The 65,000-nt window shown below is 44.6% G+C and overlaps 2 protein-coding genes and 2 pseudogenes across 2 annotated transcripts; 2 read left to right on the top strand and 2 right to left on the bottom strand.

Moving 5' to 3' along the window:
* Positions 1–9,384: 9,384 nt before the first annotated feature.
* On the bottom strand, positions 9,385–15,483 carry LOC129356807 (sterol 26-hydroxylase, mitochondrial-like; annotated as a pseudogene).
* A 10,363-nt stretch (positions 15,484–25,846) lies between these two features.
* LOC129356809 (diphthamide biosynthesis protein 3-like) lies at positions 25,847–28,055 on the top strand. The gene is made up of 4 exons (XM_055026356.1): positions 25,847–26,095; positions 26,482–26,556; positions 26,701–26,849; positions 27,936–28,055. The coding sequence occupies exons 1-3, from the start codon at positions 25,988–25,990 to the stop codon at positions 26,767–26,769; spliced, it is 252 nt and encodes an 83-aa protein (XP_054882331.1). The 5' UTR covers positions 25,847–25,987; the 3' UTR covers positions 26,770–26,849; positions 27,936–28,055.
* Positions 27,539–51,855, bottom strand: LOC129356808 (pro-opiomelanocortin-like; annotated as a pseudogene).
* Positions 51,856–59,959: 8,104 nt separating this feature from the next.
* On the top strand, positions 59,960–62,369 carry LOC129356806 (homeobox protein GBX-2-like). Its single transcript, XM_055026355.1, is given in 4 exon segments — positions 59,960–60,374; positions 60,376–60,632; positions 60,635–60,793; positions 61,505–62,369. Coding segments are annotated over 4 exon segments (1,032 nt in total). The 5' UTR covers positions 59,960–60,300; the 3' UTR covers positions 62,047–62,369.
* The last annotated feature ends 2,631 nt before the right edge of the window (positions 62,370–65,000 follow it).

The following is a 65,000-nucleotide window of genomic DNA, read 5'->3' on the forward strand; positions in this document are numbered from 1 at the left end:
TCATTTAATTTGAGTCACAGAATAAAAACGGATTCAGGAAGAAAACCGGAGCAGAAAGCAGACAGAAACCGACCCGGTTCTGCTCAACCGGACTCTGTGAGCCCAGTTACAACAAACCAGTAAGACCAGCAGCTCAAGTTTGACCTGAAATGTTCAACATGGCAGAAAATATCTACAAATATTCTGCAAGGAAAAGCTGGTCACAGCAACCAGCAACCTGAAACCTGCAATCTGCAACCTGAAACCAGCAACCTGAAACCTGCAATCTGCAACCTGCAACCAGCAACCTGCAACCAGCAACCAGCAACCTGAAACCTGCAATCTGCAACCAGCAACCTGCAACCAGCAACCAGCAACCTGCAACCTGCAATCAGCAACCAGCAACCTGCAACCTGCAATCTGCAACCTGCAACCAGCAACCAGCAACCTGAAACCTGCAATCTGCAACCTGCAACCAGCAACCTGCAACCTGAAACCTGCAATCTGCAACCTGAAACCTGCAATCTGCAACCTGCAACCAGCAACCAGCAACCTGAAACCTGCTACCTGCAACCAGCAACCAGCAACTTGCAACCTGAAACCTGCAATCTGCAACCTGCAACCAGCAACCAGCAACCTGAAACCTGCTACCTGCAACCAGCAACCAGCAACTTGCAACCTGAAACCTGCAATCTGCAACCAGCAACCTGAAACCAGCAACCAGCAACTTGCAACCTGAAACCTGCAATCTGCAACCTGCAACCAGCAACCTGCAACCTGAAACCTGCAATCTGCAACCTGAAACCAGCAACCTGCAACCAGTAACCTGAAACCAGCAACCTGCAACCAGCAACCTGAAACCAGCAACCTGCAATTAGCAACCTAAAACCGGCAACCAGCAATCTGCAACCAGCAACCTGCAACCTAAAACCTGCAATCTGCAACCTGCAACCAGCAACCTGCAACCAGCAACCAGCAACCTGAAACCTGCAATCTGCAACCTGAAACCTGCAATCTGCAACCAGCAACCTGAAACCAGCAACCAGCAACTTGCAACCTGAAACCTGCAATCTGAAACCTGCAACCAGCAACCTGAAACCAGCAACCAGCAACCTGAAACCTGCAATCTGCAACCAGCAACCTGCAACCAGCAACCAGCAACCTGCAACCTGAAACCTGCAATCAGCAACCAGCAACCTGCAATCTGCAACCTGCAACCAGCAACCAGCAACCTGAAACCTGCAATCTGCAACCTGCAACCAGCAACCTGCAACCTGAAACCTGCAATCTGCAACCTGAAACCTGCAATCTGCAACCTGCAACCAGCAACCAGCAACCTGAAACCTGCTACCTGCAACCAGCAACCAGCAACTTGCAACCTGAAACCTGCAATCTGCAACCTGCAACCAGCAACCAGCAACCTGAAACCTGCTACCTGCAACCAGCAACCAGCAACTTGCAACCTGAAACCTGCAATCTGCAACCAGCAACCTGAAACCAGCAACCAGCAACTTGCAACCTGAAACCTGCAATCTGCAACCTGCAACCAGCAACCTGCAACCTGAAACCTGCAATCTGCAACCTGAAACCAGCAACCTGCAACCAGTAACCTGAAACCAGCAACCTGCAACCAGCAACCTGAAACCAGCAACCTGCAATTAGCAACCTAAAACCGGCAACCAGCAATCTGCAACCAGCAACCTGCAACCTAAAACCTGCAATCTGCAACCTGCAACCAGCAACCTGCAACCAGCAACCAGCAACCTGAAACCTGCAATCTGCAACCTGAAACCTGCAATCTGCAACCAGCAACCTGAAACCAGCAACCAGCAACTTGCAACCTGAAACCTGCAATCTGAAACCTGCAACCAGCAACCTGAAACTTGCAACCTGCAACCAGCAACCTGCAACCAGCAACCAGCAACCTGCAACCGGCAATCTGCAACCAGCAACCTGAAACCTGAAACCTGCAATCTGCAACCTGAAACCTGCAACCAGCAACCTGCAACCTGAAACCTGCAACCAGCAACCTGAAACCTGCAACCAGCAACCTGAAACTTGCAACCTGCAACCAGCAACCTGCAACCAGCAACCTGCAACCGGCAATCTGCAACCAGCAACCTGCAACCTGAAACCTGCAATCTGCAACCTAAAACCTGCAACCAGCAACCTGAAACTTGCAACCTGCAACCAGCAACCTGCAACCAGCAACCTGAAACCTGCAACCAGCAACCTGCAACCAGCAACATGAAACGTTGAAGCTCAGCAGCAACTTTTGATGCATCGGAGAGCAGATTTTACCGACAGCCTGAACGCAGCGAGAGAGGGTGAGTGTGTGTGTGAGTGTGTGAGTGTGTGTGTGTGTGTGTGTGTGTGTCCACAGACCTTCTGCCGTCTGACATCATTCTGACTTTTACAAAACAACAAACTTTACAGAAATTTCTGAGTCATTAATGAAATCAAAATAAAACTAAACCAGAACCGAACCGGACCAGAACCGAACCGGACCAGAACCGAACCGGACCAGAACCGAACCGGACCAGGTGTTAGTCCTCAATCAGCTGAGGTCCTATTCTGTGATTGGTCCTCAGCAGCCAATCAGCTGAGGACCAATCAGCTGAGGGTCAAAGTGTTCGGCGGGTCTGAACGGCCAATCAGATGTGGAGAAACATTTGATGAGCCAATCACAGATCATTAAAGTTCTGATTGAAACCCCGCAGGTCCATAACAACAAGGATCTAACCCATGTGGGTCAAAACGGCGCAGGGCCAAAATCGGCCCGCCAGAGGCAGTTTCGGTGAAGTTACATCAAAACGGCGCCACGATTTCAGGCTGACGCATCAACGTGAGAAATAAACACTGAAAGTGATGCCAACTCCCACCACCAGGTGGCAGCATGTTTATTTACGTCTTGTTCCTCTGCTGGACCCGATGTCCATATTGTCAGTCAATATCCATTACGACCAGATATGATCAGTTATTATTAGTGATCAATACGACAAGGAACAAAAAGTCACATTTAATAAAAAATATTACAAAGATTTCAGAATTAGCTCCACAAAATCACAGACTTTAAGTCACTAAAACAAACAAACTCAAATCCAGTGGATCAGATCAGATCAATATTATTTCATTTTAATGCAGAGGCAGCTTTTAATAATTTCAGTTCATTGGGGCCTGCCTAGCATTGCATGGCAGGCACCTATTAATCTTCACCCAATAGAAAGTCTCTTTATTTATTTATTTTTCTTCCGTCAACCGGAATGCGGCTCGTACCGCTGCGAGCCCACCCACAATAGTGGTATCAAATCGTGCGGCTCGGCGCCGGGAGGGGTGCTATTACTTTTGGTGGGATTCGGAGTTACGATAAAAAAGTAAAAAGCGAAAAACCATCAAAAATTCTTGTCAGTTAGAAACTGCCCAAACTAGAGTGTAATCAACGATTCGTTAGAGTGTGGGAAGCAGTGCGATTCTGACCCCAAATAAATTTTGAAATCGCCGTCACGCCCACAAATATCGCCCTATCGGTATCAAACTCGGTCATGACATAGATACGCATGCCTGCTCCGGTAAAATGTTTTCAAAATTTTTCTAGGACTTACGGTTTTCTGTCTAGGGGCTTCAGAGCGAAGTGATGCGACAGGATTTCGACTCGCTCAGCCAGGATCACTTCCATGTATTTCTGAAAAATGACAGACCTCAGCGCACACCATTTTTATCTCGTCGCTGTTATTAATGTGAGTGATGTACAGATATGAATAGCGGGACTATCGGAGACGAAAGATAGCCCTCTCATACGCTTCAAACGGTTTTCCGATACGTATCACGGTTTCCGAATGGGAAGGAGTTGTTCGGACCGCTTTTTTCAGTGAAAACTGACTGGGTGTCTCACAAAGATAGAATTCTTTCTGTCTCACACACATGACAGTTGCAGAGGATTAATTACCATAGCAACGAAGCACAGCAGGGCCAAGCAGCTAATTAGAACTACAAAAACGCATCACTGTAGTTTTTACTATGGCAGAGCTCTGAGGAAGGAGCTGGCCTTTAGAATTATAAATTAGAACTACAAAAACGCATCACTGTAGTTTTTACTGTGGCAGAGCTCTGAGGAAGGAGCTGGCCTTTAGAATTATAGATTAGAACTACAAATACGCATCACTGTAGTTTTTACTATGGCGGAGCTCTGAGGAAGGAGCTGGCCTTTAGAATTATAAATTAGAACTACAAATACGCATCACTGTAGTTTTTACTATGGCAGAGCTCTGAGGAAGGAGCTGGCCTTTAGAATTATAAATTAGAACTACAAAAACGCATCACTGTAGTTTTTACTGTGGCAGAGCTCTGAGGAAGGAGCTGGCCTTTAGAATTATAAATTAGAACTACAAATACGCATCACTGTAGTTTTTACTGTGGCAGAGCTCTGAGGAAGGAGCTGGCCTTTAGAATTATAAATTAGAACTACAAAAACGCATCACTGTAGTTTTTACTGTGGCAGAGCTCTGAGGAAGGAGCTGGCCTTTAGAATTATAGATTAGAACTACAAATACGCATCACTGTAGTTTTTACTATGGCGGAGCTCTGAGGAAGGAGCTGGCCTTTAGAATTATAATTAGAACTACAAATACGCATCACTGTAGTTTTTACTATGGCAGAGCTCTGAGGAAGGAGCTGGCCTTTAGAATTATAAATTAGAACTACAAAAACGCATCACTGTAGTTTTTACTGTGGCAGAGCTCTGAGGAAGGAGCTGGCCTTTAGAATTATAAATTAGAACTACAAATACGCATCACTGTAGTTTTTACTGTGGCAGAGCTCTGAGGAAGGAGCTGGAATTTAGAATTATAAATTAGAACTACAAAAACGCATCACTGTAGTTTTTACTATGGCAGAGCTCTGAGGAAGGAGCTGGCCTTTAGAATAATAAATTAGAACTACAAAAACGCATCACTGTAATTTTTACTATGGCAGAGCTCTGAGGAAGGAGCTGGCCTTTAGAATTATAAATTAGAACTACAAAACGCATCACTGTAGTTTTTACTATGGCAGAGCTCTGAGGAAGGAGCTGGAATTTAGAATTATAAATTAGAACTACAAAAACGCATCATTGTAGTTTTTACTGTGGCAGAGCTCTGAGGAAGGAGCTGGCCTTTAGAATTATAAATTAGAACTACAAAAACGCATCACTGTAGTTTTTACTATGGCAGAGCTCTGAGGAAGGAGCTGGCCTTTAGAACTATAAATTAGAACTACAAAAACGCATCATTGTAGTTTTTACTATGGCAGAGCTCTGAGGAAGGAGCTGGCCTTTAGAATTATAAATTAGAACTACAAAAACGCATCACTGTAGTTTTTACTATGGCAGAGCTCTGAGGAAGGAGCTGGCCTTTAGAATTATAAATTAGAACTACAAATACGCATCACTGTAGTTTTTACTATGGCAGAGCTCTGAGGAAGGAGCTGGCCTTTAGAATTATAAATTAGAACTACAAATACGCATCACTGTAGTTTTTACTGTGGCAGAGCTCTGAGGAAGGAGCTGGCCTTTAGAATTATAAATTAGAACTACAAAAACGCATCACTGTAGTTTTTACTGTGGCAGAGCTCTGAGGAAGGAGCTGGCCTTTAGAATTATAGATTAGAACTACAAATACGCATCACTGTAGTTTTTACTATGGCGGAGCTCTGAGGAAGGAGCTGGCCTTTAGAATTATAAATTAGAACTACAAATACGCATCACTGTAGTTTTTACTATGGCAGAGCTCTGAGGAAGGAGCTGGCCTTTAGAATTATATATTAGAACTACAAAAACGCATCACTGTAGTTTTTACTGTGGCAGAGCTCTGAGGAAGGAGCTGGAATTTAGAATTATAAATTAGAACTACAAAAACGCATCACTGTAGTTTTTACTGTGGCAGAGCTCTGAGGAAGGAGCTGGAATTTAGAATTATAAATTAGAACTACAAAAACGCATCACTGTAGTTTTTACTATGGCAGAGCTCTGAGGAAGGAGCTGGCCTTTAGAATAATAATTAGAACTACAAAAACGCATCACTGTAATTTTTACTATGGCAGAGCTCTGAGGAAGGAGCTGGCCTTTAGAATTATAAATTAGAACTACAAAAACGCATCACTGTAGTTTTTACTATGGCAGAGCTCTGAGGAAGGAGCTGGCCTTTAGAATTATAAATTAGAACTACAAAAACATCACTGTAGTTTTTACTGTGGCAGAGCTCTGAGGAAGGAGCTGGCCTTTAGAATTATAAAATTAGAACTACAAAAACGCATCACTGTAGTTTTTACTATGGCAGAGCTCTGAGGAAGGAGCTGGCCTTTAGAACTATAAATTAGAACTACAAAAACGCATCATTGTAGTTTTTACTATGGCAGAGCTCTGAGGAAGGAGCTGGCCTTTAGAATTATAAATTAGAACTACAAAAACGCATCACTGTAGTTTTTACTATGGCAGAGCTCTGAGGAAGGAGCTGGCCTTTAGAATTATAAATTAGAACTACAAATACGCATCACTGTAGTTTTTACTATGGCAGAGCTCTGAGGAAGGAGCTGGCCTTTAGAATTATAAATTAGAACTACAAAAACGCATCACTGTAGTTTTTACTGTGGCAGAGCTCTGAGGAAGGAGCTGGCCTTTAGAATTATAGATTAGAACTACAAATACGCATCACTGTAGTTTTTATTATGGCAGGGCTTTGAGGAAGTTGTTGGCCTTTAGAACTACTTGTGTTTTGGGCATTTTATAACTGATTTTAACCAACCATTGTTACACATGGAATTAGTTTGGCAATTTTAAATTAAGCTGTAAACAAATTTCAAAATAAAAGCCTTGACAATTTTTATATTAAGTAAGTGCTTTTTTGACCATTATATGTCTGATTTAACCAAATCACTGTTGTACATGGGATTACATTGACCATTTAAAATAAAGCATTCTGAAAATTTCAAAATAAAAGCCTTAAGATTCGTCTGTGGCTAATGCAGCGCCACAAGTGCTGCAATGATATTAGCTTGCATTATCTTTTCCTCCAAGTTAGGGCACTGTCTTGCGCAGCAAGGTAGAGCATTAGCATTAGCCTTTTAGCTTGCATGAGGTATTCGCTATTTCCCTTACTTAATGCAGTAAGTCATGCTTGTGACTCTCCACATGGTATTGATGATATTGCAGCTTTCTTTAGCATGGATGCTAATGTTTAGCATCAGAACGCTGGGTCCAAACTGACGGGCACACTTTGGCAGGCCCCGGTTAAATTTCTTCAGGAATTTTCTAGGGTTAGGGTTAGTTATCAGGTCTTATTGATCGTGGCGCTGCCGGCCCTTTAAGAGTTTAATCCAGATTGAATCTGAAGATGAGTCAGAGACGGAGCCAGTTCTAGATTACACACTCAGATTAGGATTATTACTCCAGATTACCAGTGTTTACTGATCAATTGATCAGTGATTTATTGATTAGTCATCAGTCTGAGGATATTGTATTAAGGTCTTTTTAGATTACATTAAAAGATCCAAATAAATTATTTTTAAAATGAGAAAATAAACTTTTATTCAAACCTATCAGGAGTTACAAAGATTTTTAATTTCAAACATAAAAACTACTTTCTAAAGTTTTGGTTTCATAACTGATCTGAGTTTTTTTTTCTGTTCAGAGTGGAATTGAATTAGCGATTAATCAATATCTCTACCGTTAGCTTCCTGTTAGCATGATGACAAAACGCCTCCAGAGAGAGCGAGAGACAAACCGACAGACCGACCACTGGGCGACCTCTGGGCGACCTCTGGGCAAAGCTGCACTGGGGATCAGGAAGAAGAGGCATGACCCAGAATGACCTGCATGACCTCGGTGTCACAAGGCAGCAGAAACACCAACAAGGTCACTGCTTTGCATTGGAAAGATTTTCAAAATAAAGGATCAGAATGATCACCTGATGACCAACTGAGACCCGATCGATCGATCAATACGATCCCCACAGACCTGAAACAGTCCAGCTGAGCCACCAGCTCTATGCCAGCCAGATGACCTTGACCTCGTGTGGAGGCGGGTGAGTCACGCCTCATGAGTCGCTCTGCGGCTGCCGCCGCGTTCTCACGCCCCTCAGCAGGTCACATAAAGACGGCCCAGCTGGCGAGTGATGTCACTTCCTGTCTGATGTGACCAATCAGCTGCTGAGGATCAAACTGATCCAGATGGATGAAGTGAACCAGAACCGCAGCGGTCCATGTTCAGGCTTGATTTATCAATCTGTAAAAATGCAGACATTTATTTATTCTGATTTTTGTAACAACCGGCTGTGACCTCTGACCCTTGGCCTCATGTTTTGACCCAATGCTTTAGGACACCGGGGTCAAACTCCAGTCCTGGAGGTCCAACGGGCTTTAGATGAGCCTCTGCTGCACCAGGACAGAACGGTGAGCTCAATGAGGTTCTGCAGAACCGACCCGATCCGGACAGAACCAACCCGACCCGGACAGAACCAACCCGACCCGGAGGTCATGAATCCGTTTCATTCCAGTGTTTTGTACCTGAGTCTCATTAAAACCTGCAGGTCACTGGAGGTCTGAACTTTGACCCTTGTGCTTTAGGATGAGGAATCACGTGATGCGTTCACGTTCCGGTCCAAAGGCAGGAAAATCCATCAGCGCTTCTGCCTGTTGACTTTCTGGAAACACGTCAACGTGACGTCACAGAAATGATGGCGTTTTCATGAAGAAAACCGGAAGTGTTGCATTTCAGTCGGATTTTTTCACGACCCCTTCACGGACCGTGGGACAGCTTGCTCCCATAAACACGACATGCATGAATCCGTCGGTTCTACCGAGTCGGAACCGGGCCAGAACCGGACCGTGGAGCACTCACCATGTTCCCCGCGGCGCGTCGCGGTTCCTCCGCCTGCACTGCGGACCCCCCGCAGCGACCGAGTCCATGGCAGCAGGAAGGCGGGGGGCTAACCGTCCATCAGAACCGGGACCGGGTCCGGTACCGGCTGGGAGGACGCAGACCGGGTCTCAGCTACACGGACTGCTGGAGCATCTAGGCTGCGGTCCGGTCCGGATGAGGAAGGCGGCGCGTCAGGAGGAAGAGGAGAAGAGGAGGAAGAGGAGGACGCTGCAGCCTGGGGCGACCCCTGCTGGCAGAGATGATTACTGCACCTTTAGCTTGACGCTAACGCGGCTGAACAGACCAGCAGGAGACAAACCTGAGACTTGATCCACTTTTGAGTGTCAGACATTTCCTGGTGTTTTCCAGAAAATGTCCAAGATGCAGAAGCTCTGATGAGACACTTTGTCCTCATCCAGCTGCTTCCAGCAACCGGAACCAGATCAGCCCTGGAGACACCACAGCAAAACCACAGGGAAGCACGGTGGTGGCAGCATCATGATGTGCAGCGTCGGTCTGGAACAGAAACGTTTCTGGATTCATTTCAATTTGAGAACAAAACTCTCACCACCGTCTCCCAGTGCAGACTGGGAGCTGCAGCTGCACCAGCAGGTGGTCACTGGTTTACTGTGGACAACTGACTGGGAGGTTCAAGTCTCCTAATTCAACAACGAGCTGGTCAAAGCTGGACGACCCGTCCAGACCGGTTTGGACCCGTCCAGACCGGTTTGGAAAAATCTGATGAGATGAATCAAACACCAGACTGTCTGACCAGTTTGTGCTGCTTCCAGTTTGGTTCCAGTTTGGTTCCAGTTTGGTTCCTGCTGCTGGAAACTTTCACAGATCAAAACGAAACATTTCATAAAATATTTTATTCAACTTTGTAGAAACAGAAATATGAATGAAAGCATCAAACAGGATCAACATGCAGAATTTTAAAGAGTCATAAAATGTTTCTGTTCATTTCAAAAAAAGTTTTTTCTAAGTAATAAATCAAATACAAACTTCTCTTAGTTCTTGGTTTAAAAGTTGAGAGAGTAAAATCCTCTTCATGCTGTCATAATTAATAAATAGAATCCATGAAGGCAGCTGAGCACAAGGACGCAGTCAGGCCTTAGCAAGCTAATGCTAACCACATGTTAGCAGCTGGCTAAATGCTAACTAGATGTTAGCAGACGGCTAAATGCTAACCAGATGCTAGCAGCCGGCTAAATGCTAACCAGATGCTAGCAGCCAGCTAAATGCTAACCAGATGCTAGCAGCCGGCTAAATGCTAACCAGATGCTAGCAGCCGGCTAAATGCTAACCAGATGCTAGCAGCTGGCTAAATGCTAACCAGATGCTAGCAGCTGGCTAAATGCTAGATGCTCTTCCTCCTCTTCTCCATCCGCCTTCAGGCTCGGGGGAGGAAGCGCAGGTTGATGGGTCTGGACGGGATCAGCAGAGTTCTGGTTTTGGGCTCAACGGGAGGAGAACCGACTTCAGGACGAACGTGGTAGTGCTGCATCAGCTGGAGGACACACACACCGGGACACACATTATTAGAACTCAATCAATCAATCAATCAATCAATCAATCAATCAATCAATCAATCAATCAATCAATCAATCAATCTCTCGCTCACCCGGGACAGAGCCAGGTGCATCTCCATCTCTGCCAGCCTCTTGCCCACACAGGCTCTCACGCCGACGCCAAACGGGATGAAGCTGTAAGGATGATGGCGGTAGAAACCGGGCGTGGCTCTGCCGCAATGGCTGCTGGGAGATTCCTGCTGCAGCCAGCGCTGCGGCAGGAACTCCTCCGGATCCACGAACTCGGCCTCATCGTGGGACGCAGCGTAGTGACACAGGTGGAACTGAGTCTACAGGGACAGACAGGTGAGGACAGAGACAGGTGAGGACAGACAGACAGGTGAGGACAGAGACAGGTGAGGACAGACAGACAGGTGAGGACAGAGACAGGTGAGGACAGAGACAGGTGAGGACAGACAGACAGGTGAGGACGGAGACAGGTGAGGACAGAGACAGGTGAGGACAGACAGACAGGTGAGGACGGACAGCAGCAGCTCTTCCTCTCTTACCTTCTTTGGGAACCAGAAGTCGTCCAGCATCACTTCGTTCTCTGACACCAAACGCCCGTTTCCATGCACCACCGGATACAGACTGCAACACACACACACACACACACACACACACACACACACACACACACACGCATCACTTCCTGCTTCTATGAGTGAAACCTGATGGTTTGTTGAAATAAAAGGTTAAATTAGCACAATAGCACTCAGGCTAACCTTCACATTAAGACAAACTTAGATAAAGATCCAAACTAAAACAACTGATCTCTGAACTTATATAAATCCTATAGGGAGGGTTTTACAGAAAGTCAGGCCTGGACTCTTTAACTGATCCATAACATGGAGTCTGTCTGCCGGGTTATTAACAAAGTGTGGTTCATAAGTTCACCAGGATCTTAAAACTTATTATAAATAAATTTATCCATACTAGAATTAAATATATTTCTTTAAGCATGTTTTGAATTAGTTAGTTTTAGATCCAGACTTATAGTCATTTTTTAGCATTAGATTTTGTTTCAGTGAAACACGTTCTAGTCCAATCACTGAGGAGAAAACTAACAGTCAGAGGTCGTACATTTAGCTGAAGGAGGGTCAGCAGGAGACGCCTGGAACGGCAGAGACCCAGTTTGATGATCCATATTTCTGCCTTTGGGTTCTTTAGCAGAGGTAATAAAAGTAACATTAAGGAAAACACACCTTCTAATGCATATATTTACATTTAGAGAAAGGCTTAGAAAAGCTTTCGTTTGCAACAGAGACTTCAAATTGCTTTCTGCCCGAGTCCATGATTCCCGTAAAATGCATTTTCTGCCTTCAACTCGGTTAATTGTTTCTGTTTCGTCACGTCTTGGACTTTTGATGATCTGGTGAGAAGCTCATTGTAACATTTTGTGTCTGCATTGATTTTCTCTGGATAAACTCTGGATATCTGCAGTCTGATGTGGTACGGTGTCTCTTTCTCTGCACATACTGAGGCTCAAGAATCCAGGATCAGAGGAATTAATTCAGGAGCTGAATTAAGTTATTTCTCTTTAATTCTTAACAGGCATCATGGCTGTTGCCCTGGAAATGATTTTAAAAGATTTAAATCCTGGTTTTATTTCCATCTGCAGTTTTTTCTCTTTTGTTTTTATTTCAACTGGCAGAACATGGAGGACGTACAGTGGGCTTTGACTAGGCCCTTCTCATCAGAACCAGTTCTGTTTTGACCTGTTGGTTCTGATGAGGTTCTGATGAGGTTCTGATGAGGTTCTGTGAAACTAAACGGGTCAGAAAAGGAAAAACCTAAAAGTCTGAGGACGTTTTTATCTTCAAACGTTTAGTCTCAGATTTCAGCTGATTTATGACAGAAAGTGAAAACTTTGATTGGAGACAATACCCTGGAATACCCTGGAATATCCTGGAATATCCTGGAATACCCTGGAATGTTTTGGCGTGTCCTGTGACTCACCGCAGCGTCTCCTTGATGACGGCCCTCAGGTAGGGCATCCTGGCCAGGTGTTGGGCGGCGGGCGGGCGGCGGGCGGGGCAGACGGCGTCGACCTCGGCCTGCAGGCGGTTCTGGGCGGGTCGGTCCTGGGCCAGGCGGTACAGAGCCCAGGACAGAGTGTTGGACGTCTGGAGGACAGAGTCAATGTTCACAGCTTTGATCGGAGCCTCAGATTCTAAACTTTATTCCATCTGAATTAGTTTTTATGTCAGGAGACGTTTTCAGATTCTAGAGATTAGGATTAAATGAGCTGTGCAGCAGAAAGTCTCGGTTCTGATTCAGGTCTGAACCTGTTCAGTTATGATCCGAATGTTTCTGCTGTGACTCATCCAGAACCCGACCAGAGCCGAGCGAGCGGCGCCGGGCGAGTCGGGTCAGGTCACCAGAAACAGGAAGTGATCACATTAAAATCTGGTTCTCTGAACTTCCTGAAACATGAAGCACACGCAGAGCTTTGACCTTTGACCTTTGTGTGGCTTCAGCAGCTGGTTTGATGCCTATGAAAGGAAACCAAAGATAAACGCTGCTGATCGTTTACAATAATCTGAGTTCAATAAACTCAGATTATTGAACTAAACTCAGATTATTGAAGGGAACAGATGGAGCGTTTTCCAACATGGCGTCACAAACGACCAGCGGCGATCCTCACCGTGTCCACGCCGCCCAGCATCAGCTCCGTCACGCTCATGTAAACCTCGGCTCGGCTCAGCCTATCAGACGACAGCAGGTACGTCAGGTACATCCCCTCGCCGCCGCCGCCGCCGCCAGGCTGCGCCGCCAGGTCCGCCATCCGCCGGTCCACCAGCTTCTGGGCTGCAGAGCAGAGACACTGGGACCGATACTGGGACCCATACTGGGACTGATACTGGGACTGATACTGGGACTGATACTGGGACCCGCTCGGTGTTTTCGGGTCGTCCAGCCGGTGACCTACCGATGCCGTAGAGGTCGTCCCAGGCCTGGACGAAGCGCCTCCAGAAGGGGAGGAGCCTGCGGCTCCAGCGCGGCAGCAGCACCACCAGGTCGGACAGCGTCAGCATGTCGTTGACGGCGGCGATGAAGCGCAGCGTGTCGGCGGGGATTTCCTCCTGCAGGCAGCCGAGGCGCGTCTCGAACAGGACGGCGGAAATGGCTGCGGGGCGGCAGGTGGTCAAAACGCCGACCCGACCCGAAGCCCCGCCCTCGCCCCGCCCCGAAGCCCCGCCCACCTTCAAAGCCGAACTTGTAGAGCTCGGCGGCCAGGTCGGGCACGGTGGCGCCGTCGGGGCTGCGGCGGCGCAGCAGGTCCAGCCGGGCCAGCAGGTCGTCCACCACGCTCTGCACCCGGGGCCGAAGGCCGACACCTCTCCGGGTCGCAGCATCTTAGGGTTCAGGACGCTGCGGATCCGGTGCCACTCCGGCCCGGAGCTGCGGAACCACAGGGAGACCCGGTCACCGATCCGGTTCCGAACACCTGGGCGGAAACGGACTCTGGACTCACTCCACATGCAGGCCGTACGCCTGACCCCTCAGGTCCCGGTACTCCTTCCAGTGCGGCAGCTCGACCCGGACCGGGTACCGACCCTCCTGCTGGATCACCTGGGCGATGAGCCGCGGACTGGCTACGTTCACCAGCTGGAACGGACCGAACCGGACCGCCACAGGGGCCCATACCGCCGCTTCTGGAGGCACTGGGGCAGAGAGAGAGACACACTGATACACACACTAACACACACTGATACACTGACACACACTAACACACACAGACACACACTGATACACTGATACACTAACACACACTAACACACACTGACACACAGTAACAGCATCTGCTCTGCATCCACATCTTGCTGAACTTCCTGTCTGTTAAACCAGCAGAACATCAACATTATTTAATAAATAGAAAATTTCTCATGCTAACAGTTAGCATGAGAGCTAAAGTGAGCTACAATGTAGCCACTAGCAGGTAGAGAATGAATATCCTGTAGGACTGAAGCCCTGCAGTAGCCAGACACACTGACACAATTAGCCAAGATGCTAATGTCAGCATCATTGCTAACTTTAGCATCTTGACAGAAACTGGAAGCTCAGAGACATTGAACAAGCAGACAGTCGGTGTGACGTCATGAGTGTATTTCCCATCATGTGTCCCAGTATGTCCCAGTATGTCCAGCTGGATATTTGGCTCTTTTTGCCTCCATTTTCATTGGAATCACAATAAAAGTGAAAGTTTTGATGCCACATTAAGTTTGTATTGATGCAGGAATCAATAACATTGTTTATTGATAAACTGATTGGTTCATTAATCAGCAGAAACTGTTGAACACATAGATCCGTCTCACAGAAGCTAACAGCTGTTAGCATCTTGTCATGGTTCTGGTGTCGGTTCTGCTGGTTCTGCTGGTGTAACATGATCTCAGTTTTCACCTGCAGCAGCTTTAAACCTTCTGATCCAAATGGACCCAGCGGTTCTGAACGGGTTCAACGGGTCATCTCCAAAATGTTTCAGCACAAAAGTTTTAGATTTTACTTGAAAAAACATTTAAATTTACATATAAAATAAAGAAAGTCATTTTTGGCTGAAACTAAATGAAATACAACCAGTGTGTGTGTGTGTGTGTGTGTGTGTGTGTGTGTGTTACCTGCAGCAGTGTGTGTGTGTGTGTGTGTGTGTTACCTGCAGCGGGGTGTGTGTGTGTGTGTGTGTGTGTGTGTGTGTGTGTGTGTGTGTGTGTGTGTGTGTGTGTGTGTGTGTGTGTGTGTGTGTGTTACCTGCAGCAGATGACCTTTGGCCCCGTAGCCCCTGATGAACAGCCAGTACAGGGTGGTGAACCAACTGGGTCCCGGAAGCTCCGCGCCGCTCTTCAGCCTCCTGCGCGGCTCGGCGGCCGCCGGTTCGCTCAGGTTCCTCCGAGCCCAGACTGAGGCTGCGGTCCCGGTTCTGGTTCCGGGCCGCAGCGGCCTCTGAATCCGGGTGCAGAGCCCTGCGAGGCGGACAGCCCCGGCTGCAACCGCGCGGTTGCCGCCCATAGTGCTGCTGGCCTGAAACAGCAGCTGATGCTGCGCCGCAACACACAAAGCAGGGGAGCTTTGTGTGGCGCCCTCTGCTGGCGGACGCCGGTCTTGTGCGAAATTCGGTTCCCCTGTGAAAATCTGTTCCCTGCGTCGGGAGCGCGCATTACAGCCAGAGAGGCGAAAGAGGCGGATTTGATCATTTTCACGTCGCTTCTGATCGATTTCTCGGTAAAAAACAACTAATACAACCATGTCAATGTTGTAACACTCAGTTTAATTTGCAGCTGTTGTTTAAAAAAATTGTAAAATAAATAAATAAACGAGGTCTTCTGACGCTGTTTTGTGTTATTGTAAACACCAAGAGAATCGCTCTTTTCTCACGTAAGTCTGGCAGAAATAAAAGTCAGTCACCAAACACAGTTTTCCCAACACGTGGTGTGTATGTAAAGGTTTTTGTGAATTTGGAAACAGTTGTTCTATATTCCCCAAGGTTATGGAGTAAGGAGAGGAAATAATGGATGATTCAGCAGCCTGAAATAATCTGTTCCCCCTCCATAAAATGGGAACAAATTATTTTACCTGCAAATGCTTAACTGTGCTTATTCCTCTCATCATCAACAATAAATCCTGTGAATTTGGAAGCATTTGCTCTTATTTTGCCAGAGTTATGAGGGGGGAACCATATATTTCTGCTGGCTAAAATATTCCGTTCCCCTCCATAAAATGGGAACAACTGCACTTACCAGCAAGATTTTTTTCTCTGCTTATTCTTCTCATCATCAACAATAAATCCTGTGAATTTGGTAGCATTTGCTCTTATTTTGCCAGAGTTATGAGGGGGGAACCATATTTTCTGCTGGCTAAAATATTCCGTTCCCCCTCCATAAAATGGGAACAACTGCACTTACCAGCAAGATTTTTTTTCTCTGCTTATTCTTCTCATCATCAACAATAAATACTGTGAATTTGGTAGCATTTGCTCCTTTTTTGCCAGAGTTATGAGGGGGAAACCATATATTTTAGCTGTTTTACCTGACTGAAATTATCCGTTCCCCCTCCAAAACATGGAAAAAAATTTATTTATCAACAGTAATGATCAACAGCAAACTGGCTGTTTGCAAACAGCAAGTTTGAAAACATTTCATCACTATTTGCAAGAGTTATGAGGACTAACCATACATTTTAGTCATCTGAATTAACCTAATAAAGTCTGGTCAGGATAAATGTAAAAAATAGTTTTCAAATTGGAATTTATTTACAATATACAAAATGGAATGTTATTTACAATATACATGAACAAGCACAACACAGCAAACTAAGGCAAACAAGCAATACAATTGTATTTTTCTTCAACAGTTGGGCTTCCCACACATCCCTGATGGTACCACCTCAGGCACATGTCACACTGGATCTAGAAAAGAACCCAAAAATATAATGCTATCTTTTAAGAAATGTGACTGTACAAGTACAACATACAATCAACCATTTTTGATTCCCTTATATTCCAAATGATGGAGGATCCTATCAAAGCTTGTTTACGCCAGACAATATTACATAAATATTGTACATAAAATTTGTACTATTTTTTTAATGTACTAACACTAACTTTTTGAATAATAAAAAAACTCTTACCCAGTTCACATCTGTGTCACTGTCCTTTTCTCCACAGAAGTGGCACAAGTCCTTTAAGTCATCTATTAAGAACAAAAGTTAAAAAAACGTAAACACAGCCCCACACACACATCATTATACATCTACAATCTTGTCCGTATTTGTGGATGTTTATGTGCATACACATACACATCCTGTGTTTAGCAACTGTATTGATGTTAATCACAGGATGTGCTAAGCACCAACATAATCATTACTGAAAAAAACCATTTACATTTTATAACCATATAAAATGAAATTATTTTAGATATTAATTTATATAAAAAAGTTTCCTTTCATAATTTTGTTCACATTTAATGTTAATGGATTAATTTTGGGCTCAGTACAGATATTGTTGCAAACAATAAAATTATTGTTAATTGTGATCACAATTTGCATGAACAATCAAAACAATAATATTAATGTTATCCTCACCACTGTTAAGGATCAGTCTGACAGCTATGTCAAACCTCATGTTGTTTATGTCAGCTCTGGATACTGGAAAGTCCACAATATCTTTAGCCAGGATTTTTTCTGCAAACTGAAATGTAATGTTTAATTTAATAGATCTAATTTGAAGTGACAAAGAAAGTAAGCGACTGTATATTCTCAAAAAAATAAATAAATAAAAATCGTTAAGTTATTCACTGTGTGACAATATTTACGCACCTTCAATGCAAAAACACCACATGAGGTGCTATCTGGTTGTTTAGGGTGCTTTACTGTCTCACATTTCCAGCGTGAGACACTGCACCCCTTTTTCCTCATAAATGCTCTGTAAATATAGACATATTAGTAAGAACAACTTTATGTTATTGTCATGCTTCAGTTTGTACTACATTTTCAACCATACCTTGTGACTTGTAAGCATTTTTGTATTTCTTGTTTAGATTCCCCCAGGGGATTTAAGAACAGAGACTTCTTCTCTTTTGGGTAGATTACCTATAAAGTGTGCATTCCATAGTTTTTCATGTGGTCTTTTGTCTATCACATAAGAATGACATATATAGTCAAAGTGTAAAAAATAATTATTACCACTAGAGTCCAGTGGTGGCTTTCATTGTTGACTCCGACAATGATATCATATTTCATTGGCTCCATCTGTGAATAATAAAGATATTAAAATATATGTCCTATCAAGACTAAAACATGTTTAGTGTCACACACAGACACATTGCACTAGCAATTTATTGATCCATAGGTGACACATACAAATCTTTGAAAACATGTAACCATTAACACATTTTCTTTTCATTGATTCAAAAATACTTATTACACATGTAAGAGTAACAAAAAAAAATAGTGGAATGTATAAGATTTTCCTTTCTTAGTCTGGGACTTTTCCCCTGCCACATTGATGTCACCATAAAGGAATCAATGAAGGCAGCCTCTCCAGTGTTCTGGCTGTTGTATTTCTTCACCAGTACTGCCAGAAATGCATTAATAGACTGCAAATATACCATGATAAAAAAAGATAATTTAAATACCATATCAGTTGTGAAATTTCAAATAAATATATCCATTGTACTTACCTGACTTTCCAGTTCCATATTAGGACCAATTTTATTTATGTCAGAGTAGAACAACTTGTAGCCATTGACTTTGGACACAAGTACAAAGACTTTTAAACCACTGAAAGCATCATGCACATCTGATTTTGAGGATGGGGTGAGCCGTCGTGGAAAAGAAAATACAAGTTAATGATTAGTTTCATTATCGTGACACCTAACACCATTTAATTTTATAAAACATTTAATATGCTATCCAACATTATTCAAATAGTTTTAGTGGAGTAAGATAAAGTATTAACTTCAATGAATCATTTTCTACAAATGAATTAAAAAGAAAGCTAACATTTTCATTTAATAATATAAAGAGCTTTTATAATATTAATAATATTATATATTAATAATATAAAGAGCTTTTATTAAAATAAGATGAAAGCATATCAGTACAAAGACATAAAGTCTTTGTGAGACATATATGTATGATAATAAAAACTGAAATGTATGTGCATTGATATATATTTATAAAAATTGGAAATCAAATTTACATTTCTCAGCTTGAGTTTTTTTCTGGGTAGCTGACTGGACAGGAGTCAATGGCAGAGCAGAGGAAGACGGTGATGGAGCAGGAGGTGGGGATGGAGTCGGTGGAGGGACTGGAGCAGGGGGGGTGATGGAGCAGAGGGAGGTGACTCTGGATCAGCAAGGGGTTGAGCATAATTTCTTTTACTTCCTTGATTTTTTAAATGATGTGGCATTCGGGGACTCTCTGCAATGTACATTTTCAGATGGTCAGTGTTTATTTTCTTGAAGACCACACCATTGTCATCTTTGATATCGGCATTTTTTCCTTGGATGTTTATGACGGTAAAGGGGCCCAGAAAACCAGCATCCAACTTCCCCCCTTTTCTCTGCTGACTCCGTATATTCTGCCTCCACACTCGGTCACCAGGTTTAAACACTGTAGCATTCTGTTGTGCCCTGCCCTTTGCTTTTTCCTGTTTTTTGGAAACACTTTCAATAACAATGCTCCGCAGTGTTTCTTGGACTTTCAGGTCCTCTGCCAGCTCCTCCACTCCAATAATGTCCTCCACAGCACCGTCAATCTTTCAACACAAATGTAATATTTCAAATGTCAGTTCAAATCTGTCATTTACACAGCATATCGGCATAATTTCTATGACATGCTACAGTGAGTTATCGTAACATAGTCTGCAAAATAATCCTTTTAATGTCTCTTGATAGTGTTTATGCAAATTTAACATTGTTCAATAAAAAAATTAAAAACTTCTCAGAAGAAAGTGCTTTGTGAATGACACACTTCAAGAACATGGTTCACATAAGTTGGTGACCTAACTGAACATTAATTAGAATGTGAAGTCTTCCTGACTAAGCAGCAAAACATATTTTTTTTTTGAAGAAACTAAAGAGTTAATTTAATACTATACTGTTGGACTTCTGTCCACAACCATGACATAGAAAAATTTGCAATAATCCTACCATGTAATGCTCAGGGACTTCTGAGGGATAGCGCGCTTCTCTTCCAAACATGAGGAAGTATGGGGAATACTGTGTCGTAATTTGCTTTTTGGTGCGTATCCCAAACATCACAGCATCCAAATATTCATCCCACGTGTGTGGATGGCCATCCACAACCTTACTCAGAGCTCTGAGATATGTGAAAGGTATAATATGTCACACATAAAACAAGATGTCTTATGATTTGCCTTATTATGAAAGTAGTTTCAAATACACATTTTGTTTTGTGATCTTTCGTTGAACCTGTATGCATTGGACACAGTACTCACCTTTGAATGGTCCCATTCATTTTCTCAACCAATCCATTTGTTTGGGGATGGTATGGGGAACACAAACTTCTTTTTATATTGGGGATTTTGCACACTTCTTGGTTTATCTGAAAATATAGTTTAAAAAAATAACTAAGACAAAACAGCCAGTAAATTTAAACAAAATAGCGTACAAGAACAACTTTAAGACTGTTAAATTTCTGTAAGAGATTGAAAACAAATACTTACAGAATTTACAAATTCTCTCCCTTGGTCAGTCAAAATCCTTTTTGGTGCTTCAAACTGATGCACAAACTTAATTATGCATTCAGTGACTTCAGGTGCTGTTTTGACTTCAAGGGATATGCCTGTGGCCACTTTGTGAAATAGTCGATCATGACACAGATATACCTGTGTCCACATTTTGTTTCGGCCAGTTTTCCAATTAGGTCCATCCCAATTAATTCAAATGGATGGGAAACCTTAAATGAAAGACTTCATAAATTAATAAATAAAGAATAATAGACAACAGTAAAATGTTTGCAGGCATTATTTGGTTAAGGTACAATAGTAACTTCTCAATATATTTTCACATGTTTATAAAAGCACTGTAATAAAAATACATTGCTAAATGTCATACATTCAACTTTTCAAAATTTAGGCCCTTAATGAGAACACAGGCAAGAGGACAACCAACCACTGATGCACACTATCATGTATTTTCAATGAATATGTTTCTTTTTCCTAAGAATTATTTTACCTTTATGGGAGTGTACACTGACGGTTGTTTCAGTGCTTGGGCACTCGCCTGACAGGATGAGCACTCAGAGACCTATGAAGTTAATTAAAGACCAAATAAAAAAAGAATTTTGCACATGCAAAGTTGACATTATTGTACAATTACCGATTCATATTGTTAATATGAATAAGGCTTACACATTTATTTGCCAAAAATGTAAATGTTTTAGTTGGTATTACTAGAGAAAAGTCTTTACTTAATCCTATGCTTTATGTAACATACCCATTTCTTGATGTCCACAGACATTCCTGGCCAATAAAATCTCTTGGAGATGGCATCAGTTGTTTTTATTTGTCCACAATGTGCACCAGTAGGGCTGGCATGGAAGTCAACAAATATTCTTCCAGCTTCTTCAGCTCCTTTGACAACTTTGACCGTTGTCGAGGAATGACTGCCTTTTTGTCGAATATAGAAAAGCTCATTTCCTTGGAAAAGATAGAGTACACCAATAAAAATCAGACTGAAGCATGAAATTATATTGTCACAAAACATTTATAATTATGAAAATATGAAAATGTAAACTACTGCCTGAGTTACACGTAGAGGTTGAAACAAGAAACATGAAATAAACACAAAATGAAATAAGATGTAGTTGCTTCATTTTTTTAAGGTAAAAAATTTTGAAAAATAAACTAAACACTGCTAATGGGAAGTAATGTCTTTGAATTTGTTTACGTTATGTTTTTTGTTCACAATTGTCCACTTTGTTGGTTTTTATGTCTTTTATTCATTAATTTATTAGTACGGCAAACTTTATACTACAGAAATTAAAAATAGAAATGGAGTACAAGTGTAATTCACATTTATAGCAACTGCAGATAAGAGGATTGTACGTAATTACTACGTTATAACTTGGAGCGTTCGTGTGGACACATATCAATCTACATTAAATGCATTATTAAATTTTAAAAACATATTGAGTGTTATGTAACTGTCTTAAGATAACATTCCACTATTAAATACATATTAATGTCGAGCTTATCTTCAAGACAATTTTTATTCAAGATAAAAACACTTACCTTCAATCTTGTAAGACGAGGCTTTCCTTCGAATGACATATTTTTTTTGCTTTGTCGACTGTGGTGGATATTCGCCTTTAACCTTATAGTTAAAGAGTGTTTCATATTCCACACTGTCCATATTTACGAAAATTGTCGACTTAAAGAAATACTTGGCTTAAAATTAAGCAAAACGTGATAAGCTATCCGATGAAAACAGAGAGCACCTGCACATTTGCATAATTGATTGCAGGAAGAAGATCACGTGATTTTGACTTTCCATAAAACACGTTGTTTATATTGTAAGATAGATTATCTTCTACAATATTTGTAAATTGGTAGAGAAACATTTAAAGAGAAAAAATAATTTAATAAATAACATCAAAACAACACTCATATTTATTTGAACTATTTTGGATGTTAAAAAAGTAAATAATAACTTTTTATTTTTATGTATAGAAGGAATGACCAACTGTATCAAAAATACAGTTGGTCAATGGACCAATGGATTTAATGATTTATTACCTTGTTATATGGGGGAACGGATTATTTCAGATGACTAAAATGTATGGTTAGTCCTCATAACTCTTGCAAATAGTGATGAAATGTTTTCAAACTTGCTGTTTGCAAACAGCCAGTTTGCTGTTGATCATTACTGTTGATAAATAAATTTTTTTCCATGTTTTGGAGGGGGAACGGATAATTTCAGTCAGGTAAAACAGCTAAAATATGGTTCCCCCCTCATAACTCTGGCAAAAAAGGAGCAAATGCTTCCAAATTCACAGTATTTATTGTTGATGATGAGAAGAATAAGCAGAGAAAAAAATCTTGCTGGTAAGTGCAGTTGTTCCCATTTAGGGGGAACGGAATATTTTAGCCAGCTGAAATATATGGTTTCCCCTCATATCTCTGGCAAAAAAGGAGCAAATGCTACCAAATTCACAATATTTATGTTGATGATGAGATTAATAAGCAGAGAAAAAATCTTGCTGGTAAGTGCAGTTGTTCCCATTTTATGGAGGGGGAACGGAATATTTTAGTCACCTGAAATATATGGTTCCCCCCTCATATCTCTGGCAAAAAAGGAGCAATGCTTCCAAATTCACAGTATTTATTGTTGATGATGAGAAGAATAAGCAGAGAAAAAAATATTGCTGGTAAGTGCAGTTGTTCCCATTTTATGGAGGGGGAACAGAATATTTTTGCCAGCTGAAATATATGGTTCCCCCCTCATAACTCTGGCAAAATAAGAGCAAATGCTTCCAAATTCACAGGATTTATTGTTGATGATGAGAGGAATAAGCACAGTTAAGCATTTGCAGGTAAAATAATTTGTTCCCATTTTATGGAGGGGGAACAGATTATTTCAGGCTGCTGAATCATCCATTATTTCCTCTCCTTACTCCATAACCTTGGGGAATATAGAACAACTGTTTCCAAATTCACAAAAACCTTTACATACACACCACGTGTTGGGAAAACTGTTTGGTGACTGACTTTTATTTCTGCTAGACTTACGTGAGAAAAGAGCGATTCTCTTGGTGTTTACAATAACACAAAACAGCGTCAGAAGACCTCGTTTATTTATTTATTTTACAATTTTTTTAAACAACAGCTGCAAATTAAACTGAGTGTTACAACATTGACATGGTTGTATTAGTTGTTTTTTACCGAGAAATCGATCAGAAGCGACGTGAAAATGATCAAATCCGCCTCTTTCGCCTCTCTGGCTGTAATGCGCGCTCCCGACGCAGGGAACAGATTTTCACAGGGGAACCGAATTTCGCACAAGACCGGGATTACAGAGGATATTACACAGCAACTCATTCACTGTCAATAAATACACTGTTAATAAAGTTTGTTCTGATATTGTATATCCGGTCAGCACAGGATCCATCATCCAACCATCATCCATTCATCATCCATCCAACAGCCATCCATCATCCATCATCCATCCATCCATCATCCATCATCCATCCATCCATCCATCATCCATCCATCATCCATCCATCCATCATCCATCCATCCATCCATCCATCATCCATTCATCCATCCATCATCCATCCATCTATCATCCATCATCCATCCATCCATCCAACAGCCATCCATCATCCATCCATCCATCCATCATCCATCCATCATCCATCCATCCATCATCCATCCATCTATCATCCATCATCCATCCATCATCCATCCATCATCCATCCATCCATCATCCATCCATCATCCATCCATCATCCATCCATCATCCATCCATCCATCCATCTATCATCCATCATCCATCCATCCATCCAACAGCCATCCATCATCCATCCATCCATCCATCATCCATCCATCCATCATCCATCCATCATCCATCCATCCATCCATCCATCCATCATCCATCATCATCCATCATCATCCATCCATCACCCATCCATCCATCCATCCATCCATCCATCCATCATCCATCCATCCATCCATCCATCCATCATCCATCCATCCATCCATCCATCCATCATCCATCCATCATCCATCCATCATCCATCCATCACCCATCCATCCATCCATCATCCATCCATCCATCATCCATCCATCCATCCATCCATCCATCATCCATCCATCCATCCATCCATCCATCATCCATCCATCCATCATCCATCCATCATCCATCCATCATCCATCCATCATCCATCCATCATCCATCCATCATCCATCCATCCATCCATCCATCATCCATTCATCCATCCATCATCCATCCATCATCCATCCATCATCCATCCATCATCCAACAGCCATCCATCATCCATTCATCCATCCATCATCCATCCATCATCCATCCATCATCCATCATCCAACAGCCATCCATCATCCATCCATCATCCATCCATCCAACAGCCATCCATCCATCATCCATCATCCATCCATCATCCATCCATCCAACAGCCATCCATCCATCATCCATCCATCATCCATCCATCCATCCATCCATCATCCATCCATCCATCATCCATCCATCCATCCATCCATCATCCATCCATCCATCATCCATCCAACAGCCATCCATCACCCATCCATCCATCCATCCATCATCCATCCATCCATCCATCCATCATCCATCCATCCATCCATCCATCATCCATCCATCCATCTATCATCCATCATCCATCACTGTCCTCCACCACTGCAGTTTTTTACCTGCAAAGTTCAAAGGTCAATGTTTTACATCAAACTGTTCATTCTGTGCTTTCATGACGGAAATATTGTAAAAACTTGCATGTTTGGACTCCAGGCTGTGCATCCCTCACTGCCTGAACAACTTCTTCTTCTATAGTGTTTTCTGGCAGTTTAAAAATTTGGTGCATTACCGCCATCAAGTGGACGGAGATGTAATCCACAAATAAATTTTCCTTATATATCTACAAAACTTAAAATAACTAAATTATATCCATACTTATGCGCTCACACAAACATACAAACTAAATCCTCTCAGCTAATTTTGTATATTTTAAATATTTAATAAATGCTTGAATTTTATCCAACCAACATCTGAGACGTCATTTTGTCTATAAGCTGTAAATCCTTGCTCACACACACACACACACACACACACACACACACACACACACACACACACACACACACACACACACACACACACACACACCTGTTTGATTGTAATAACTGCCTGTAGTAGCATAGCTAGCTTTGCTACTACTGTCTCACGCCTTCGTCACAGCGAGAGACAGAGACGTCATCACTCCGCGCCGCAGCCTGCTGATCAGCGTGTCGCGGTAAATGCCCGGTAGAAGCAGCTGATGGTGTCTCCGGGGAAATATGTCGGTGTTTCATGATGAGGTGGAGATCGAGGACTTTGAGTTTGACGAGGAGACGGAGGCCTATTACTTCCCTTGTCCCTGTGGTGACCGCTTCTGTATAACCAAGGTGAGCGTCGCCTCCGCGGTCCTAGCCAAAGTCCGTATCAGATCTGGGATTTTAACTTAGATTCAGCTGTAGGACAGACCGACACTGACCCGCTCACAGAAACATGTTCCTTATCGTTCAGTAAAGTGTTCGGCGCGTGATTCGGCTACAGATAATGACACATTTCTCCACTTATTTGGAAGTTATGTTATTATTTTGCTTTGTAAGTTATTTTTGTTTTAATAGCTTTTTAGCCGGATTTGAAGTGAAAGCTCTTATTTCTGTTCTTTACCTCCCGCTGAACCCAAATCCTCCTCTGTAAATCCTGCTGGATATGTCCATGTTGTGGCTTTTACACGTTGACCTTTGACCTGCTGGCTGACCTCAGTCCCTGTTTGTTGCTGCAGGAGGACCTGGAGAACGGAGAGGAGGTGGCCGCATGTCCCAGCTGCTCGCTCATCCTGAGAGTCATCTATGACAAGGTTAACCTTTGACCTTTCCAGGGGAGGGTTAGGTCATGAGTATGTTGACCCCGAGTTTCATACGCTGACCTGAACCCGACCTTCTTGAAGAAACTGAGAGTTTGTTGAACCTCGTTTGTTCTGAAATGTTTCTTTGCTCTTCAGGAACTTTTCTTGTGTGGAGAAACGATTGAAGCTCCATCAAAACCTGGACTGCAGCGAGTTCAGACCTGAACCAGAACCAGAACCTGGACCTGGACCAGAACCAGAACCTGGACTGCAGCTCCAAGTGGAACCCTGCTGGTCTGCTGGTGGTGCGTTCATGTTTCTGCAGGATTCTCTGAACCCGTCTGTTCGGACCAGAACCGAGTGCTGCGATACACCAGCCTGACATAATCTGTTGAAATAAATCTGATTCTGCTCCAATATTTAAACTTGTTGGCAGTTTTTCCGCTTCAGTTCAGACTTTCTGCAACTTTCCTGACATTAAAAGCAACAGGAAAGAGAAACTCTAACTCTAAAGAGAAAACGGAAAGAGAAAAACCTGGAACCAGTTTCAATCCACCTGTCAGGTGACAGGATGTCTCCCTCTAGTGGAGGAACTTTGAACTGCAGCATGAATTGATCATTAATGCAACTTCAGCATCAAAATATGTCAGAGCAGGAAGAGACTTTATGCAATGGACTAAATTATAATAAAACTTTCATTCTTAATGACTAAGCAGCTTTACTTTGCAGCTGAACTCAATTTATGGACATATTTAAGGAATAAAAGCCGTTGATCTGTTCCTGTTCAGAATAATCAGATCTTTGTTCAGTTTGAAAGTTCTGGTTCTTCAGACCAGTTACTGTTACCATAGTGACTGTTACCATAGTGACTGTTACCATAGTGACTGTTACCATAGTGACTGTTACCATAGTGACTGCAACTGAATGGTTACATGAAAACTTTAAAGGGGATTTATTATTGATATAACAGTTGAAGTTCTGGTCTCCAGGTCCAGAACCAAACAGTCCAGAACCAAACAGTCCATTTGGTTCTTTTTTGTTTCTGTTGGAGTGAAAACCCAGTAAATGTTTGTTCCCGTTTCGGATGATTTAGTTTTAAAGTTGAATTTGATGACTGTACTTTGAATAGGCCACTGAGCTGGTTTAAAGAACAAAAGACAAACTCGTCTTTCCTTTTGCTTGCAAATAACTCATATAATAAATACAGTTATTTACATGGAGTCATGAATGTGAAATCCAGTGCAGCGTCTCATTGGCTACACCAGGCGAGGCGCAGCGTCTCATTGGCTACACCAGGCGAGGCGCGGCGTCTCATTGGCTACACCTGCTCCTCCTTGTTGATGATGTTCTTCAGCAGTGTGACCAGCGGTTTCTGCCTCCCTTCCTCCCAGCTCTTCATGAATCCTCCGTAGCGTTTCCCGCCGGCGGCCCGCTCCAGCGGAAGTGCTTCATCTTGTAGGATCCGTCCTTCTTCTCCTGCAGCAGCTGCTCTTCCTCGTCCTCCTCTTCGTCGCTGCGCCTCCTCATCTCGGCGGGGAACGCCTCGGCCGACTCCTCCTGCACGTCGTTGGACGCGTAGACCTTGACGGGGCGGCGTTTGGCCGACCGGCTTCCCCCAGCGGAAATGCTCCATGGAGTAGGAGCGCTTGGCCTGCGGGCGGCGGGGGGGGGGGGCGGCGACAGGTGGGCGTCACCTGGGACCAGGGGTGTCTCGGCCGTCAGGTCGGAGCGGCAGGCGTGGATGCAGTCCTGCGACCCAGAGGATCAGATCCAGCTGAGCCTTAATATTGTTCTGAACCACAATAACATTAAACTTTGATAGCAAACATTTCACTGGATCTGATCAATAATACGGCTACCGCAAGGCATTCTGGGGCATGTAGGCAGAGGAAATTTAATTTAAAAAGCTTTTTACCCAAATATTCTTCAGAACCGATTTAGAAAATAAAATGAAAATTAACCAGGATTTTAAAAACAAATGAAACCAGGCTTTTCACTTAAACGTTATGGAACTACATTGCTCTCAACAATCTAGATTAATTATCAATAAAAGTCATTTTTCAATCAAAAAGTTTTTTTTTTGTTCTGTTTTTTTTTAGATGAAAATCACATAAAATCAAAATAAGCCCCATTTTTCACTAACGCATCATTATCAGCGATGCTACCTCCCACCAGCAGGTGGCAGTATTCATTTTCTCCTCTACTGCCTCATTTACCATCAGATATAATATCACAAATTCACTGCTAATATTTCTAATTTATTTCCACAAAACCTGTAATTTTGATCTCAATAAAAATGCTGACGGATGAGCTGATCGGTGAATTTGATCAGGAAAACCAATATTGATTAGTATTGAACAGTGAAAGTGATTGATGTGGTTTTGGTTGAATATTGAGGATCATTTTACCATCATGCTGCTCTCGCTGTTCAGATCCTGGCAGCTCAGACTCTCCCAGCATTGGCTGGCCGCTCCTCTGGCTCCGCCCACAACCACCACGGCCACCAATAGCCACGCAGGACACATGACCTGTCCACCAATCACAGACCACATCTCATTATTAACCACTTCAATGTTTCATCCTTAACATTTTTATGGCTGTAATAAATAATCAAACTTCCATGATGAAGAAAATAAAACATTTTAGGTGAGATTCCAAAACATGACAGTTTATTTTAAGCGTTAGCTAAAAACTAACTTTTCTGTTTTATTGAATCTAAACATTTGAATTTCTGATGAACAGAGTGAAAAATCAAAACTCACCACAGTTTGATGTTTCTTCTTCTTCTTGTTATTATTGCTGGTGGATTCTGGGAGGTGAAGACTTCTTCTTCTTCTTGGTCGCTGCTGTGCTCTGAAGCTTGGAGCGGCTCGTTTATATCCTGCCTGTCAAGGACACACACACACACACACACACACACACACACACACACACACACACACACACACACACACACACACACACACACACAGCGTAGCGTCATTCCTGGTGGTCAAACACACACACTACCAATCAATGGAGCGTCTTCCTCCCATCACAAAAACATTTTTTCCTCTCAGATTTTGTCTTTATACTTCATGATTTTTTTCCATGTTCAGGGCTTAATAATAATCTAAGCGTGTCCTGAGTGAAAGGTCAGAGGGCGGGTTGTAGGATTAGCGCCCAGGTGTGATGCGGTAACCGCGGCAGGCTGGGATTCAAACCTGCAGCTGCTGCTTTTGTTGAGCCTCAGCGGCGCTAATCAGCGATTAGCTTATTTTCCAGGAAGTTGAGCTGCTCTTCACTCGGCAGGTTTTCCATCACAGACGTTCGTAAAAACACCAGGAGTCTCATCTTAACAGTTCATCAGCCAGGAAGCGCTCTGCTAATCCGCTAACCATTAGCTTAGCATTGCAACATTTTGCTAACCTGGAAACTTTTAGCTTCCTGAAATTACTTGGCTGGTTTGCTTATCAACAGTTAAGATTCAACAACTGATCAGATTCATCAGTTGTTAAAATAATCGTCAACTATAACCCATCAAGTGTGACCTGGACTCAGAGAGCCAAGCTGAACTTTCACCTTTTCATCCCTACATGCAACATTCAGCTGATACTGTAAACCAGTTGGTTAGCATGTGGCGACAGTGGGAGGGAATAACTCGCCAAAAACTGGAGCCGGTGTGAGCGCCATCATGAGGAGAGAAGAAGAAGTTTCTCTACAAGACGAAGGAAACATGTTAAAGAATTTCTCACTTCATTTATTTATTTTGCTCCATTTGGAGTGGAAATATTTTGAACGCCTCGGGATTCCCCCAGAGGAAGTGGCTGCTACCCCGCGACCCGACCCGATAAACGGCAGAAGATGGATGGATGGATGATGGATGGATGATGATGGATGGATGGATGGATGATGGATGGATGATGGATGGATGGATGGATGATGATGGATGGATGGATGATGGATGATGGATGGATGGATGGATGGATGATGGATGGATGATGGATGGATGGATGATGGATGGATGATGGATGGATGGATGATGGATGGATGGATGGATGGATGATGGATGGATGTTGGATGGATGATGGATGGATGGATGATGGATGGATGATGGATGGATGGATGGATGATGGATGGATGGATGATGGATGGATGGATGATGGATGGATGATGGATGGATGATGATGGATGGATGGTGATGGATGATGGATGGATGGATGATGGATGGATGATGGATGGATGATGGATGGATGGATGATGGATGGATGATGGATGGATGATGGATGGATGGATGATGGATGGATGGATGGATGGATGATGGATGGATGTTGGATGGATGATGGATGGATGGATGATGGATGGATGATGGATGGATGGATGGATGATGGATGGATGGATGATGGATGGATGGATGATGGATGGATGATGGATGGATGATGGATGGATGGATGATGATGGATGATGGATGGATGGATGATGGATGGATGATGGATGGATGATGGATGGATGGATGATGGATGGATGATGGATGGATGATGGATGGATGATGGATGATGGATGAAATCTAATGAAATCTAATCCAGCCAACACTTTTCTGTGGATGTAAATAAATATTTAGAAGCTGAATGCTCCACTCGCTAACACCTACGCTAACATGTTAGCATAGCAGCCTTGCATTTCCCTTGCTGCTGATTGGCTGAAACCAAACAGGGAATATGAGGAAGGCCGTTAGCGTTAGCATTAGGGCTGAAAGTTTTCCTCCAATGATTCGACTTCCCTGATCATTAAAACTCCTGGAGGAAAATGTACCTGAAGCTTCGTTAGTTTATGTTTTATTATTGTGCGGCGTGTTCTGGCGGGGGCATTATGAGCGTTGCGCGGAGCTCTGACTTCCTCCTCTTCAGGAAAACGTTATAGAAGCTAAAAATGAAACATTGGACTCATATGGATATGAACAGGAATTAGTCCATGTTTTATAAATAGTTGAATCTGATTATTGGATTAATCGGAACAGTAATCTATAGATTACTCATGACTAAAATATTTGTTTACAACAAAGCATTAGCATTAGTTAGCATTAGCATTAGCTGCTCTCAGACCTCAGGACATATTTGGAGTCTGAAGCATTAAAATCAGCAGCTGCTGAGATTTAAGAGCAAAAATCTAAAATATTCACATTTTAACATGAAAATCAGTTCAGAGAAAACATCTGGAGTTAATCTGATTCATTTAGGATCAGATCTGACTTTCCTCCAGCTGCTGATCTCTCGTCTTTATTTGTCTTTATGAAGCAGAAATTCAGTTTTTGATTTTCTGAACGTTTGAAGTTTTGCTACTTAAAGTCGTTCAGACAGAGAATCGTTTTCTCCTTAATGGATCCAATGGAAGCAGAACCCATTAGAGCTCAACCTTGAACACACAGTCCATTAAACACACACACTGAGACACACTGAGACACACTGAGACACACACTGAGACACACTGAGACACACTGAGACACACTGAGACACACTGAGACACACACACACACACTGAGACACACACTGAGACACACTGAGACACACTGAGACACACTGAGACACACACTGAGACACACTGAGACACACTGATACACACTGATACACACTGAGACACACTGAGACACACTGAGACACACACACTGAGACACACTGAGACACACTGAGACACACACTGAGACACACTGAGACACACTGAGACACACTGAGACACACTGAGACACACACACTGAGACCACTGAGACACACACTGAGACACACTGAGACACACTGAGACACACTGAGACACACACTGAGACATACTGAGACACACTGATACACACTGATACACACTGAGACACACTGAGACACACTGAGACACACACACTGACACACTGAGACACACTGAGACACACACTGAGACACACTGAGACACACTGAGACACACTGAGACACACTGAGACACACACACTGAGACACACTGAGACACACACTGAGACACACTGAACACACACTGAGACACTGAGACACACTGAGACACACTGAGACACACTGAGACACACACACTGAGACACACTGAGACACACTGAGACACACTGAGACACACTGAGACACACTGAGACACACACTGAGACACACTGAGACACACACTGAGACACACTGAGACACACTGAGACACACTGAGACACACACTGAGACACACTGAGACACACTGATACACACTGAGACACACTGATACACACTGATACACACTGAGACACACTGAGACACACTGAGACACACACACTGAGACACACTGAGACACTGAGACACACTGAGACACACTGAGACACACACACTGAGACACACTGAGACACACTGAGACACACACTGATACACACTGAGACACACTGAGACACACTGAGACACACTGAGACACACACACTGAGACACACTGAGACACACACTGAGACACACTGAGACACACTGAGACACACTGAGACACACACTGAGACATACTGAGACACACACTGATACACTGAGACACACACACTGAGACACACTGAGACACACTGAGATACACACTGAGACACACACTGATACACACTGAGACACACTGAGACACACTGAGACACACTGAGACACACTGAGACACACTGAGACACACTGAGACACACTGAGACACACTGATACACACTGAGACACACTGAGACACACTGAGACACACACACTGAGACACACTGAGACACACTGAGATACACACTGAGACACACACTGATACACACTGAGACACACTGAGACACACTGAGACACACTGAGACACACTGAGACACACTGTGACACTGAGACACACTGAGACACACTGAGACACACTGAGACACACACTGAGACACACTGTGACACACTGAGACACACTGAGACACACACTGAGACACACTGAGACACACACACTGAGACACACTGAGACACACTGAGACACACTGAGACACACACTGATACACACTGAGACACACTGAGACACACTGAGACACACTGAGACACACACTGATACACACTGAGACACACTGAGACACACTGAGACACACTGAGACACACTGAGACACACTGATACACACTGAGACACACTGATACACACTGAGACACACTGAGACACACTGAGACACACTGAACACACACTGAGACACACTGAGACACACTGAGACACACTGATACACACTGAAACACACTGAGACACACTGAGACACACTGAGACACACTGAGACACACTGAGACACACACTGATACACACTGAGACACACTGATACACACTGAGACACACTGATACACACTGAGACACACTGAGACACACTGAGACACACACACTGAGACACACACTGAGACACACACTGAGACACACACTGAGACACACTGAGACACACTGAGACACACTGAGACACACTGAGACACACACACTGAGACACACTGAGACACACACTGAGACACACTGAGACACACTGAGACACACTGAGACACACACTGAGACACACTGAGACACACTGATACACACTGATACACACTGAGACACACTGAGACACACTGAGACACACACACTGAGACACACTGAGACACACTGAGACACACACTGAGACACACTGAGACACACTGAGACACACTGAGACACACTGAGACACACACACTGAGACACACTGAGACACACTGAGACACACACACTGAGACACAACTGAGACACACTGAGACACACTGAGACACACTGAGACACACACACTGAGACACACTGAGACACACTGAGACACACTGAGACACACTGAGACACACACTGAGACATACTGAGACACACTGAGACACACTGATACACACTGAGACACACTGATACACACTGATACACACTGAGACACACTGATACACACTGAGACACACTGAGACACACTGAGACACACACACTGAGACACACTGAGACACACTAGACACACACACTGATACACACTGAGACACACTGATACACACTGATACACACTGAGACACACTGAGACACACTGAGACACACACAAGACACACTGAGACACACTGAGACACTGAGACACACTGAGACACACACACTGAGACACACTGAGACACACTGAGACACACACTGATACACACTGAGACACACTGAGACACACTGAGACACACTGAGACACACACTGAGACACACTGAGACACACTGACACACTGAGACACACTGAGACACACTGAGACACACTGAGACACTGAGACACACTGATACACACTGAGACACACACACTGAGACACACTGAGACACACTGATACACACTGACACACACTGATACACACTGAGACACACTGAGACACACTGAGACACACTGAGACACACTGAGACACACTGTGACACACTGACACTGAGACACACTGAGACACACTGAGACACACTGAGACACACACTGAGACACACTGAGACACACTGAGATACACACTGAGACACACTGATACACACTGAGACACACTGAGACACACTGAGACACACTGAGACACACACTGAGACACACTGAGACACACTGAGACACACTGAGACACACTGAGACACTGAGACACACACGACACACTGTGACACACTGAGACACACTGAGACACACACTGAGACACACTGAGACACACACACTGAGACACACTGAGACACACTGAGACACACTGACACACTGATACACACTGAGACACACTGAGACACACTGAGACACACTGAGACACTGATACACACTGAGACACACTGAGACACACTGAGACACACTGAGACACACTGAGACACACTGAGACACACACTGATACACACTGAGACACACTGATACACACTGAGACACACTGACACACTGAGACACACTGAGACACACACTGAGACACACTGAGACACACTGAGACACACTGATACACTGAAACACACTGAGACACACTGAGACACACTGAGACACACTGAGACACACTGAGACACACACTGATACACACTGAGACACACTGATACACACTGAGACACACTGATACACACTGAGACACACTGAGACACACACTGAGACACACACTGAGACACACACTGAGACACACACTGAGACACACACTGAGACACACTGATACACACTGAGACACACTGAGACACTGAGACACACTGAGACACACTGAGACACACTGAGACACACTGAGACACACACACTGAGACACACTGAGACACACTGAGACACACACTGATACACACTGAGACACACTGACACACTGAGACACACTGATACACACTGAGACACACTGAGACACTGATACACACTGAGACACACACTGATACACACTGAGACACACACTGATACACACTGAGACACACTGATACACACTGAAACACACTGAGACACACACTGAGACACACTGAGACACACTGAGACACACTGAGACACACTGAGCACACTGAACACACTGAGACACACACTGAGACACACTGAACACACTGAGACACACTGAGACACACACTGAGACACACTGAAACACACTGAGACACACACTGAGACACACTGAAACACACTGAGACACACACTGAGACACACTGAGACACACTGAGACACACACTGAGACACACTGAGACACACTGAGACACACTGAAACACACTGAGACACACACTGAGACACACTGAGACACACTGAGACACACTGAGACACACACTGACACACTGAGACACACACTGAGACACACTGAGACACACTGAAACACACTGAGACACACTGAGACACACTGATACACACTGAGACACACTGATACACACTGAGACACACTGAGACACACTGAGACACACTGAGACACACTGAAACACACTGAGACACACTGAGACACACTGAGACACACACTGAGACACACTGAACACTGAGACACACACTGAGACACACTGAAACACACTGAGACACACTGAGACACACACTGAAACACACTGAGACACACTGAGACACACTGAGACACACTGAGACACACTGAGACACACACTGAGACACACTGAAACACACTGAGACACACTGAGACACACACTGAAACTGAGACACACACTGAGACACACTGAGACACTGATACACACTGAGACACACTGAGACACACTGAAACACACTGAGACACACACTGAGACACACTGAAACACACTGAGACACACACTGAGACACACTGAAACACACTGAGACACACTGAGACACACTGAGACACACACTGAGACACACTGAGACACACACTGAGACACACTGAGACACACTGAGACACACTGAGACACACTGAGACACACTGAGACACACTGAGACACACACACTGAGACACACACTGAGACACACACTGAGACACACTGAGACACACTGAGACACACTGAGACACACACTGAGACACACTGAAACACACTGAGACACACTGAAACACACTGAGACACACTGAGACACACTGACACACTGAGACACACTGAAACACACTGAGACACACTGAGACACACTGAGACACTGAGACACACTGAGACACACTGAGACACACACTGAGACACACTGAAACACACTGAGACACACTGAGACACACACTGAGACACACTGAAACACACTGAGACACACTGAGACACACACTGAAACACACTGAGACACTGAGACACACTGAAACACACTGAGACACACACTGAGACACACTGACACACTGAGACACACTGAGACACACACTGAGACACACTGAGACACACTGAGACACACTGAAACACACTGAGACACACTGAGACACACTGAGACACACACTGATACACACTGAGACACACACTGAGACACACTGAGACACACTGAGACACACACTGAGACACACTGAAACACACTGAGACACACTGAGACACACTGAGACACACACTGAGACTGAGACACACTGAAACACACTGAGACACACACTGAGACACACTGAGACACACTGAGACACACTGAGACACACTGAAACACACTGAGACACACACACTGAGACACACTGAGACACACTGACACACTGAGACACACTGAGACACACACTGAGACACACTGAGACACACTGAGACACACTGAGACACACTGAGACACACTGAGACACACTGAGACACACTGAGACACACTGAGACACACTGAGACACACACTGAGACACACTGAGACACACTGAGACACACTGAACACACTGAGACACACTGAGACACACACTGAAACACACTGAGACACACACTGAACACACTGAGACACACACTGAGACACACTGAGACACACTGAGACACACTGAGACACTGAGACACACACTGAGACACACACACTGAGACACACTGAGACACACACTGAGACACACTGAGACACACACACTGAGACACACTGAGACACACTGAGACACACTGAGACACACACTGAGACACACTGAGACACACTGAGACACACTGAGACACACTGAGACACACTGAGACACACTGAGACACACTGAGACACACTGTGACACACTGACACACTGAGACACACTGAGACACACTGACACACTGAGACACACACACTGAGACACACTGAGACACACTGAGATACACTGAGACACACTGATACACACTGAGACACACTGAGACACACTGAGACACACTGAGACACACACTGAGACACACTGAGACACACTGAGACACACTGAGACACACTGAGACACACTGAGACACACACTGAGACACACTGACACACTGAGACACACTGAGACACACACTGAGACACACTGAGACACACACACTGAGACACACTGAGACACACTGAGACACACTGAGACACACTGATACACACTGAGACACACTGAGACACACTGAGACACACTGAGACACACACTGATACACACTGAGACACTGACACACTGAGACACACTGAGACACACTGAGACACACTGAGACACACACTGATACACACTGAGACACACTGATACACACTGAGACACTGAGACACACTGAGACACACACTGAGACACACTGAGACACACTGAGACACACTGATACACACTGAAACACACTGAGACACACTGAGACACACTGAGACACACTGAGACACACTGATACACACTGAGACACACACTGATACACACTGAGACACTGATACACACTGACACTGAGACACACTGAGACACACACACTGAGACACACACTGAGACACACACTGAGACACACACTGAGACACACTGATACACTGAGACACACTGAGACACACACACTGAGACACACTGAGACACACTGAGACACACTGAGACACACTGAGACACACTGAGACACACTGAGACACACACACTGAGACACACTGAGACACACTGAGACACACACTGATACACACTGAGACACACACTGATACACACTGAGACACACTGATACACACTGAGACACACTGAGACACACACTGATACACACTGAGACACACACTGATACACACTGATACACACTGAACACACTGAGACACACTGAGACACACTGAGACACACTGAGACACACACTGAGACACACTGAGACACACTGAGACACACTGATACACACTGACACACACTGATACACACTGAGACACACTGATACACACTGAGACACACTGAGACACACTGATACACACTGATACACACTGATACACACTGAGACACACTGATACACACTGAGACACACTGATACACACTGAAACACACTGAGACACACTGAGACACACTGAAACACACTGAGACACACTGAGACACACACTGAGACACACTGACACACTGAGACACACTGAGACACACTGAAACACACTGAGACACACTGAGACACACACTGAGACACACTGAAACACACTGAGACACACTGAGACACACTGAAACACACTGAGACACACACACTGAGACACACTGAGACACACTGAGACACACTGAGACACACTGACACACTGAGACACACTGAGACACACTGAGACACACTGACACTGAGACACACTGAGACACACACTGAACACACTGACACACACTGAGACACACTGAGACACACACACTGAGACACACTGAGACTGATACACACTGAGACACGATACACACTGAGACACACTGAGACACACTGAGACACACTGAGACACACTGAAACACACTGAGACACACTGAGACACACACTGAAACACACTGAGACACACTGAGACACACTGAAACACACTGAGACACACACTGAGACACACTGAAACACACTGAGACACACTGAGACACACACTGAAACACACTGAGACACACACACTGACACACTGAGACACACTGAGACACACTGAGACACACTGAGACACACTGAAACACACTGAGACACACTGAGACACACACTGAAACACACTGAGACACACACACTGAGACACACTGAGACACACTGATACACACTGAGACACACTGAGACACACTGAAACACAGACACACACTGAGACACACACACTGAGACACACACTGAGACACACTGAAACACACTGAGACACACTGAGACACACTGAGACACACACTGAGACACACTGAGACACACACACTGAGACACACTGAGACACACTGAGACACACTGAGACACACTGAGACACACTGAGACACACTGAGACACACACACTGAGACACACACTGAGACACACACTGAGACACACTGACACACTGAGACACACTGAGACACACTGAGACACACTGAAACACACTGAGACACACTGAACTGAGACACACTGAGACACACTGATACACACTGAGACACACTGAACACACTGAGACACACTGAGACACACTGAGACACACTGAGACACACACTGAGACACACTGAAACACACTGAGACACACTGAGACACACACTGAGACACACTGAAACACACTGAGACACACACTGAGACACACTGAACACACTGAGACACACTGAGACACACTGACACACTGAGACACACACTGAGACACACTGAGACACACTGAGACACACTGAGACACACACTGAGACACACTGAGACACACTGAGACACACTGAAACACACTGAGACACACTGAGACACACTGAGACACACACTGAAACACACTGAGACACACACACTGAGACACACTGAGACACACTGAGACACACACTGAGACACACTGAAACACACTGAGACACACTGAGACACACTGAGACACACACTGAGACACACTGAGACACACACTGAACACACTGAGACACACACACTGAGACACACTGAGACACACTGAGACACACTGAGACACACTGAAACACACTGAGACACACTGACACACTGAGACACACTGAGACACACACTGAAACACACTGAGACACACACACAGACACACTGAAACACACTGAGACACACACTGAGACACACTGAGACACACTGAGACACACTGAGACACACTGAGACACACACTGACACACTGACACTGAGACACACTGAGACACACACTGAGACACACTGAGACACACTGAGACACACTGAGACACACACTGAGACACACACACTGAACACACACACTGAGACACACTGAGACACACTGAACACACTGAGACACACTGACACACACTGAAACACACTGAGACACACACTGAAACACACTGAGACACACACACTGAGACACACTGAGACACACTGAGACACACTGAGACACACACTGAGACACACACTGAGACACACACACTGAGACACACTGAGACACACACTGAGACACTGAGACACACACTGAGACACACTGAGACACACTGAGACACACTGAGACACACTGAGACACACTGAGACACACACTGAGACACACACTGAGACACACTGAGACACACTGAGACACACACTGAGACACACTGAAACACACTGAGACACACTGACACACACTGAGACACACTGAGACACACACACTGAGACACACTGAGACACACTGAGACACACTGAGACACACACTGAGACACACACACTGAGACACACTGAGACACACTGACACACTGAGACACACTGAGACACACTGAGACACACTGAAACACACTGAGACACACTGAGACACACTGAGACACACACTGATACACACACTGAGACACACTGAGACACACTGAGACACACTGAAACACACTGAGACACACTGAGACACACTGATACACACTGACACACTGAGACACACTGAGACACACTGAGACACACTGAGACACACACTGAGACACACTGAGACACACTGAACACTGAGACACACACTGAGACACACTGAGACACACTGAGACACACTGAGACACACTGAGACACACTGAGACACACTGAACACACTGAGACACACTGACACACACTGAGACACACTGAGACACACTGAGACACACACTGATACACACACACTGAGACACACTGAGACACACTGAGACACACTGAGACACACTGAAACACACTGAGACACACTGAGACACACTGAGACACACTGAGACACACTGAGACACACTGAGACACACTGAGACACACTGAGACACACTGAGACACACTGAGACACACTGAACACTGAGACACACACACTGAGACACACTGAGACACACTGAGACACACTGAACACTGAGACACACTGAGACACACACACTGAGACACACTGACAACACACTGAGACACTGAGACACACTGAGACACACACTGATACACACTGATACACACTGAGACACACTGAGACACACTGAGACACACACACTGAGACACACTGAGACACACTGAGACACACACTGAGACACACTGAGACACACTGAGACACACACACTGAGACACACTGAGACACACTGAGACACACTGAGACACACTGAGACACACACTGATACACACTGATACACACTGATACACACTGAGACACACTGAGACACACTGAGACACACTGAGACACACACACTGATACACACTGAGACACACTGAGACACACTGAAACACACTGAGACACACTGAGACACACTGACACACTGAGACACACTGAGACACACACTGAGACACACTGATACACACTGAGACACACTGAAACACACTGAGACACACTGAGACACACTGAGACACACTGAAACACACTGAGACACACTGAGACACACTGAGACACACTGATACACACTGAGACACACTGAGACACACTGAGACACACTGAGACACACTGAGACACACACTGACACACTGAGACACACTGAACACACTGAGACACACTGAGACACACTGAGACACACACTGAGACACACTGAGACACACTGAACACACTGAGACACACTGAGACACACACTGAGACACACTGAGACACACTGAGACACACTGAAACACACTGAGACACACTGAGACACACTGAGACACACTGAGACACACACTGAGACACACTGAGACACACTGAACACACTGAGACATACACACTGAGACACACACTGAGACACACTGAGACACACTGAGACACACACTGAGACACACTGAGACACACTGAGACACACTGACACACACACTGAGACACACTGAGACACACTGAGACACACTGAGACACACTGATACACACTGATACACACTGAGACACACTGAGACACACTGAGACACACTGAGACACACACTGAGACACACACTGATACACACTGAGACACACTGAGACACACTGAGACACACACTGAGACACACTGAGACACACTGAGACACACTGAGACACAATGATACACACTGAGACACACTGAGACACACTGAGACACACTGAGACACACTGAGACACACTGAGACACACTGAACACACTGAGACACACTGAGACACACTGACACACTACACACTGAGACACACACACTGAGACACACTGAGACACACTGAAACACACTGAGACACACTGAGACACACTGAGACACACACACTGAGACACACTGAGACACACTGAGACACACTGATACACACTGAGACACACACTGAGACACACTGAGACACACACTGATACACACTGAGACACACACTGAGACACACTGAGACACACTGAGACACACTGATACACACTGAGACACACACTGAGACACACTGAGACACACTGAGACACACTGAAACACACTGAGACACACTGAGACACACACACTGAGACACACTGAGACACACACTGAGACACACTGAGACACACTGAGACACACTGATACACACTGAGACACACTGAGACACACTGAGACACACTGATACACACTGAGACACACTGAGACACACTGAGACACACTGAGACACACTGAGACACACTGAGACACACACACTGAGACACACTGAGACACACACTGAGACACACTGAGACACACTGAGACACACACTGATACACACTGAGACACACTGAGACACACTGATACACACTGAGACACACACACTGAGACACACTGAGACACACTGAAACACACTGAGACACACTGAGACACACTGAGACACACACTGATACACACTGAGACACACTGAGACACACTGAGACACACTGAGACACACTGAGACACACTGAGACACACACACTGAGACACACTGAGACACACTGAGACACACTGAACACACTGAGACACACTGAGACACACTGAGACACACTGAGACACACACACTGAGACACACTGAGACACACTGAGACACACTGACACACACTGAGACACACTGAGACACACACTGATACACACTGAGACACACTGAGACACTGAGACACACTGAGACACACTGATACACACTGAGACACACTGAAACACACTGAGACACACTGAGACACACTGAGACACACACTGAGACACACTGAGACACACTGAGACACACTGAAACACACTGAGACACTGAGACACACTGAGACACACTGATACACACTGAGACACACTGAGACACACTGAGACACACTGAGACACACTGAGACACACTGATACACACTGAGACACACTGAGACACACTGAGACACACTGAGACACACTGAGACACACACTGAGACACACTGAGACACACTGAAACACACTGAGACACACTGAGACACACTGAGACACACTGATACACACACACTGATACACACTGAGACACACTGAGACACACTGATACACACTGAGACACACACTGAGACACACTGAGACACACTGAGACACACTGAGACACACTGAGACACACACTGAGACACACTGAGACACACTGAGACACACTGAACACACTGAGACACACTGAGACACACTGAGACACACTGAGACACACACACTGAGACACACTGAGACACACACTGAGACACACTGAGACACACTGAGACACACTGAGACACACACTGATACACACTGACACACTGAGACACACTGAGACACACTGAGACACTGATACACACTGAGACACACTGAAACACTGAGACACACTGAGACACACTGAGACACACACACTGAGACACACTGAGACACACTGAAACACACTGAGACACACTGAGACACACTGAGACACACTGATACACACTGAGACACACACTGAGACACACTGAGACACACTGAGACACACACTGAGACACACTGATACACACTGAGACACACTGAGACACACTGAGACACACACTGATACACACTGAGACACACACTGAGACACACTGAGACACACTGAGACACACTGAGACACACACTGAGACACACTGAGACACACTGAGACACACTGAGACACACTGAGACACACACTGAGACACACTGAAACACACTGAGACACACACTGATACACACACACTGAGACACACTGAGACACACTGAGACACACTGAGACACACTGAGACACACACTGATACACACTGAGACACACACTGAGACACACTGAGACACACTGAGACACACACTGATACACACTGAGACACACACTGAGACACACTGAGACACACTGACACACTGAGACACACACTGATACACACTGAGACACACACTGAGACACACTGAGACACACTGAGACACACTGAGACACACTGAGACACACTGACACACTGAGACACACACACTGAGACACACTGAGACACACTGAGACACACTGAGACACACTGAGACACACACTGAGACACACTGAGACACACTGAGACACACTGAGACACACACTGAGACACACACTGATACACACGAGACACACTGATACACACTGAGACACACTGACACACTGAGACGCACTGAAACACACTGAGACACACTGAGACACACACTGAGACACACTGAGACACACTGAAACACACTGAGACACACTGAGACACACACTGAGACACTGAGACACACTGAGACACACTGAAACACACTGAGACACACTGAACACACTGAGACACACTGAGACACACTGAGACACACTGAGACACACACACTGAGACACACTGAGACACACTGAGACACACTGAACACACTGAGACACACTGAGACACACTGAGACACACTGATACACACTGAGACACACTGAGACACACTGAGACACACTGATACACACTGAGACACACACTGAGACACACTGAGACACACTGAGACACACTGAAACACTGAGACACACTGAGACACACTGAGACACACTGAGACACACACTGAGACACACTGAGACACACTGAGACACACTGATACACACTGAGACACACTGAGACACACTGAGACACACACTGAGACACACTGAGACACACTGAGACACACTGAGACACACTGAGACACACTGAGACACACTGATACACACTGAGACACACACTGAGACACTGAGACACACTGAGACACACTGATACACACTGAGACACACACTGAGACACACTGAGACACACTGAGACACACTGAAACACACTGAGACACTGAGACACACTGAGACACACTGAGACACACACTGAGACACACTGAGACACACTGAGACACACTGAAACACACTGAGACACACTGAGACACACTGAGACACACACTGATACACACTGAGACACACACTGAGACACACTGAGACACACTGAGACACACTGATACACACTGAGACACACTGAAACACACTGACACACTGATACACACTGAGACACACACTGAGACACACTGAGACACACTGAGACACACTGAGACACACACTGAGACACACACACTGAGACACACTGAGACACACTGAGACACACTGAGACACACACTGATACACACTGAGACACACTGAGACACACTGAGACACACTGAGACACACTGAGACACACTGAGACACACTGAGACACACTGAGACACACACTGAGACACACTGAGACACACACTGAGACACACTGAGACACACTGATACACACTGAGACACACTGATACACACTGAGACACACTGATACACACTGAGACACACTGAGACACACTGAGACACACTGAGACACACTGAGACACACACTGAGACACACTGAGACACACACTGAGACACACTGAGACACACTGAGACACACTGAGACACACTGATACACACTGAGACACACACACTGAGACACACTGAGACACACTGAGACTGAGACACACTGAAACACACTGAGACACACTGAGACACACTGAGACACACTGATACACACTGAGACACACTGATACACACTGAGACACACTGAGACACACTGAGACACACACTGATACACACTGAGACACACTGAGACACACACTGATACACACTGAGACACACTGAGACACACTGAGACACACTGAGACACACTGAGACACACTGAGACACACACTGAGACACACTGAGACACACTGAGACACACTGATACACACTGAGACACACTGAGACACACTGAGACACACTGAGACACACTGAGACACACTGATACACACTGAGACACACACACTGAGACACACTGAGACACACTGAGACACACTGAGACACACTGAGACACACTGAGACACACTGAGACACACACACTGATACACACTGAGACACACTGAGACACACTGAGACACTGACACACTGATACACACACACTGAGACACACACACTGAAACACACACAACACACACTGAAACACACACACACACACACACTGAAACACACACACACACTGAAACACACACACACACACACTGAAACACACACACACACACACTGAAACACACACACACACACACACTGACACACACACACACTGATACACACTGAGACACACACACTGAGACACACAGTGACACACACTGACGTCCTGGAAAGAAAAAACAAAACAGGAAGTGATGAAGTCAGAGCAGAAAAACTTTTCCTGTTTTTAACTTGATGTCATATTAAATATTTTCATTCTGATTCTGAGGAAAACTCAGAGTTTTATTAAGTGTAAAAGATAAATTCAACTTGAACTATTTTATGTCTATTTTTCATGGAAAGGATATTAAGTGAATTATTAATTGAACTAAAACGATTCGGATGCCGGGCTGAAGCCGTCATTGTTTCAGTTTGAATCAGATTGTAGAGAAAATGTTTCCAGATCTTCATTCATCATCAGCAGCTGGAAGATTTTTGGTTTTTCTGAGAATTTAACATTTTCTGACTTTATTCCCAACAATACCAATAAATATTAGCTATGATTCATCTTCAAATGTTTCAAACCACAGAGTTCATGTCATAAACTCTAAATGCTGCTGGTGAACTTTCTTAAATTTTTATGTTTTAATAAATTAAAATAGTTCAAGGATTACTGGTGCAGTATCGCCGCACTCCAGAAGGTGGCAGCAGCGCACCGAGCGCTCAGCTCCCTTCAGTAAACCAAAGAAACATTATTAGAAACAGTTGCTGATCAATTCAATATCTGCAATTCTTCCCGTCACCACCAGGTGGCGGATCAATAAAACCTTGGTGTTGTGGATGACGTCACTGCGCTGCAGAACATTTTCCATGTTTATGGTTTAAACAAATGATGTAATTCCACAGTGTGGCCGTCAGAGGGCGCGCTGACTTCAACAAATGGAATAAAATAAAATTTTATCAATTAAATGTTTTTGAATCAAGATTTTGAGAACATTATAGATATGAATTATTTATTAATGATGTTAAGTGGAGCAAAACTTTTACTAAGATATTATTTTATCAGGGATAATAAATATTAAATATTTTACACATAAATAAAATCAATACAGAAAATAAATAAAAAGCTTCCAACTCAGCTAAAATGAGAAAATAGATATAATAATTAATATGACATAAATTCCTCCAGATTGACCCCAGACCACAATTATTCATACCCCACAGGAATAATTAATCTGCTGGCCTATAAAAGCAGAAATTAAAGTCATTTATTTATTAATATTCAACAAATCAAGAAGGAAGTGTGTGTGTATCAGTGTGTGTATCAGTGTGTGTCTCAGTGTGTGTATCAGTGTGTGTATCAGTGTGTGTGTGTATCAGTGTGTGTGTGTCTCAGTGTGTGTGTGTCTCAGTGTGTGTGTGTCAGTGTGTGTGTGTCTCAGTGTGTGTGTATCAGTGTGTGTGTCTCAGTGTGTGTGTCTCAGTGTGTGTATCAGTGTGTGTCTCAGTGTGTGTGTATCAGTGTGTGTGTGTCTCAGTGTGTGTTGTGTGTGTATCAGTATCAGTGTGTGTATCAGTGTGTGTGTGTCTCAGTGTGTGTGTGTCTCAGTGTGTGTGTGTCTCAGTGTGTGTCTCAGTGTGTGTGTGTCAGTGTGTGTGTGTCTCAGTGTGTGTGTATCAGTGTGTGTGTCTCAGTGTGTGTGTCTCAGTGTGTGTATCAGTGTGTGTCTCAGTGTGTGTGTATCAGTGTGTGTGTGTATCAGTGTGTGTGTGTCTCAGTGTGTGTATCAGTGTGTGTATCAGTGTGTGTGTGTCTCAGTGTGTGTGTGTCTCAGTGTGTGTCTCAGTGTGTGTATCAGTGTGTGTCTCAGTGTGTGTATCAGTGTGTGTCTCAGTGTGTGTATCAGTGTGTGTGTCTCAGTGTGTGTATCAGTGTGTGTCTCAGTGTGTGTGTCTCAGTGTGTGTGTGTCTCAGTGTGTGTATCAGTGTGTGTATCAGTGTGTGTGTGTCTCAGTGTGTGTGTGTCTCAGTGTGTGTATCAGTGTGTGTGTATCAGTGTGTGTATCAGTGTGTGTATCAGTGTGTGTGTGTCTCAGTGTGTGTCTCAGTGTGTGTGTTTCCACCTCACTGAGCCGTTGACCCATTTCCTGCCTCAAGTCCCTGAGGGTCAGCCTGTCAGTGGGCGGAGCCTCCAGAGGTCACATGACTCGGATCAGGACTTTGATTAGACCAGATGTGACGATCTGTGGAATTGAATTAGAATCATGTTTTATTAATTATTTTCGTTTCTCTAATAACTTTTACTTTTTTTTATGGAATTAATGAATTTTTTTTATTTAATTTGAATTTATTGTTGAACCAAAAATTTATATTAAATCAACTGAACATTTTTTAATTGCTTCTTGTTTCACTTTTTATGTTTTTTTCTGATCTGCAGCTTTAAGACTAAAGACCAAAGAGCTTTTAATGATAACGGGGTCCAAAGGGCGGTTCGGGGGCCGCTTGTGGCCCTCAGAACAACTTTGAGCGGCCCTCAGTCACAAGTCAAACAAAATGTTCAAGATAAGATGGAAGATAAATGTCATGTAATTTATTAGTCATTAATTTGTTCAGTTTTTGGTTTATTGACAAATAAATGAGGAAATAAATAACTTTAATTAAAACGAAAAATACTGGAGAAACTGGAATAGTTTCAACTTGAATGATACAGACCAGTAGGAACCAGTAGAACCATTAGAACCAGTAGAACCAGTAGAACCATTAGAACCATTAGAACCAGTAGAACCATTAGAACCAGTAGAACCAATAGAACCAGTACAACCATTAGAACCAGTAGAACCAGTAGAACCAGTAGAACCACTAGAACCAGTAGAACCAGTAGAACCATTAGAACCAGTAGAACCAGTAGAACCAGTAGAACCAGTAGAACCACTAGAACCAGTAGAACCACTAGAACCAGTAGAACCAGTAGAACCAGTAGAACCATTAGAACCAGTAGAACCAGTAGAACCAGTAGAACCATTAGAACCAGTAGAACCAGTAGAACCAGTAGAACCATTAGAACCAATAGAACCAGTAGAACCACTAGAACCAGTAGAACCAGTAGAACCATTAGAACCAGTAGAACCACTAGAACCAGTAGAACCAGTAGAACCATTAGAACCAGTAGAACCAGTAGAACCATTAGAACCATTAGAACCAATAGAACCATTAGAACCAGTAGAACCATTAGAACCATTAGAACCATTAGAACCATTAGAACCAGTAGAACCATTAGAACCAGTAGAACCAGTAGAACCATTAGAACCAGTAGAACCAGTAGAACCAATAGAACCACTAGAACCATTAGAACCATTAGAACCAGTAGAACCATTAGAACCATTAGAACCAGTAGAACCACTAGAACCAGTAGAACCATTAGAACCAGTAGAACCATTAGAACCACTAGAACCAGTAGAACCATTAGAACCAGTAGAACCAATAGAACCAGTACAACCATTAGAACCAGTAGAACCAGTAGAACCAGTAGAACCACTAGAACCAGTAGAACCAGTAGAACCATTAGAACCAGTAGAACCAGTAGAACCAGTAGAACCAGTAGAACCACTAGAACCAGTAGAACCACTAGAACCATTAGAACCAGTAGAACCATTAGAACCAGTAGAACCATTAGAACCATTAGAACCAGTAGAACCATTAGAACCATTAGAACCAGTAGAACCAGTAGAACCATTAGAACCATTAGAACCAGTAGAACCAGTAGAACCATTAGAACCAGTAGAACCATTAGAACCACTAGAACCAGTAGAACCATTAGAACCAGTAGAACCATTAGAACCATTAGAACCAGTAGAACCAGTAGAACCATTAGAACCATTAGAACCAGTAGAACCATTAGAACCATTAGAACCAGTAGAACCACTAGAACCAGTAGAACCATTAGAACCAGTAGAACCATTAGAACCACTAGAACCAGTAGAACCATTAGAACCAGTAGAACCAATAGAACCAGTACAACCATTAGAACCAGTAGAACCAGTAGAACCAGTAGAACCACTAGAACCAGTAGAACCAGTAGAACCATTAGAACCAGTAGAACCAGTAGAACCAGTAGAACCAGTAGAACCACTAGAACCAGTAGAACCACTAGAACCATTAGAACCAGTAGAACCATTAGAACCAGTAGAACCATTAGAACCATTAGAACCAGTAGAACCATTAGAACCATTAGAACCAGTAGAACCAGTAGAACCATTAGAACCATTAGAACCAATAGAACCAGTAGAACCATTAGAACCAGTAGAACCATTAGAACCACTAGAACCAGTAGAACCATTAGAACCAGTAGAACCATTAGAACCATTAGAACCAGTAGAACCATTAGAACCAGTAGAACCATTAGAACCAGTAGAACCAGTGCACCCAGTACCTCTGAGGTTCTGTCTGTCTCCCAGCGTCTCGGTCCAGCTGGGCTCATGGAGCGGAACAAACGGCGCCTCCTTAATCCGATTATCCACGGTGTGAACACCGCTTCCTGAGACGAGCAAAGATGGCCGCCAGCATCAAGACGGCGCCACGCTGCGTTGGCTCCATTGGTGTCCCAGTGGGCCCGGCGGCTCCAGATGATGACCCGGGTTCTGTTCGGTTCTGTGGATAATTCCCCTTTTTGCTCAAACGGAGCCGAGACGCTGCGACGCCGACATCACTGAACGCCGCTGTAGCCGCGTGGAAACGTCTACTTCCTGTAATGCCGCTCACCCGTTCTGCTTCCTGAAACCGGACCGGACCGTGGCCTAAACAAAACCTTTGTCACATTTTGTCAGTAAACCTGAGACCATCGGATTTAAGTTCTGACCCGTTTTAGGAGCGCCGTCACTTTGAATGCAACATTTACAAACAGAATCAGGCCAAACTCCTTTGAAAAGCAGAAGTGGAGCCTCCTGTACAGCCAGCCATAAAGCAGCAAGAGGTTTCTGCATGGTGGGGTTGTTAGGTAATGGGCCGGTCTTATCAATATGTTCTGGTGCTACCGGCCCTTTAAGACCCATGATGTGGATCAGGCTGAAGAGTTTGGAGGATTTGGGTCCAGAAGGTTTTGACTAGACCAGGATCGGGTTGATCTTCTGGCTGCTCATCTGCATTTTAGATTTCCTTCTGTAACAGATTTATTGAGCCAAATTTACACCCAATTTGATCAATATCTCCAGATTAAATACAGTTTTTTTTATAGATTTTATACATTTTCTTTTAGATTTTTCTTATGGAGTATTTATTATGTTGCATTAGGTGTTACATTTTACAAGACTTAATTGAGAAAAGAAAACATTTTTAGATTTTCTTTTGAAATATTCAGTTCCTCCATTCATCTAGGTTTAATATTTTATTTGCTGTATATTTTATTTGCTGTGTGTCTTATTGTAGCCCAGCAGCAGTTTGTTCATTTCTTCATCATAATCAGTTTAAATCAGATTCATTTCCCTGCAGGAGAATTAATTCATCTGAATTTAATGCTGAGAGGAAAAGTTTTACAGTACCTGCTGGCGACAGCAGCGTTCAGTCATCCGGCCTGATGGTGGCGCCGTCAGCTCCAGATGTTGATGCCCAGCAGTTTGAGGCCCAGATTTGTCGGATCAATCCGTCGCCGGCGCCGAGACGCAGCGGCGGCAGTAATTACCCGGCGATTAGCCGACGATGTGGAATCGCTGTGAATCTGACTTATTAACGAAACATTAATTGCTGTGTTTCATAACAGCCAGCTGGCTAATTGTCCTGTAATTGGTTCAGACTCTGGCGGCGTCTGTGTTCCGCCGCCGCCGCCTGAAGGCTCGTTGTGGTGAAAACACGCTCCGCTGCTTTCAGCCGGGAAATCGCTGAGCATCAGGCTGGAAGCTGGGAGATTCTGACAGGAAAACAAGAACGACCTCAAAAACGACCAGCACCGCTCTGCTAACTGAGCTAACTGAGCTAACTGAGCTAGCGGCTGGGAAGCACGGTGGTGGCAGAGTCATGACTTTGTCTGTTTGAACTACACATTACCAACTGTTTGTGGTAAACTTTCTAAATTAAAACCGTCAACACATCTAAAAACATTAAATAATATAAAGAAGAAAACGAGGAAAGTCTGACATCACACATCTCATTTTGGCACCAATACTCTTCCGTAGAAAACAGAAAATAAAATGCTGTCATTTAATGAGTTTTTATGGTTCATAACTGAGAAGTAAATAAAAATCATCCCATAAAATTACAGATGATAAAATGGTTCAGATAATAATAATAATAAAAGAACAATTATCTAACGGTGTTTATCTCTGGTCATCACTCCACCACCACCGTGTTTTCCTCCAGCTCCGACACACACACACACACACACACACACAGACACACACACAGACACACACACAGAGAGACACACACACAGAGACACACACCACACACACACACACACCACACACACCCACACACACACCACACACACACACACACACACCACACACACACACACACACACAGACACACACACAGAGAGACACACACACAGACACACACCACACACACACACACACCACACACACCCACACACACACACACACACACCACACACACACACACACAGAGACACACACACACAGAGACACACACCACACACACACACCACACACACACCCACACACACACCACACACACACACAGACACACACACACACACAGAGAGACACACACACACACACACCACACACACACACACAGAGACACACACACACAGAGACACACACACACAGACACACACACACCACACACACACACACACAGAGACACACACACACAGAGACACCACACACACACACACACAGAGACACACACACACAGAGACACACACACACAGACACACACACACACACCACACACACACACACAGAGACACACACACACAGAGACACACCACACACACACACACAGAGACACACACACACAGAGACACACACACACACACAGAGAGACACACACACACAGACACACACACACACAGAGACACACACACACAGACACACACACACACAGAGACACACACACACACACACACACACACACCACACACACACACACACACACACACAGAGACACACACACACCACACCACACACACACACACCACACACACACAGAGAGACACACACACACAGACACACACACACACACAGAGACACACACACACACTCATGCACTCCTGACCTGATGAGGATGATTCTGCCTCTTCATCCACCTTGACCTCTGACCTTGACGTGTGTGGCTTCATGTCACACATCAAATCCAGATGACACCTGGCCACGCCCCGTCACAGTGCCCCAGATGCCTTAGCGCTGACCTTTGACCCCTGCCGCCTTGCTCATCAGCTGATGAGCTGTTGAGCAGAGAAGCTGCGGCGATGTTCCGCCATGTTGGCTCCATTAGCGGGTCGCGGAGCCGCAGCAGAACGTCTGACGGCGGAAGCCCGTAGGAGTCTGGATCAGAACCAGAATGAAACGTCATGCATCCTCCACTCCTACAGGAAACATGTTGACTCAACATGATTCACCTTAAATTAACTGACAGAGAATCGAAACATGGCGCCTTTAATGAGCCCAGAGTGATGATGTCACTGATCAATTATCATCAGAAGAAATCCAAGAGAATAGAAGCTGGAAAATACATAAAGAACGACATGAGAAAACATTAATCCAACTCCCTTTGCTCCAAAAGCTGGAAGTGGACTACAGCGCAGAGCATTCTGGGTAAATACAACCGACGCTAATAGGCTAGCCTAGTGCTAGCAGGACAAATGGTTAGTTTACAACGACCGACAACCGACCGACCTACTGACAACCGCTGCTCCATAAAAAATAACCTTTACTAAATACAACTAAAGAAAGTAATTCATCTGTTTGCTATTACATTCATATTTTTACATTGTCAGGGACAAAATGGAGGTTCAGTTTAGTTATTTATTAAAGCTACAGTTCAAACTATTTAACAAACTAAATACTAACTAAAAATATTACACATGACATACATAGTTTAAAACTTAATATTTAGTTTGAAACTGGATATTTAGGCAAGATAAATATGATCACTTCAGGTCAACAATTCAGATTTAGTAGTCGGATCGAACCCAACTTTTATTTTGATAGTCCATTTCCTCTTATTTCATTTAATTAATTAAACATTTCATTTATAAATTCAATTTTATTTAGTTCAGAAGTAAATATCTGGTTTGGAGACAAATTATTAGTTTGCTGCTAAATATTAATGAAGGACATTTGTTACTTGATATTAGGTTTGGAGATAAAAATAAACAGTTTGCTAGCTAAAGTTTCAGCTTCAAATGAAAAGCTTAGCATGCTAACTGCATATTTAAGTTGGAGCTAGATGTTTCTTTTAGGATATGGTGACATTTATAATTGAATAATGTGATAAAAAGTAGAGTAGCTGTGGCTGTGAAGATGAATGAGAATGTCCTGGAATCCCCTTGAATCTCCTGGAATCTCCTGGAATCTGCAGTGAAGACGGGTGAAGTCCCGTCAGCCTGGTCTGCTCGGCGTGGTGTGAGAGCGAGGCGGCGGACAGCCCCCTCCAGGTGCTAACGACGTTACGGCGGCGCAGCGTTTCCTGTGAGAACGCGTCGAGCAGACAAGGCCGCCATTCATGCCGCTGGTGTCGGATGGAAGCGCGTCGGGTCAGACGGGCCTCATGCTGTCAGCGGGTCACTCAGAGGAAAGCCAAATTCAGCCGCCTTCTCGTCTCATCCAGACTGAAGCTGCAATGATTCAATTCTGGAGACTGTGAGGTAAAAACGGCCTGATCTAATTAGCGCCTCATCTTCCTCATCTTCCTCATCTTCCTCATCTGTGAACGCAGCAGAAACCGTCTGTTCTCACTGCTGCTGCAGGCCGAGGTCAGAGGTCACGCCTGAAGGGGGGTAAACAGCAGATCCGGTTCTTTGACGAGACGAATGGTCCCAAAGACCAGGAAACGTTGACAGTGACGTCCAAACACCTGAAGCCTCAGAAATGTCTCATCAGTCACAACATGAACCAGTTGAGGCTGGAAATGTTCTCCGATGATGTCATGCGTCGCCGTGGGAACGTGGCCTCACTGCTGAAGCGTTTCCGGGTTTTTCTGCTTCCACAAACGAACTCTGACCCGGTCGCTGCTCCGGTCGCTGCTCCGGTTCCGACCGGCGCCTCGGTTCTGCTAACGAGGCGTCGAGCTGCTGCTGGGCCGACGTCAGGACGCCGGGCGAAACAGGAAGTCCTGCTCCGCCGCCGGCCGGACTCTTTCCATCACTGAAACAACCAGAACATGAAAAACTTAACGATGCATAATTTGTTTCATTTTGGCTGAAACCGCCTCACTGCTGCCCCCTGCAGGCTGAACCTGAACAGGTCAGGAATCGCTTCCTTCTGTTTGCAGATGATAACCTGCTGTTCCCATAAAAATGTCCACTGTACAATGATTTTCAGAGGCCTTTTGATTTAAAATACACAGAATTTAAAACATTTATGTAAAATAATAAACTGCTGGTTGATCAGAAAGTCCCAGATCCATCCAGTGGTTCCAGTCGGTTCTCTGGATTATTCTCTCTGATTCAGGCCATAACTCAGATCACTGAAAAACACCAAATCTCATTTTGGGTTAGGGTTAGGATTAACTAAACAAACAAATCAGTTTGTTTAGTTCAGAAGAAAATATATTAATTCACCTGAAATGAAACAAAACTATCATACAGATCAGCGAATAGGAGCTTCTTTACAGCCGATAATTTATCAGTAATGATGAGAACCTCATAACTTCATCATCAGATTGATTTAAACAAGTTTCTGGATGTTGATGAAATCTGAGTTTTATTCTACTTCATGTTTACACAAACAGAAAAACTCAGCAGGATTCAATGGTTTTAGTTAAGCTAACAGACGAAGCGCTAGTTAGCGCGGTTAGCTCATGCAGACCCGATCGGCCCAGTTCTGGTTCTGAGAAGCTTTGGGAGTAAGATTTAATTAAGTTAAATGCTGAAGCTGAAGAATTTGACTTAAAAAAATAAAACCAAAATCAGAAACAGTTTCAGTCCAAAACAGGTTTTTTTTTCTTGCCAAAGTTTTTGCAGAAAATTATTGTCAGTTTTAAAGTTTTTAATATCTTATTAAAGACGCGAGACGGAAGCCAGGTGTTATGCAACGTTAGCGTTAGCTGCTACATGTTAGGTCCTATTTTAGGCTAGCATAGCCTCTCTGACATGCTAACGGCTTTTAGCTCAACTTGAACCATCAGATTGTTTCCGTTGTCAAATCAGAAACGAAGGTAGCTGTGCATCAGACTGACGGTCCGACCAGAAACGTGTCAACACAAAGGTTCCACCCTAAAAACTGATTATATTCTAATGAAATCCAAATTAACTTGTTACATTTTAAATCTGCTGCTTTTTTCTTGAAACTGAACTCAGAAACATAAAAGTGATAAATGTTCAACTCCAGATTAAAATCTGGATTTCCTCAGCAGCTGAACCAGAATCATCCCCATCATGGCTGATCTCCAGGTAAGCAGCTCCTGTCGGAGCCTTCATCATCAGCACCATCATCAGCCCATAATGGATGGCGGCGCCGCTCGCCCCGCATGCAGGAAAGGTTTAATTAAATCACAGTCCAATCATAATCCATGTTGTTAATTAAACTGGATAATTTATAAGTACAAAAGAGGGTATTTATTAGCTGCTGGTGGCAGCGCGGCGGCGTCCTGGTGCACGGCGGCCCACGCACACAGCCGCTGCCTCCAACCTTTTACTATTGATGCCTGGCCATGATTGATAATGAGACGGAGAGCGCCGCACTATTTGTCTAATGGCGGTGCAATTAAAGGCCTTGTAAATGACCCGCGCCTCGTTTCATCCTAATCTATGGAATTTTGATTGAATTTGTCGGCGCTAATTGAAAAATACTGCTATTTAATGTCTGCACTGATCAGGCTCCGTAATGACCCCGGGGGGGCGGGCCGCTCAGGCGTGTCCTTGACTCGCTGCTCGGGGTCAGAGGTCACGTGTCCCCTCTGATGCGTTTTGACGCCGCTGGCATTGATGAGCTGCAGCTGAATTGATGAGGCGGTCGTTCCTCCGTCAGCACGCAGGAGCAAACACTGGGAGGTACAGCGCCGCGGAAACGGGGCGCCGCGGCCGCGGGCGCCACGGAAACGGGGCGCCGCGGTGTGAGACGAAGGACGGATAATCGGCAGAGTTCGCGGCCGGTCCGACCCGATTCCATCTGCAAACACAAAGCTGGAGACGACGAGGCGTCTTGCACTTTAGCTTCTTCTCATTAATGGTAGAAATGAGCTACAATAAGTAAAGTATCAATATTCCAGGATTGATTATATTGATCAGGTATTAGAGGAAGTCCTATTTCAGAATCAATCTCCAGAGAGATAAATACAAACGTCTGGGTTCTTATTTAAATATCATTTGATCAAAGATGTTTTGATCCATTTGCTGCTAAATTACATCAAAGGTTTTCAAAGTGTTGAAGTGATGCAGCCTCCCACCTGCAGGGGGCAGCGTGTCTTCAGATGCCTCAGTCTGGCTGATTCCAGTTCATAGCTAATAAAAAGTCACATTAAACGCAAACATTGCAAAATTTACTGCAAATGTTTCTAAATGATTTCCACTAAATCAGATTTTATCAGAAAGAAAAGCAGTGAAAGTAAAAGGGATCAAATGAAGGTTGTTTTTATTCCAGTCAGTCTCAGCAGTGTGTCTGCTGCTGCATTTCAACGCAGAGATATTTACCAGCATTAGTTTGTTCATGGATTGTGGAACATGTTTATGCGTCCAAATAAAAATCAGATTTTCTGTTTCACAGCTTTAAAAATCAAACTCATAGAAAACTTTCCCAAACGTCTCACCTGCTTTCTCATGAGGAGGTTTTCAAATACGGAATCCCAAAACGTCACTCAATCAATTCAAAGTCATGAAAGTGGAAACAGATTTCAGTTTGGATTCATGGTGGATCTGAAACAGATTCCGATCCGGATCGTCCTGCTGCAGCAACAAATCATCTGTTTCTAACGCTCAACTTTAGAATCAACCTCAACGGAGAGCGACCCGACCACGGCCGCTCATCTGCTGGTTCTGGTTTCTAACGGGTCCAGAGAATGTTTATCAGTGAAATAAACTTTGATTTGATTGATTATTGATCACATGGACAGCATGATGATCAGGTCAGAGAAATAAAACTACAGTTTTTGTGTCGGTTTTAAAGTCTCTAAAGTCTCAGACAACATGAAAGAAATGTGGAGGAAAAAAACTGAATTTCTCTAGTTTTGGCCCTAATCTCCCTCCATACTCCAGTTTCCTCCATCGGAACCAGAACTGGAAACATTTTCCGATGAAGTGAAAGTGTCTCTTTCAGCCCCACGCTGAGTGGATCCGGATCGTGCACGAGCTCCGGCTCGTCACCCGACATCCGCCAATCAGAGGCGCAGGGAGGCGGCGTCCTGGCGCTAAAGGCAGCGCAATTAACCAGAGGGGAGCGCAATTTAAATCCTAAACAGTTGCGGAGGCGCAGCGGCAGGAAACACACAGGATTCACTCCGGCTGCCGAAGCGGGTCAGAGGAGCGCAGTCCAGAACCTCGGGTCCAGAACCTCGGGTCCAGAACCTCGGGTCCAGAACCTCGGGTCCAGAACCTCGGGTCCAGAACCTCGGGTCATCTCGTCCTCCCAGTTTGTGCTTTTCTTCCTGGAAGCGGCGCATCTCCTGCGGGTTGAGGGAGGAATGCTGGTCTGTGAGCGGGTCGCCGCCGCCCTCATCTCCCGGTGACTTCCGGCGGGGCTCCGAGCCTCCGCCGCCCTCCGGCCCGCCGCCCTGCGCGGCTCTCCCCCGGCCTCCCTCGGCTCCAGCGGCCGGTCTTATGAGCGCGGCGTTCGGTCCGTCCTTCATGGTGATGCAGCGGCCACTCGGAAGCACCACCGCCTTCAGCATCGACCCTGATCGGCGGGCCCCCGCAGCCCAGCCCGGGACACTTCGTCTACACCGGGTACCCGATGTTCATGCCCTACCGCTCCGTGGTGCTGCAGCCGCCGCCGCCGCCGCCGCCGCCGGCCCTGCAGCAGGCGCTGCCCGGCGGACACCACCCGCAGATTCCCGGGCTGCAGAGCGGCTTCTGCTCCAGCCTGGCGCAGGGTTTGACGCAGGGTTTGGCGCAGGGCATGGCGCTCACCTCCACCCTCATGGCCTCGCTGCCGGCGGATTCTCCCCGTCCCAGCAGCACCAGGAGGCCGCCAGGAAGTTCGGCTCGCAGGCGCTGCGGCTGGAGGCGGAGGACGGGAAGAGCTTCCTGCCCGGGAAAGAGTCCGCGCTGCCGGCCTTCCACGACGCGGACGCGCCGCTGCAGACTTCCACAGGTTGGTCCACGCGTGGGTCAAACACTGAGAATAGTTTCATCTGCTGGTTTCGAAATTAGAATAGTTGAATTTAATGACATCATTTTGTTTCACTTTAATTGAAAAAATATTTAAAACTGAAAATAAAATTAATTATGACGAAAACATTTGAATTCACTTTATTAAAAAAGGCAAATAAATAAGGCGTTTATATGAAGGTCATTATTGTTATTATAATTATATTAAATATTGCGCAGGCCGCAGTTAAAACGGATTAACTGAAAAACAATTAAATTCATTGATTTAATGAAATTTCATTTATTTATCTAATATTCATTTATTTGTTTAATCCAATTAGTTTTAAATAATCAAGAAAAAAAACATCCAGAAATTCCGGAATGTGCTGCAGAAAACCTCTGACACACACACACACACACACACACACACACACACACACACACACACACACACACACACACACACACAGAGAAGGCCGCGTGGAGACATCGGTGCGTAATTACGCGTGAAAGCGGACCGTCCCGCAGCGCGTCCCGATGCGGCCTGATGATGATGATGCCGACACCTTCATCTCCTCCTCCTCTTCCTCACCTTCACGGGGATCTTGAAATGTTTGAAATGGGGATTAAATGTTTCTCTGTGGAGCATAAATGCGTTTTCTCCTTGCGGCTCATATGAACAGATTTAATTTCCGGGTTCTGGTTCATCCCGCAGCCAGAGTTCTGTCCAAGGACGAGTCCAAGGAGGAGGACGGCGGCCGGAAGGACGAGAGTTTCTCCATGGACAGCGACCTGGACTACAGCTCGGACGACAACCTCACGGCGCTCTGCCACAAGGAAGACGCGGACGGCGGCGGAGGCCTGGACGACGCGCCGCACCTGCACGGCGCGGCGTCCGGCGGCGGCTGCGCGGCGGGCGGCGGCGCGGCGGGCGGCGGCAGCGGCAAGAACCGGCGGCGGCGCACCGCGTTCACCAGCGAGCAGCTGCTGGAGCTGGAGAAGGAGTTCCACTGCAAGAAGTACCTGTCGCTCACCGAGCGCTCCCAGATCGCGCATGCGCTCAAGCTGAGCGAGGTCCAGGTGAAGATCTGGTTCCAGAACCGGCGCGCCAAGTGGAAACGGGTCAAGGCCGGAAACGTCAACAACAAGTCCGGGGAGCCGAGCCGGAACCCCAAGATCGTGGTTCCGATCCCGGTCCACGTCAGTCGCTTCGCCATCAGGAGTCAGCACCAGCAGATGGAGCAGGCCCGGCCCTAGGACGGTTCGGACGGGTTCTGAACCCAACCGGAACCACCAGACTCCTCTGACTTTGTTTGTTTTGACTCGTTGATCCAAATGTTTTCTGTTCACTCCGTGACTCTGATGAGACGGATCTCACCGAACCGTCCGGTTCTGTTCGGCTCTTTTTAGCGTCGGAGCCCGAGAACGTTCTCAAAGAGCCGCAGTTTTTCACCGCCAAGTGCGCGTGGAGCAGCTGACGATGTAAATACCGAGCGGAAGCTGCGCGCGCACGATGGAATGAAGCCGCGAACTTATTTATACAGTGATGTGAAAACCTGCGATTAAAGGACGCAAAGAGAGAGATGCGTTCAGTGTGACTCCTTCACACACACACACACACACACACACACACACACACACACACACACACACACACACACACACACACACACACACACACACACACACACCTGCATGATTGAAATCTAAACCTTCACTCATTATTTAGCCTCCAGTTTTAACGAGAAGAAAAACTTCGTAAAAATGAAATAAAATTCGGTTTAAAACGAGAAAAAAAATCTAAATGAAGAAACGCGGCAGGCGACATGAATTCACAGCAATTCATCCAGCAAGAATAACTGATGATAACCAGGACTAATTGACCTTCGTCCGGAGGGACGTGCTGTCGGTTATTGATCAGGTTTCATCAGCAGAACGTGAACCGAGCGGCGGCTCCAGGTGAACCGAGCGGCGGCTCCAGGTGAACCGAGCGGCGGCTCCAGGTGAACCGAGCGGCGGCTCCAGGTGAACCGCGCGGCGGCTCCAGGTGAAGGCCTGCAGCGCCGGCGCGTAACGACGCGGGTTGCCAGGTACAAACAAATCCGCCGAATAACTTCACGTAGAAAAGTGCAAACTTACTAACATCCTTCAATTTATATTCAATTCAATTATTCTAGAATTTATGAGAAGAAAAATAATTTTCTAAATAAATTTAATAATGAAGCACCAAATGTTTTAAATAAAGTTACACATTTTAAAAATCAAAACGACGATTTATTGACTAAAATATTGTTTATTTTCGGACTAAATTAGTTTAATTTTGTGTCTTTATGGAAGCAAAGATCCGGCCGAGGTTCGGCCTCCCGGATCCGAACCTCGGCCTGCGGAATCCAACATGGCGGCCGACAAACGAGACCTTCATCTTCTTTATATTCTTCATCAACCATCTGCAGCTGGAACATCCAAATATCATCTCTAGATAAATATTTCATCATTAAAATAAATATTGTTCTGACTTCATTTTCATTTCTATGATAATTTACCAATTTTAAAGTGTTTAAGCTACAATAAATACTAAATTCATAACTCTGAGCAGATGAGCAGGAAAATAAAACTAAAATATATAAATAAAACGAATTAAAGTTTCACTTTTCAGCTGAAACATTTTAAAGGAAATAAAACCTCACTTATTGTCAAATTTTATTTTACTGGCAAATCTGCACATAATGAAAATTATTTTTAAAAAATAAAAATGTACATTTAAGAAATCTTGTTTGTAAAAATGTCAGGATCATTTATGTCTCAAAAAACAGGAAATATTCCAGAATGAATAAATAAAAGTCTCATGTTGAGTTTATAAGAAGCATTTCCTGTCTTTATTGAAAAGAGACAAATTACAGTAGAAGTTTCTGCTTTAGGTAGAACTTTTCAACATTGGTACTGTACAACAAAATGTAATAATAATAATAATAATTAGAATAATTAGAACAACAGTGACAACAAGAACAGTAATGATAAAACAGGGTAAAAAGTGAATGGATTCAGGAGCAAATGTACAAGAAGGTTTTTCTGTGGGAGTTTAAATAAGATGGAGGCTGGAGGGAAGTTATTAAAGTCATTATTAAAGCCATTATTAAAGCCTAGCACAGAAACATTTCTACAGTTCATCACTGATCAGCTTTTATTATCGACACTGTAAAACAACATTTTACAGCTTTTATCTGCAGGTTTATAACGCAGCAGTCCGAAACTGAAGAGGCTCCAATGCATAACTTAAAATAAAGTCTAATTCTTTCACTTCCTTCTGTTCTTACATGGATTATTTTGCTGTTTAAACTGAATGACCCAGAAACCAGAGGAGTCACTTTCACCCAGGTTGCCTGTTCTTTTGCTGACAGACATGCATCATTAATAAATTAGTGGATGTTGCTTCATTTATTCCCAAACCCTTCAAACTCGTTATATTTAGCATGAAGGAGAAAAGTAGTGGAAGAACAAGTTACCTTTGGGAAAGGGTGCTAACGAGGCCGCTAGCTGGGAAACACTCGGCAGCTAACGGGTGCTAACGAGGCCGCTAGCTGGGAAACACTCGGCAGCTAACGGGTGCTAACGAGGCCGCTAGCTGGGAAACACTCGGCAGCTAACGGTGAAAATGAGCGACGCTGCTTTTCCAAGGCTGATTAAATGTTAAAAACAGAAACTCACCAGAATGACTAACAATGTTAGCTTTATCCCCTGGTTGCTGCTCCGTTCATTGGGGATTTAACTGGAGAACTTTTTGAACGTCGTCAGAGGGAAAACGGCTCTTCAAGGCCTCCGGCTGTTCATGGCTCCACCGCTAAAGCTGCTTTAAGGAAGCAGCGGCGCGACTCGGCTGTTTCGACACTATTCGCTGAATTCAGATGTTTATGATTTATTCTATAAATTTAGTCAAATGTCCAATATGACGTTAAAGGTCCAAACGTGTAAATATGAATGAGAGTTCCACGGAACTGATTTAATTAAGCTAGCCAGCAGCTTTTATCAGTTAGCATGTTAAGCTAACAGGCTAATCAGTAGCTACGTCTCACACGGTGCTTTATTCTCCAATTTACAACATTTTGTATTGTGTGAGCGTAAACGGTGAAATATAAATCTTCTTAACAGGGACAATGACTCAGCAGCTTTTCAGTTTATTGTCCAGGTAACTCAGAGCACTGTTAGCATTAGCT

Source organism: Poeciliopsis prolifica, unplaced genomic scaffold (assembly GCF_027474105.1).
Source record: "Poeciliopsis prolifica strain line A6 unplaced genomic scaffold, Auburn_PproV2 SCAFFOLD195, whole genome shotgun sequence".
NCBI classification, from domain to species: domain Eukaryota; kingdom Metazoa; phylum Chordata; class Actinopteri; order Cyprinodontiformes; family Poeciliidae; genus Poeciliopsis; species Poeciliopsis prolifica.

Excerpts from the sequence above, each read along its gene's own strand:
- LOC129356809 (XM_055026356.1), top strand. The coding sequence starts at position 25,988 with ATGTCGGTGTTTCATGATGAGGTGGAGATCGAGGACTTTGAGTTTGAC. Across the intron at positions 26,096-26,481 it reads ACCGCTTCTGTATAACCAAG|GAGGACCTGGAGAACGGAGA; the intron begins GTGAGCGTCGCC and ends TTGTTGCTGCAG. Across the intron at positions 26,557-26,700 it reads TGAGAGTCATCTATGACAAG|GAACTTTTCTTGTGTGGAGA; the intron begins GTTAACCTTTGA and ends TTTGCTCTTCAG.